This window comes from Staurois parvus, unplaced genomic scaffold, assembly GCF_062004578.1.
Source record: "Staurois parvus isolate SC_StPar_1 unplaced genomic scaffold, SC_StPar_1.0 ptg003076l, whole genome shotgun sequence".
Lineage (NCBI taxonomy): Eukaryota > Metazoa > Chordata > Amphibia > Anura > Ranidae > Staurois > Staurois parvus.
This window is the reverse complement of record NW_028320872.1, coordinates 9,663-72,365: the sequence shown is the minus strand read 5'-3', so window position 1 is coordinate 72,365 and position 62,703 is coordinate 9,663. Positions and strand designations below refer to the sequence as shown.

The window sequence follows — 62,703 nt, the reverse complement described above, 5'->3', positions numbered from 1 at the left end:
TGATGGGGGTAATAGAATACTATCCATGGTGATGGGGGTAATAGAATACTATCCATGGTGATGGGGGTAATAGAATACTATCATGGTAATGGCATTAGGATACTATCCATGGTAATGGGGGCATTAGAATACTGTCCATGGTGATGGAGGGTACTATAATTACTTATCCATGGTGATGGGGGCATTAGAAATTAATATCCATGGTGATGGGGGTAATAGAATACTATCCATGGTGATGGGGGCATTAGAATAATATCCATAGTGATGGGGGTATTCCTGGTAATGGGAGCATCGAGAATTATTCATGGTGTTGGGGGTAGTAGAGTACAATCCATGGTGTTGGAGTAGGAGAGTAGTACACATGGCAATGGGGATAGTAGAGTACTATCCTTGGTGTTGGAGTAGGAGAGTAGTATCCATGGCAATGGGGATAGTAGAGTACTATCCTTGGTGTTGGGTAGGAGAGTAGTACCCATGGCAATGGGGATAGTAGAGTACTATTCTTGGTGTAGGGGTAGGAGAGTAGTACACATGGCAATGGGGATAGTAGAGTACTATTCTTGGTGTTGGGGTAGGAGAGTAGTACACATGGCAATGGGGATAGTAGAGTACTATTCTTGGTGTTGGGGGTAGTAGAGTATTATCCTTGGTGTGGGGGAAGGAGAGTAGTATCCATGGCAATGGGGATAGTAGAGTACTATCCTTGGTGTTGGAGTAGGAGAGTAGTACACATGGCAATGGGGATAGTAGAGTACTATCCTTGGTGTTGGAGTAGGAGAGTAGTATCCATGGCAATGGGGATAGTAGATACTATCCTTGGTGTTGGGGTAGGAGAGTAGTACCCATGGCAATGGGGATAGTAGAGTACTATCCATGGTGTTGGGGTAGGAGAGTAGTGCCCATGGCAATGGGGATAGTAGAGTACTATTCTTGGTGTTGGGGTAGGAGAGTAGTACACATGGCAATGGGGATAGTAGAGTACTATTCTTGGTGTTGGGGTAGGAGAGTAGTGCCCATGGCAATGGGGATAGTAGAGTACTATTCTTGGTGTTGGGGTAGGAGAGTAGTACACATGGCAATGGGGATAGTAGAGTACTATTCTTGGTGTTGGAGTAGGAGAGTAGTACCCTTGGCAATGGGGATAGTAGAGTACTATTCTTGGTGTTGGGGTAGGAGAGTAGTACACATGGCAATGGGGATAGTAGAGTACTATCCTTGGTGTTGGGGTAGGAGAGTAGTACACATGGCAATGGGGATAGTAGAGTACTATTCTTGGTGTTGGGGTAGGAGAGTAGTGCCCATGGCAATGGGGATAGTAGAGTACTATTCTTGGTGTTGGGGTAGGAGAGTAGTACACATGGCAATGGGGATAGTAGAGTACTATTCTTGGTGTTGGGGTAGGAGAGTAGTGCCCATGGCAATGGGGATAGTAGAGTACTATTCTTGGTGTTGGGGTAGGAGAGTAGTACACATGGCAATGGGGATAGTAGAGTACTATCCTTGGTGTTGGGGTAGGAGAGTAGTACACATGGCAATGGGGATAGTAGAGTACTATTCTTGGTGTTGGGGTAGGAGAGTAGTGCCCATGGCAATGGGGATAGTAGAGTACTATTCTTGGTGTTGGGGTAGGAGAGTAGTACACATGGCAATGGGGATAGTAGAGTACTATCCTTGCTGTTGGCAGTAGGAGAGTATTTTTTTTATGGTGATAGGGATAGTAGAGTATTATCCTTGGTGTGGGGGGAAGGAGAGTAGTATCCATGGTAATGGGGAGAGTAGAGTACTGTCCTTGCTGTTGAGGATATTAGAGTATCATTCATGGTGATGGGGTAATGAAGTACTATCCATGGTGTTGGGGGTAGCAGAGTAGTATCCATGGTGATGGGGGTGGTAGAGTATTATCCATGGTGTTGGGGGTAGTAGAGTAGTATCATTAGTGACAGGGGTGGTAGAGTATTATCCATGGTGTTGGGGTATCCATGGTGACAGGGGTGGCAGAGTGTTATCCATGGTGATGGGGGTAGTGGAGTGGTATCCATGGTGATGGGGGTAGGAGAGTATTATCCATGGTGATCGGGGTATGAGAGTACCATGAATACACATACCTGGTTCTCAGACAGGAGGACAGTCTGGTTGAAGATGGTCCAGTTGACGGTCTGGTAACATGGTGGGGTGGTAAGAGAACCATTGTAGCGGTAGTACCTGTCCAGCTGGTGGGGTAATAATCCTCGGATATCAAATCCAGGAATCTCCGTACTTTGTCCTGTGGAGGAGAGTATAGCTTCAAGGAACGTGGCGGCACTTACAGTATTGTCTTTACTGCTCATTCACACTATCACAGCTGACACGGTCCGAGTATTAATACTCCAAGAGGGGACGGAATAAAGGTGAAGAAACCAAAGCAACACAAAGATTTCCATTAGACTGAGAACTGAGTGCTGAGAGGAGGCATCTACCCCACCTTACCCACAGAGCCTTCCCCGTCCACCCCCCCTACCCACAGAGCCTTCCCCGTCCACCCCCCCTACCCACAGAGCCTTCCCCGTCCACCCCCCCTACCCACAGAGCCTTCCTTCCACCCCACCTTACCCACAGATCCTTCCTTCCACCCCACCTTACCCACAGATCCTTCCCCGTCCACCCCCCCTACCCACAGAGCCTTCCTTCCACCCCACCTTACCCACAGAGCCTTCCTTCCACCCCACCTTACCCACAGATCCTTCCTTCCACCCCACCTTACCCACAGAGCCTTCCTTCCACCCCACCTTACCCACAGAGCCTTCCTTCCACCTCACCTTACCCACAGAGCCTTCCCCGTCCACCCCCCCCTACCCACAGAGCCTTCCTTCCACCCCACCTTACCCACAGATCCTTCCTTCCACCCCACCTTACCCACAGATCCTTCCCCGTCCACCCCCCCTACCCTCAGAGCCTTCCCTTCACCCTGCTCCCTCCCTTCTCCCTCCACCCTCCCCTTCACCCTTCAGCCTCCACTTCACCCTTCCCTCCACTTCACCCTTTCCTTCACCCTCCACTTCACCCTTCTCCTTCACTTCACCCTTCACCCTTCCCTTCACCCTTCCCTCCACTTCACTCTTCCCTTCACCCTCCACTTCACTCTTCCCTTCACCCTCCCCTTCACTTCACCCTTCCCTTCACCCTCCACCCGTCCCTTCCCCATCTCCTTCACTCTTCCCTTCACCCTCCACCCTTCCCTTCCCCCTCTCCTCCACCCTTCCCTTCACCCTTCCCCCATCCCTTCACTCTTCACCCTTCCCTTCACCCTCCTAACCTTCCCCCTCTCCTTCACTCTTCCCTTCACCCTTCCCTCCCCTTCACCCTTCCCTTCACCCTCCACCCTTCCCCCTTCCCTTCCCCCTCTCCTTCACTCTTCCCTTCACCCTCCACCCTTCCCTTCACCCTTCCCTTCCCCCTCTCCTCCACCCTTCCCTCATCCCTTCACTCTTCACCCTTCCCTTCACCCTCCTTCCCTTCCCCCTCTCCTTCACCCTTCCCTTCACCCTCCACCCTTCCCCCTTCCCTTCCCCCTCTCCTTCACTCTTCCCTTCACCCTTCCCTCCCCTTCACCCTTCCCTTCACCCTTCCCTTCCCCCTCTCCTTCACTCTTCCCTTCACCCTCCACCCTTCCCTTCCCCCTCTCCTCCACCCTTCCCTCCCCTTCACCCTTCCCCCATCCCTTCACCCTCCACCCTTCCCTTCACCCTTCCCTTCCCCCTCTCCTCCACCCTTCCCTTCCCCCATCCCTTCACTCTTCACCCTTCCCTCACCTGCAGTGTTCTCCCCCATGCTCACCTTATCAATGAGAGACAGAAAGACAGATTATAGATGGATAATAGATGGTAGATATAGTGGAGGTGGATGATCGATCTGTAGGAGGACATGGACTCACCGGCCTCCTTCACATTCTCTAGGTGGGTCAGGAGATGCTCGTAGTCTTCGTTCTCGTCGGGTCCTTCCTGTCAGGAAACATCAGAAATCCTCCAAGTCATGAATTGTATGACAGGTACACTTTGCTCCCACAGACTTTCAGACACAATATTTTGCCAAGCAGGATGAAGAGCGGAAATGAGTCGATCGTATTCGGGTTCATTAAGTCCGGATCCAGAATCTGAACCCCATTGGAATCAATGGGAGCCAAACCTTCATTTTCAGTATTGGTGTAAATACAGCGCCAGCAACCCAATATGGTCGATTTCCACCCCAAAATACGTTTGTTGGAGGTCATTATTGACAAAAGATTGCTTTGTGTAGAAGTTATGATTGATCTTTGGAAGCAGAAGAGGCAATAAAGGCAAAAACGGTTGCTATACAGCAAGGATTTCATCGCTGGCCACATCAGCATTATGGTTGCCATTAAGGGGCCAGTTCTATCTGTAAGAGTAGATGACTAGAGCACCCCACCCCCCCTTATATCAGATGTCAAGAGCCCCCCACTCTCAAGAGTTCCCCACCCTTCCATACATCACAGTGAACCCCCTTACCTTGTGCTGCTGCTGGGAAGAAACACTGGGGGTGAAGCTGGGAAGCAGAAAGTACAGAGTCTGGAGGAGGACCAGAGGAGGGCTGGAGTCAGCTGCCAGAGTCTGCTGAATGCTGAGACCAAAGGAGGCAGAGACAAGGGGGTGCTTTGGCTGCACAGAGAGGTGCAGGATCTGTAGGAGGAGTTCTATCCTCCTCTCTGCTGCCAACTGCTGGGACAAGGTGTGGGGGGGGGGAATTGGGGGGTGCTTCGACTGCATAGAGAGTTGCAGGATGTGTAGGAGGAGTTCTGTCCACCTCTCTGCCTCCAAATGCTGGGACAAGGTGGGGGGTCGGAGAACAGGTGGTGCTGCTGGTGCACAGAGAAGTGAAAGATGTGTAGGAGGAGTTCCGTCCTCCTCTCTGCTGCGAACTGCTGGGACAAGGTGGGGGGCAAAGATGAGGGGGTGATGTGGCTGCAAAGAGAGGTGCAGGATGTGTAGGAGGAGTTCCGTCCTCCTCTCTGCTACCAACTGCTGGGACAAGGGGGGGGGCGGAGATGAGGAGGTGCTGTGTCTGCACAGTGAGGTGTAGGAGGAGTTCTGTCCACTCTCTGATACCAACTGCTGGGACAAAGGGGGGGGGGCAGAAATGAGGGGGTACGGTGATTGCACCGAGAGGTGCAGGGTGTGTAGGAGGAGTTCTGTCCTCCTTTCTGCTGCCAACTGCTGGGACAAGGTGGGGGGCACATCATGACCATTCTGGGCACTGCGGGGTATTACAGATGGGATCTCTCCACAAGGGGCACATCATGGCCAATCTGGGCCCTGCAGGGTATTACAGATGGGATCTCCACACAAGGGGCACATCATGGCCAATCTGAGAGGAGAAGGTGGCGAGGTTCACACCTCTCCATGGGGAGGTGCGACCCTCCCTGCAGAGATGTACCGGGCTACGGCGTCTTGCTGTCGCCACTTCAGCCCTGTCATCCGCAGCGCAGAAGTTCCAGCGCTTGCGGATGTCCCTGGAGAAAGTCTGCGCTCACGAGGGGGCGTGCCTCGTTGCCGGGCAACGAGGTAAACCAGCTTTGGCCCGCCCCGGTTGCCTAGACGACCAGGGAGTATCTGACATTAGCTTAAGAAGCTGATGCCGGGTGCTCCGGGGGTATTCACCGCTGCGCAGCCACCGAAGGAAGGAGCCCCAGCTGTGGCGGGACCTTCGTGGCCAGACTCTGCAGAGACCAAAGACTGCCTAAGGCCCTCCAGAGCAGGGGAAGACTGTCTGCTAGCTGCCAGGGATCCAGAGACCCCCAGCCACTGCCTGCCAGCTGCCAGAGATCCAGAGACACCCAGCCTAGGGGAGAGATTGCGGGACTGCCTGCTAGCTGCCAGGGATCCAGAGACCCCCCAGCCTATGGGAGAGATTGCGGGACTGCCTGCTAGCTGCCAGAGATCCAGAGACCCCCAGCCTAGGGGAGAGATAGCAAGATTGCTTGCCAGTTGCCCGAGGACCCAGCCCAAAAGGGGAGACCGCACGCATGATCCGGACTCCAACAGGTACCTGTGTTCCACTTTCTATCCCTGGGAGACCAGGCACCCTGTCGGATCCGTGAGTACCTGCTCTCTCCCTGTTTTACTTGAAATGTTACTGTGCTGACCCCCCCCCCCCCGTTGGATTACAATTGCTACAGAGACTCTTCCTTGGCTCTCGGCATTGGACTATAAGTGTGTTGGCCCCTCTTTGCTGCCCTTTACTGGCGTATTCACCCTCCCTGTGAATTCCCCTATTAAGTGACTGTCATCTGTTTGTCTCAGTAAAGCTTCGTGCGTTTGCCATCTACTCTGTGTGTTCTGTCCTGCCTACCCTCCGTCACAGCAGGGTATTACAGATGGGATCTCCACACAAGGGGCACATCATGACCAATCTGGGCACTGCAGGGTATTACAGATGGGATCTCCACACAAGGGGCACATCATGCCCAGTCTGGGCACTGCAGGGTATTACAGATGGGATCTCCCCACAAGGGGCACATCATGACCAATCTGGGCACTGCAGGGTATTACAGATGGGATCTCCACACAAGGGGCACATCATGACCAATCTGGGCACTGCAGGGTATTACAGATGGGATCTCCACACAAGGGGCACATCATGACCAATCTGGGCACTGCAGGGTATTACAGATGGGATCTCCACACAAGGGGCACATCATGACCAATCTGGGCACTGCAGGGTATTACAGATGGGATCTCCACACAAGGGGCACATCATGACCAATCTGGGCACTGCAGGGTATTACAGATGGGATCTCTCCACAAGGGGCACATCATGACCAATCTGGGCACTGCAGGGTATTACAGATGGGATCTCTCCACAAGGGGCACACCATGACCAATCTGGGCACTGCAGGGTATTACAGATGGGATCTCAACACAAGGGGCACATCATGACCAATCTGGGCACTGCGGGGTATTACAGATGGGATCTCTCCACAAGGGGCACATCATGGCCAATCTGGGCACTGCAGGGTATTACAGATGGGATCTCCACACAAGGGGCACATCATGACCAATCTGGGCACTGCGGGGTATTACAGATGGGATCTCCACACAAGGGGCACATCATGACCAATCTGGGCACTGCAGGGTATTACAGATGGAATCTCCACACAAGGGGCACATCATGACCAATCTGGGCACTGCAGGGTATTACAGATGGGATCTCCACACAAGGGGCACATCATGCCCAGTCTGGGCACTGCAGGGTATTACAGATGGGATCTCCCCACAAGGGGCACATCATGACCAATCTGGGCACTGCAGGGTATTACAGATGGGATCTCCACACAAGGGGCACATCATGACCAATCTGGGCACTGCAGGGTATTACAGATGGGATCTCCACACAAGGGGCACATCATGACCAATCTGGGCACTGCAGGGTATTACAGATGGGATCTCCACACAAGGGGCACATCATGACCAATCTGGGCACTGCAGGGTATTACAGATGGGATCTCCACACAAGGGGCACATCATGACCAATCTGGGCACTGCAGGGTATTACAGATGGGATCTCTCCACAAGGGGCACATCATGACCAATCTGGGCACTGCAGGGTATTACAGGTGGGATCTCTCCACAAGGGGCACACCATGACCAATCTGGGCACTGCAGGGTATTACAGATGGGATCTCAACACAAGGGGCACATCATGACCAATCTGGGCACTGCGGGGTATTACAGATGGGATCTCTCCACAAGGGGCACATCATGGCCAATCTGGGCACTGCAGGGTATTACAGATGGGATCTCCACACAAGGGGCACATCATGACCAATCTGGGCACTGCGGGGTATTACAGATGGGATCTCCACACAAGGGGCACATCATGACCAATCTGGGCACTGCAGGGTATTACAGATGGGATCTCCACACAAGGGGCACATCATGACCAATCTGGGCACTGCAGGGTATTACAGATGGGATCTCCACACAAGGGGCACATCATGGCCAATCTGGGCACTGCGGGGTATTACAGATGGGATCTCCACACAAGGGGCACATCATGACCAATCTGGGCACTGCAGGGTATTACAGATGGGATCTCCACACAAGGGGCACATCATGACCAATCTGGGCACTGCATGGTATTACAGGTGGGATCTCTCCACAAGGAGCACATCATGACCAATCTGGGCACTGCGGGGTATTACAGATGGGATCTCTCCACAAGGGGCACATCATGACCAATCTGGGCACTGCAGGGTATTACAGATGGGATCTCCACACACGGGGCACATCATGACCAATCTGGGCACTGCAGGGTATTACAGATGGGATCTCTCCACAAGGGGCACATCATGACCAATCTGGGCACTGCAGGGTATTACAGGTGGGATCTCTCCACAAGGGGCACATCATGGAAAATCTGGGCACTGCAGGGTATTACAGGTGGGATCTCCACACAAGGGGCACATCATGGCCAATCTGGGCACTGCAGGGTATTACAGGTGGGATCTCTCCACAAGGGGCACATCATGACCAATCTGGGCACTGCGGGGTATTACAGATGGGATCTCTCCACAAGGGGCACATCATGGCCAATCTGGGCACTGCAGGGTATTACAGATGGGATCTCCACACACGGGGCACATCATGACCAATCTGGACACTGCAGGGTATTACAGATGGGATCTCTCCACAAGTGGCACATCATGGCCAATCTGGGCACTGCAGGGTATTACAGAAGGGATCTCCACACAAGGGGCACATCATGGCCAATCTGGGCACTGCAGGGTATTACAGATGGGATCTCTCCACAAGTGGCACATCATGGCCAATCTGGGCACTGCAGGGTATTACAGAAGGGATCTCCACACAAGGGGCACATCATGGCCAATCTGGGCACTGCAGGGTATTACAGATGGGATCTCCACACAAGGGGCACATCATGCCCAATCTGGGCACTGCAGGGTATTACAGATGGGATCTCCACACACGGGGCACATCATGACCTATCTGGACACTGCAGGGTATTACAGATGGGATCTCCCCACAAGGGGCACATCATGACCAATCTGGGCACTGCAGGGTATTACAGGTGGGATCTCCCCACAAGGGGCACATCATGACCAATCTGGGCACTGCAGGGTATTACAGATGGGATCTCCACACAAGAGGCACATCATGCCCAGTCTGGGCACTGCAGGGTATTACAGATGGGATCTCCACACAAGGGGCACATCATGACCAATCTGGGCACTGCAGGGTATTACAGGTGGGATCTCTCCACAAGGGCACATCATGACCAATCTGGGCACTGCAGGGTATTACAGATGGGATCTCCACACAAGGGGCACATCATGACCAATCTGGGCACTGCAGGGTATTACAGATGGGATCTCTCCACAAGGGGCACATCATGGCCAATCTGGGCACTGCAGGGTATTACAGGTGGGATCTCCCCACAAGGGGCACATCATGACCAATCTGGGCACTGCAGGGTATTACACATGGGATCTCCACACAAAGGGGCACATCATGACCAATCTGGACACTGCAGGGTATTAGGGTATTACAGGTGGGATCTCTCCACAAGGGGCACATCATGACCAATCTGGGCACTGCAGGGTATTACAGATGGGATCTCTCCACAAGGGCACATCATGACCAATCTGGGCACTGCAGGGTATTACAGGTGGGATCTCTCCACAAGGGGCACATCATGGCCAATCTGGGCACTGCAGGGTATTACAGGTGGGATCTCTCCACAAGGGGCACATCATGGCCAATCTGGGCACTGCAGGGTATTACAGATGGGATCTCCACACAAGGGGCACATCATGCCCAGTCTGGGCACTGCATGGTATTACAGGTGGGATCTCTCCACAAGGGGCAGGTCATGGCCAATCTGGGCACTGCAGGGTATTACAGATGGGATCTCTCCACAAGGGGCTTATTATGGCCAATCTGGGCACTGCAGGGTATTACAGATGGGATCTCTCCACAAGGGGCACATCATGACCAATCTGGGCACTGCAGGGTATTACAGATGGGATCTCCACACAAAGGGGCACATCATGGCCAATCTGGACACTGCAGGGTATTAGGGTATTACAGGTGGGATCTCTCCACAAGGGGCACATCATGGCCAATCTGGGCACTGCGGGGTATTACAGATGGGATCTCCACACAAGGGGCACATCATGCCCAGTCTGGGCACTGCATGGTATTACAGGTGGGATCTCTCCACAAGGGGCAGGTCATGGTCAATCTGGGCACTGCAGGGTATTACAGGTGGGAGCTCTCCACAAGGGGCACATCATGACCAATATGGGGACTGCAGGGTATTACAGGTGGGATCTCTCCACAAGGGGCACATCATGGCCAATCTGGGCACTGCAGGGTATTACAGATGGGATCTCCACACAAGGGGCACATCATGCCCAGTCTGGGCACTGCATGGTATTACAGGTGGGATCTCTCCACAAGGGGCAGGTCATGGCCAATCTGGGCACTGCAGGGTATTACAGATGGGATCTCTCCACAAGGGGCTTATTATGGCCAATCTGGGCACTGCAGGGTATTACAGATGGGATCTCCACACAAGGGGCACATCATGACCAATCTGGGCACTGCAGGGTATTACAGATGGGATCTCCACACAAGGGGCACATCATGACCAATCTGGGCACTGCAGGGTATTACAGATGGGATCTCTCCACAAGGGGCACATCATGACCAATCTGGGCACTGCAGGGTATTACAGATGGGATCTCTCCACAAGGGGCACATCATGGCCAATCTGGGCACTGCAGGGTATTACAGATGGGATCTCTCCACAAGGGGCACATCATGGACAATCTGGGCACTGCAGGGTATTACAGATGGGATCTCCACAAGGGCACATCATGGCCAATCCACCCACAATTACTTGTGACCCCTGAAGCAGCAACTGTGTCTGGTTGGAGATTAGCTGTTCTGGCCAGAGGAAATTGGACAATGAAAGACTGTTAATTTACAGGCCAAGGAATGAAAAGAGTGGAGACCACAGGGACAAGTTGTGTCTTCCACCGATCACCAACTGACCCATAGACAGAGCTCCAGTTCCAGCACCTTCTGTCAGATCTCCTGTCACATGTTCTCTGACTTTTCCTCACAGAAGCTCTTATGGACAAGGAAGACTCTGATACCGGGATGGGAAGGGTTACTGGTGACAGACAGGAAGGTAAAGACTATTCTTGGTTATTCCCTACAGAAATGTTTCTATTGAGGGCAACAAACTTTACAATTCTCTGCAGAGACACGACAACCACAGTTTCATGGCCACCTACCTCAATGAAGGCTGCCAGGACCGCCAGGCCTCCAGGCTGGGTTACCGCCTCTTCCAGGCCCTGAAAATTGGAGGAGTAATGGACCACATGGATCTGAAGGAAGAGACTGCTGTCATTTATCTGAATGCAGTGTCCATCCTGCCCCAACCCAATCCCTACACATCATCCTATACCCTACCCCCAACCCTAATCCCTACACAAATATCTCAACTTTATCCCCAACACTAATCCCTACACATCAAATATCTCAACTTTATCCCCAACACTAATCCCTACACATCATCAAATATGCCAACCCTACCCCCAACCCAGTCCCTACAGATCATCCAATATCCCAACCCTACTCCCACTGATCATCCAATATCCCAACCCTACCCCCAACACTTATCCCTACAGATCATCCAATATCCCAACCCTAATCCCTACACATCACATATGCCAACCCTACCCCCAACCTCAGTCCCTACAGATCATCCAATATCCCAACCCTACCCCCAACACTTATCCCTACAGATTATTACATTACATTGAGTTTATATAGCGCCAAAGGGTTTGCTCAGCGCTGTACAATAGAACAGATCATCCAATATCCCAACCCTAATCCCTACACATCACATATGCCAACCCTACTCCCAACCTCAGTCCCTACAGATCATCCAATATCCCAACCTTATCCCCAACCCTTATCCCTACACATCAAATATGCCAACCCTGCCCCCAACCCCTATCTCTACAGACCGTCCAATATCCCAACCTTATCCCCAACCCTTATCCCTACACATCATCCAATATCCCAACCCTAATCCCTACTGATCATCCAATACACCAACCCTACCCCCAACATTTATCCCTACAGATCATCAAATATCCCAACCCTACTCCCAACCCCAGTCCTACAGATCATCCAATATCCCAACACTAATCCCTACTGAGCATCTAATATCCCAACCCTACCCCCCCTGATCATCCAATATCCCAACCCTACCCCCAACCTCAGTCCCTACAGATCATCCAATATCCCAACCCTTATCCCTACACATCATCAAATATCTCAACCTTATCCCCAACCCTAATCCCTACACATCAAATATGCCAACCCTGCCCCCAGCCCTTATCCCTACAGACCATCCAATATCCCAAATTTATCCCCAACCCTAATCCCTACACATCATCCTATACCCTACCTCCAACCCTAATCCCTACACATCATCCAATATCCCAACGCTACCCCCACTGATCATCCAGTATACCAACCCTAAACCCAACCCTTATCCCTACTGATCATCCAATATCCCAACCCTACCCCCAACCCTAATCCCTACAGATCATCCAATATCCCAACCCTTATCCCTACACATCATCACATATGCCAACCCTACCCCCACTGATCATCCAGTATCCCAACCTTAAACACAACCCTTATCTCTACTGATCATCCAATATCCCAACCCTAATCCCTGCACATCATCAAATATCCCAACCATACCCCCAATCCTAATCCCTACACATCATCCTATACCCTACCCCCAACCGTAATCCCTATTGATCATCCAATATCCCAACCTTATCCCCAACCTTTATCCCTACACATCAAATATGCCACCCCTACCACCAACCCTAATCCCTACAGATCATCCAATATCCCAACCCTTATCCCTACAGATCATCTAATATCCCACTCCTACCCCCAACCCTAATCCCTACAGATCATCCAATATCCCAACCCTAATCCCTACAGATCAATCCAATATCCCAACCCTAATCCCTACAGATCATCCAATAACCCAACCCTTATCCCTACTGATCATCCAATATCCCAACCCTACCCCCAACCCTAATCCCTACAGATCATCCAATATCCCACCCCTACCCCCAACCCTTATCCCTACAGATCATCCAATATCCCAACCCTAATCCCTACACATCATCCAATATCCCAACACTAATCCCTACACATCATCCAATATCCCAACCCCTATCCCTACAGATCATCCAATATCCCTACCCTTATCCCTACAGATCATCCAATATCCCAACCCTAATCCCTACACATCATCCAATATCCCAACACTAATCCCTACACATCATCCAATATCCCAACCCCTATCCCTACAGATCATCCAATATCCCTACCCCTATCCCTACAGATCATCCAATATCCCAACCCTTATCCCTATAGATCATCCAATACACCAACCCTTATCCCTACACATCATCCAATATCCCAACACTAATCCCTACACATCATCCAATATCCCAACCCCTATCCCTACAGATCATCCAATACACCAACCCTTATCCCTACACATCATCCAATATCCCAACCCTTATCCCTACAGATCATCCAATATCCCAACCTTACCCCTAACCCTAATCCCTACACATCATCCAATATCCCAACACTAATGCCTACACATCATCCAATATCCCAACACTAATGCCTACACATCATCCAATATCCCAACACTAATCCCTACACATCATCCAATATCCCAACCCTTATCCCTACAGATCATCCAATATCCCAACCCTTATCTCTACACATCATCCAATATCCCAACCTTACCCCCAACCCTTCTCCCTACACATCATCCAATATCCCAACCTTACCCCCAACCCTTCTCCCTACACATCATCAAATATGCCAACCCTACCCCCAACCCTTATCCCTACTGATCATCAAATATCCCAACCCTACCTCCAACCCTACCCCTACTGATCATCCAATATCCCAACCCTACCCCCAACCCTATCCCTACTGATCATCCAATATCCCAACCCTACCCCCAACCCTACCCCTACTGATCATCCAATATCCCAACCCTACCCCCAACCCTATCCCTACTGATCATCCAATATCCCAACCCTACCCCCAACCCTATCCCTACTGATCATCCAATATCCCAACCCTACCCCCAACCCTAATCCCTACACATCATCCAATATCCCAACCCTAATCCCTACACATCATCCAATATCCCAACCCTAATCCCCAATACCTAGCCATCATCATATCTCCTGACCTTCATGCCTATTCATCATCCTATATCCTAACCCTCACCCTATCCTAACATTATCTTTCAACCTACCTCCTACCATTTAAACTGGGGGTTTCCAAACCTTTTATGCAAAGGGTCAGTTTATTGTCCTTTAGGCAAAGGGGGGGGGGGGCTGGACTGTGGCCAGTGGGAGTAGAAAATGCCCCGGCATCAGTACCCCATTGTTGATATCAATGAGAAGAATGACCCCATTGATGTTGACTTTGGAAAAAATGGTGCTCCATTATTGGTGTCAGATGGTGGAATAGTGCACCAAAGGCCAGATAAAGGCAAGCAAAAAGGACCACATTAGGCCCTCGGGCTGCAGTTTGGAGACCATTGCCTTAAACTAACCCCTAAGTCTGACTATACCCATCACATAAACCCTTCAACATCACCATAGCTGTCATTCCAACCTAGAACAAGACACCAAAACTAAACCCACAGATTTAAATCCTATTCTTCCAGCAGTTCGCATTTCCTAGTCCAAGTCCAGTGAATGAAACATTCAAGGCATGTCTCTGGTTAGAACTCTCAGTCTCAGTGTGCTCTATGTCAGTTCACAACTCAGCTTTCTAGCCTTCGAATGGCCAATGTCATAGCTGATCAATAGCTGATCAATGTGCAGCACCATGGGTGAGATAGCGCACTTCTGCTTTAACAACTAAGTCTCAATCATGACCCCAATTCCCAACCCTAACCCAACAGATAAACCTTATTCTAATTCCTCAAAAACCCTGAAATTATACCCCCTAATCCTCAACCGTACTCCTAATTCACAGTTTCTCTCTTCAACCCAACCACTAAGGATTATTCAAAACATATAACATTTCCCTAACCATCATCCTACCCCCTTGTCATCACCTTATCTCTGATCCCTTCACCTAACCATCATCCTACCCCCTTGTCATCACCTTATCTCTGATCCCTTCACCTAACCATCATCCTACCCCCTTGTCATCACCTTATCTCTGATCCCTTCACCTAACCATCATTCATACCCCCTTGTCATCACCTTATCTCTGATCCCTTCACCTAACCATCATCCTACCCCCTTGTCATCACCTTATCTCTGATCCCTTCACCTAACCATCATCCTACCCCCTTGTCATCACCTTATCGCTGATCCCTTCACCTAACCATCATCCTACCCCCTTGTCATCACCTTATCGCTGATCCCTTCACCTAACCATCATCCTACCCCCTTGTCATCACCTTATCGCTGATCCCTTCACCTAACCATCATTCATACCCTTCATCATCACCTTAACTATCAGTCCAACCTCTAGCTATGACCCCAACATCTACCTCCTAACCACGACCCTCACATCTACCTCCTAACCACGACCCCAACATCTACCTCCTAACCACGACCCCCACATCTACCTCCTAACCACGACCCTCACATCTACCTCCTAACCACGACCCCCACATCTACCTCCTAACCACGACCCTCACATCTACCTCCTAACCACGACCCTCACATCTACCTCCTAACCACGACCCTCACATCTACCTCCTAACCACGACCCTCACATCTACCTCCTAACCACGACCCTCACATCTACCTCCTAACCACGACCCCCACATCTACCTCCTAACCACGACCCCCACATCTACCTCCTAACCACGACCCCCACATCTACCTCCTAACCACGACCCCCACATCTACCTCCTAACCATGATCCTCACATCTACCTCCTAACCATGACCCCAACATCTACCTCCTAACCACGAACCCCACATCTACCTCCTAACCATGACCCCAACATCTACCTCCTAACCACGACCCTCACATCTACCTCCTAACCATGATCCCAAACATCTACCTCCTAACCACAACCCTCACATCTACCTCCTAACCACGACCCCCACATCTACCTCCTAACCACGACCCCCACATCTACCTCCTAACCACGACCCTCACATCTACCTCCTAACCATGATCCCAACATCTACCTCCTAACCATGACCCTCACATCTACCTCCTAACCACGATCCTCACATCTACCTCCTAACCACGACCCTCACATCTACCTCCTAACCACGACCCTCACATCTACCTCCTAACCACGATCCTCACATCTACCTCCTAACCACGACCCTCACATCTACCTCCTAACCACGATCCTCACATCTACCTCCTAACCACGACTCTCACATCTACCTCCTAACCATGATCCCAACATCTACCTCCTAACCATGACCCTCACATCTACCTCCTAACCATGATCCTCACATCTACCTCCTAACCATGATCCTCACATCTACCTCCTAACCATGATCCTCACATCTACCTCCTAACCATGATCCCAACATCTACTTCCTAACCATGACCCTCACATCTACCTCCTAACCATGATCCTCACATCTACCTCCTAACCATGATCCCAACATCTACCTCCTAACCATGACCCTCACATCTACCTCCTAACCATGATCCTCACATCTACCTCCTAACCATGATCCCAACATCTACCTCCTAACCATGACCCTCACATCTACCTTCTAACCATGACCCCAACATCTACCTTCTAACCATGACCCTCACATCTACCTCCTAATCATGACCCATGGTACCATCTTTCTAACTCTAACCCGAAGCCTTGCAATTCCAACCCCTAATCATCATCCTTTCTCTGGGACCTCAAAGTATCCCTTCAACCAAACCAGTCTAATTATGCTGTTCTGTTTCTAATACAAGGACTGAGAACATGTACTATCATGGAGGGCCATACACACGATAACCAGGCACCACAACTCACCATTACACGGTATGATCTCTGCTCACTGGGAGGTTGGTACTAATGGTCACCAAAATGATTACCAGACAAGGCCAGTCATACTGCTGTGGTGACCATCCCTCTATAATGGAGTGGAACACACTGTCTATACAGAAATATCAATCAGTATATTCCTACTAACTGACCTCTCCGGGGAATTTCTGCCCATTGACAGTGTGCTCGGAGCCCGGGCTGCTGTGTGAGCCCCAATGGAAGTGCAGCTGAGCCGCCCGGTACGTGTTGGCGAGACCTCCATTTATCTGCAGAGAGTCTGGAAGCTGCAAGACCACTGTGGAGAAAATGGACCTCAATAACGGGACACAATACAGAGAGAAGAGACCTCAATACAGAGAGAAGAGACCTCAAAAACAGGACACAATACAGAGAGAAGAGACCTCAATGCGGAGAGAAGAGACCTTATTAATGGTACACAATACTGAGAGAAGAGACCTCAATACAGAGAGAGGAGACCTCAATAATGGTACACAATATGGAGAGAAGAGACCTTAATAATGGGACACAATACAGAGAGAAGAGACCTCAATAATGGTACACAATATGGAGAGAAGAGACCTTAATAATGGGACACAATACAGAGAGAAGAGACCTCAATAATGGTACACAATATGGAGAGAAGAGACCTTAATAATGGGACACAATACAGAGAGAAGAGACCTCAAAAACAGGACACAATACAGAGAAAAGAGACCTCAATGCGGAGAGAAGAGACCTTAATAATGGTAAACAATACGGAGAGAAGAGACCTCAATACAGAGAGAGGAGACCTCAAAAACGGGACACAATACAGAGAGAAGAGACCTCAATAATGGTACACAATATGGAGAGAAGAGACCTTAATAATGGGACACAATACAGAGAGAAGAGACCTTAATAATGGGACACAATACAGAGAGAAGAGACCTCAATAATGGTACACAATATGGAGAGAAGAGACCTTAATAATGGGACACAATACAGAGAGAAGAGACCTTAATAATGGGACACAATACAGAGAGAAGAGACCTCAATGCGGAGAGAAGAGACCTCAATAATGGGACACAATACAGAGAGAAGAGACCTTAATAATGAGACACAATACAGAGAGAAGAGACCTCAATAATGGGACACAATACAGAGAGAAGAGACCTTAATAATGAGACACAATACAGAGAGAAGAGACCTCAATAATGGGACACAATACAGAGAGAAGAGACCTTAATAATGAGACACAATACAGAGAGAAGAGACCTCAATAATGGGACACAATATGGAGATAAGAGGCTGGAATGCCATGGCAGGTTCAGTATCTGTTCCATGAAGTGGTGTCACCTCTCTATAAGACCAGGCACAGGTCATACAGGCGAGGATCTGGTTGGATCCAATCTCCCCACAATCTGTGTATATCATACATATCTGGTCACATGACACGTCCCCTCGGATTGGTCACCTGTGTGTCCATTGTTCTTCAGTTTCAGGCTTTCCTCAGGTGACACGTCGTACCCGGAGACCTGGATGGGCCCCAGTGTTGGGTCAAACTTGGAGTCCCAGGTGTCCACATTAATGGGGGATTGTTCCCTCCCCCCACAGGCAGGATAGGCCTTGTCCCATTCCGTGATATCTGTCACCAAGAGAGAGAACACCATCATCGTCTGTCCATCATACTGTTGGTTATGTGTTAGAGAAGACACTGGTAGTGATAGCAGAATTCAGACTTTACTTGTGTGGCTTAAATTACAAACATACAGAGCACATTTCATCAGACATATTACAGACACATTACTTCCTGAAGAGATGATAGAGAAGAACCAACAAGTTTTCAGAGATACACAACTAGTAACCTTAGTGTACAGTGCCATCTACTGGTCAAGTGATATTACCACAGAATACTATATATAGTAGATTATAGTACATGCTGTTGCATGCCCAACACCCCTTCTCAATGGCATGTGCATAATTATATGACATTTAGTCTCTTTTGTAGAAAACAATGACGTTCCCTTGGCAGAGGTTTGGTGAGTGTGTCTGCAGTCATCTCCTCTGATGGGCAGTACTGGATGTCGATGACCCCTTGTTCTTGCATGTCTCTGAGCAGATGATATCTTACATCAATGTGATTGGTTCTTGGGTTAATCTCAGAGTGTGTAAGCTTTATGCATCCCTGATTGTCTTCCATGATGGGTGTGGCTTGTGACATATTCAGTCCCATGTCTAGTAGAAGTTGACGAATCCAAATGGCTTCTTGACATGCATGTGCTGCTGCTATGTATTCCGCTTCAGTTGAAGAGAGCGCAACAGTCACTTGTTTCCGACTAGACCAGCTTATGGTTCCTTGTCCATACTGGAAGATGGAACCACTTGTAGATTTGCGGTCAGTGGTGTCTCCAGCCCAATCGGCCTCCACATATCCAACCAGTTTTGGGTTTGACGATGCTGGAAGTCGCAGCTTCATCTGATTTGTTCCCTTTAGGTACTGCATTACCCTCTTTACTGCATCCCAGTCGCGTTGACACGGCGTTGCGACTTTCCTGCAAACTATTCCCACTGCTAGGGCGATGTCTGGTCTTGTCACGGTGGCGATGTATAGCAATTTTCCGATTGCCCTGCGGTAATAATCATTGTTGGGTAACAAGTTTTCTGTTCCATTGTTTTTTAGATAATCTGGTTCCATTGGTGTTTTCGCTTCCTTTGCATCTTGCATGTGAAACTATTCTAACATTTCTGTAATTTTCTGACTTTGGTTAAGAAGATCGCTTCCATCCTCTTCCCGCTCTATTTGAATTCCTAGGTAGTGAGTAATGTTCCCCAACTCTTTCATTTCAAAATTTTGTTTCAGTTTGTGAACTATTTGGTCATAGTCCCCTTCTTGTTTAAAACACGTCAAGATGTCACCGACATATATTAGGATGTATGTCCATTTGTTCTCTTGATTCCTTGAATACAGACATGGATGCATAAAGCTTACACACTCTGAGAAGATTAACCCAAGAACCAATCACATTGATGTAAGATATCATCTGCTCAGAGACATGCAAGAACACGGGGTCATCGACATCCAGTACTGCCCATCAGAGGAGATGACTGCAGACGCACTCACCAAACCTTTGCCAAGGGAACGTCATTGTTTTCTACAAAAGAGACTAAATGTCATATAATTATGCACATGCCATTGAGAAGGGGTGTTGGGAATGCAACAGCATGTACTATAATGTACTATATAGTATTGTGTGTTAATATCACTTGACCAGTAGATGGCGCTGTACACTAAGGTTACTAGTTGGGTACAGCGCCATCTACTGGTCAAGTGATATTAACACACAATACTATATATATTATTATTATTATTATTATACAGTATTTATAAAGCACCGATAGTTGGCTCAGCGCTGTACATTACAAAGGGGGACAGAACATGTGACAGAACAATACCAATACAATGCAAAACATGAGGGGTTCGAGGGCCCTGCTCTTTCAAGCTTACAATCTAGGAGGGAGGGGATGGTGGCACAGGAGGAGATAGCTGTGGGGGATGGAGTGGTAGAAAGAGTGGAGGAGGTCGGCAAGTTAGCAGGGGGTGGGGTAGGCTTCCCTGAAGAGATGGGTTTTCAGGGTGCGCCTAAAGGAGAGGAGAGTAGGTGATAATCTGATGGGTTGGGGCAGGGAGTTCCAGAGGATGGGTGACACCCTGGAGAAGTCCTGGAGGCGGGCATGGGAGGAGGAGACCAGGGAACTAGAGAGAAGGAGGTCTTGTGAGGAGCGGAGTGTGCGTGTTGGGCGGTACTTGGATATTAGGTCAGTGATGTAGTTCGGGGCAGTATGGTGGACGGCTTTGTACGTCAGTGTTAGGATTTTGAATTTGATCCGTTGCGCAATCGGAAGCCAGTGGAGGGATTGGCAGAGAGGGGTGGCAGAAACGGAGCGGTTGGAAAGGTGAATGAGTCTGGCAGCCGTATTCAGGATGGACTGAAGCGGGGATAGCCAGCGGCGAGGCAGGCCAGTGAGGAGGGAGTTGCAGTAGTCGAGTCGTGATATGATGAGGGAGTGGATGAGCTGTTTAGTGGTTTCTGGAGTTAGGAACATGCGGATTTTGGCGATGTTGCGGAGGTGGAGTCTGCACGAGTTTGTTAAAGAGTGGACTTGGGGCTGGAAGGATAGGTTGGAGTCCAAAATGACACCAAGTACTCTGGCCTGCGGGGCGGGTTTGATGGTGGCGTTGTTGGACATGATGGAGAAGTCAATGGGGGGTGGTGTCCGGGCTGGAGGGAAGACAAGAAACTCGGTTTTGGAGAGGTTCAATTTAAGGAAGTGGAGCGACATCCAGTCTGATATGTCGCTCAACAGGTGTGTGATTTGGGCGGAGACCGAGGGGGTGAGGTGGGGGGTTGAGAGATAGATTTGTGTGTCGTCGGCATAGAGGTGGTAGTTGAAGCCGTGAGAGTGTATGAGTTGGCCAAGGGAGGAGGTGTAGATGGAGAAGAGAAGGAGCCCGAGGACAGAGCCTTGAGGGACCCCAACAGAGAGGGGGAGTGAGAGGGAGGTGGTAGCATTATAGGTAACGCTGAAAGAGCGTTGTGACAGGTAGGATGAGAGCCAGGAGAGAGCAGAATCTCTGAGGCCGAGGGAGTGTAGTTTTTTGAGGAGGAGGGGGTGGTCGACTGTGTCGAAGGCCGCAGAGAGGTCAAGGAGTAGGAGCACTGAATAGTGGCCATTAGCTTTGGCGGTTAGAAGGTCGTTGGAGAGTTTGAGTCAGGCAGTTTCGGTGGAGTGTAGGGGGGGTTCGGTGGAGTGTAGGGTGGTTTCGGTGGGGTGTAAGGCAGTTTCGGTGGAGTGTAGGGGACGGAAGCCGGACTGTAGGGGACAGAGAGGTTGTTGTCGTTGAGGTGAGAGCATAGGCGGGTGTAGACGAGGCGCTCGAGGAGTTTAGATGTAAATGGGAGCAGGGAGATGGGTCTGAGGTTGTTCGGGTCATTGGGGTCCAGGGAGGGCTTTTTAAGTATGGGGGTGATGTGTGCATGTTTCAGAGGGGAAGGGAAAGTGCCGGAGGAGAGGGAGAGATTGAAGATGTGGGTGAGGGAGCGTAGGATGGAGGGGAAGGGAGGTTGTAGGAGTTGAGAGGGGATAGGGTCAAGGGGGCAGGTGGTGAGGCGGGCATCAGAGAGGATCTTGGAGACTTCTTCGATGGTAGTAAGGTCAAAGGTGCGGAGTGTTGGGGGAGCTTCAGTATGAGGAATGTAGGGTGGGGTGGGAGAGGAGGTAAGAGCAGTGGTGGGGCCGTGGGAGAGGGGTGATGAGGGGGTAGCCGAGTGAGGGGGAAGGGGGTTGGAGGGAGTTTGAGCAGCGACGAAGTCCCTGTGGGTTATGTCGAGGGGGAGGGGGGATGAGGGGATAGCTGTGTGAGAGGGGACGGGTTGAGAAGGCGTGTGAGTTGCGGCAATGTCCTTGCGAATTGTGTCAATCTTGTTTTTGAAGTGATTGGCAATCTCAAGGGCGGTGAGTGAGGTGCTGGGTGCAGGTAGGGGTGGCGAGAGTAGAGAGTTGAAGGTGGAGAAGAGTCAGCGAGGATTGGAGGAGAGGGCCTTGATGAGGGTCAGGAAGTAGGCTTGTTTGGCTGCATGGAGGGAGGAGGTGTAGGTGTGGAAGGCAGATTTGTAGCGGGTGAGGGCTTGTTGGGATTTGGTTTTGCGCCATAGTCGCTCCAGGGCACGACTGTGTCGTTTGAGGGTTTTGGTGTGATCAGTCTGCCAGGGCTGGAGCAGTCGGGGTCTGATGTTGCGTGTGGTTAAAGGCGCTAGTGAGTCAAGGGCTGTTGACAGCGCATTGTTGTAGGCGGTCATAGCCAAGTCGGGGCAGGACAGGGGGAGGATGCGGTCGTGGAGTTGATCAGCTGCAGAGTGGAGGGGGGCAGGGTTCAGGTTGCGGAGGTTACGGCTGGTAGTAGTGTGACATTTGGAGGGGTAGGCGTTGGAGGACGAGGAGATAGAGAAGGTAATCAGGTTGTGGTCAGAGAGAGGGAAGGGGGTGTTAGTGAGGTTGTGGGGAGCGCAGCGGTTGGAGAAGACAAGATCAAGGATATTACCGTTGGAGTGGGTGGTGGATTGTATGCACTGTGCAAGTGCAAAGGAGGAGGTTAAGTGGAGGAGATGGGATGTGTCCGGGTTGTCGAGGTTGACAGGGATGTTGAAATCCCCAAGGATGATGGTGGGTAGCTCAGAGGAGAGGAGGAAGGGTAGCCAGGAGGAGAAGTCATCCAGGAAGCGGGGTATGGATCCAGGAGGAGGAGTCATCCAGGAAGCGGGATATGGATCCAGAAGGCCGGTATATCACAGCAATCTTCAGGGGGGTTGGGGAGAATAGTCGGACGCAGTGGGCCTCGAAGGAGGAGAAGGATAGGGAGGGGGGGTTTGGGAGGACTCGGAAGGTGCTCTGCGGTGACAGGAGCAGACCAACCCCACCACCTTTACGACCGTTGGGCCTGGGTGAGTGGGTCCAGGTGAGACCTCCGTAGGAGAGTGCAGCAGGGGAGGTGGAGTCAGTGGGCTGGGTCCAGGTTTCCGTGATCACCAGGAGGTTGAGGGAGCCGGAAACAAAGAGGTTGTGGATGGCGGTAAGCTTGTTGCACACCGATCGGGCGTTCAGGAGTGCACATGAAAACGGGGGGGGAGATTTTAGGGAGCAGGGGGACAGATACTAAGTTGCGGGGGTTGCGGCAGGACGTGGAGGCGGGAGGGTTTTGTGCGGGTGAGGGAGGTGGTGGAGGGCCAGGATTCGGGGAGATGTCCCCCGCGGTTATGAGGAGGAGAAGGGTGAGAAAGGTGGCATGGGAGCGGGATGTGCAGGAGCGTGAGAAACTACTAGTGGAGGTGTTGGGGTCAGTGGGAGAGGAGTAATAGGAGGAGGTGGTGGGTGCCGTAGAGGGGTGAGGGAAGCAGTGAGGACACAATATACAAATGTTTGGGAGGAGCAGAGGGATATAGTGAATGGATTTTGGGAACAGAGGAGAGGAAAATGAGAAGGAGGAGTGGAAGAGGCATTTTGAGGAGGTGATGAAAGCAATAGTAGGGAGATGATAGCAATGAGGGGGAGATGTACAAGTTTTGGGGTGGAGCAGAGGGGTAAAGAAATGAGATTTGGGAACAGAGGATAGTAATATGAAGAGGAGAAGAGGGGAGTATTATATAAAAGGTACACTGAGTGGGACTCAGGTATGTAAAAGATATTTCCCGCGGTGATTCCTTGCAGTCTGTCCATATATAGTACATTATAGTACATGCTGTTGTATCCCCAACACATACATGGCTCACCCGTCTGTCCGTCATACATGGCTCACCCGTCTGTCCGTCATACATGGCTCACCCGTCTCTCCATCATACATGGCTCACCCGTCTCTCCGTCATACATGGCTCACCCGTCTCTCCGTCATACATGGCTCACCCGTCTCTCCGTCATACATGGCTCACCCGTCTCTCCGTCATACATGGCTCACCCGTCTCTCCGTCATACATGACTCACCCGTCTCTCCGTCATACATGACTCACCCGTCTCTCCGTCATACATGACTCACCCGTCTCTGTCATACATGACTCACCCGTCTCTGTCATACATGACTCACCGGAGGCAATAATGTGATCACATGACCTGACCCCCCCCCCCCCGTACTAACCCCTGATCACATGACCTGTCCGTAAGCACCTTTGACGTCCTACAGGAACTAATGATTAAGGACCAGTTCCTACAGACATGTCCTTCTGAGGTCTGGCAGTTTGTACTCAACCGAGATCCCAAGACAGTGGATCAAGCAGCAGAAATAGCTGACTCCTATGCGGCTAACAGGATAACTGTCAACCAGAGTACTACTTCACCCAGCTGGAAAGGAGGAGAAGCAAGTGGACCCTCTTCTCAGAACATCCAGAAGACCAAGGCATCCAGACCTTCAGGAGCCGCCCCAACAACTGTGGATACCCGGAGATGTTTTTGTGCCACCAGATAGGTCATCTTAGTGTATCCTGCCCTGAGAAAAAGAAGGCTGCCCCACAACCTACCAGGACAACCGGCCCGGAGTCTACTGTTTTGTGTGTTTCCAGGTATGCCGGAGGGCTCGCCGATAACCTGCAGCCTGTCACTGTGGGTGGCAGAGTTACTACCGGCCTGAGGGACAGCGGAGCGGAGGTGACTTTAGTGCGCCCAGAACTGGTGAGCCCTGAGGATCTTCTCCCTGGTAAGACCATGACTGTAAGGGGGGTTGGGGGCATCAACCCAACTGTCCCCACGGCCTGTGTTTATCTAGACTGGGGAGCTGGGAGAGGAATGAGAGAAGTGGGTGTAACAGATGCCATTCCCACTAGAGTATTATTGGGTACTGACCTGGGATGGTTGGTAGCCCATTATGAGCCATATCAAGCCCCCCTAGAACCTACATTGCCACCTGAGGCCCTGGACTCCTGTAAAAGACTGATTGAAGACTCCATGAACACTGGGAATTCTGGGGAGGGTCAGGGGGTGAAGGACTGTGTACCAGGGCCTGGCTCTAGTGGCTGTCTGGGGTCAAGGCCTGGAGAAGAGGTTAAAGTCACAGAGGACTCTGCAACTGACAATGTGTTATGTGATGCCAAATGTAATGACATGTGCAAGGCAGACCTTCCCTCTGCTGCAGTGGTGACTCGGGGTGCCCTCCAGGTGGCCCCGGACCAGTCATTGCCCACTGCTACAGAGGAACTGTCTGTGGAAGGGCCCAAACTAGCTGAGTTGGACCCTTGTGAACCTGGCCCAAAGGGCCTAAGGTCTCCTCAGACTGGTATCCACCTGTCCCCTGTGGCAGATAGCTCTAGGTCCCCTGAAGCTGTACAAATTGATGGCAGCCCAGAGGATCTCAGGGGTCTGGCTGAAGGACCACCAGCAGTGAATGGCAGGATGGGGTTGCATGGGCAAAAGGAAGTTGGTTGTGTACCCCTATGTAAAGAAACAGAACTTTCTGAAGTTCGCGGGAAAAAGGCACATTGTGTTTCAGTAAGTCCTGGTATAGACCAGTGTTGTGTGCCTCTATCTCCTTGTGGGATGAATTTTTCTGTTGTCTGCTCCCCTGACCCCACAGATACCAGTCATGCCATTTTGGATCCTGGGCTGTGGAGCACAGAGGAGGGACCACAGGGTGAGGGTTTAAGTCTGACTCTACCCCCTCAGTAGCTGGGGCTGACGGCACAGAGTTTCCAGAGGCTGTTACAATTGATTCCAGCCCAGAGGAACTCAGGTGTGCCGACAGACGCTCTGCTGAGGACGGGGTAGAAGGGTGTGACGCGGGTCAGAGGACAACCCCTAGTGTGTGACGTGGGTCAGAGGACAACCCCTAGCGTGTGACGTGGGTCAGAGGACAACCCCTGGTGTGTGACGTGGGTCAGAGGACAACCCCTGGTGTGTGACGTGGGTCAGAGGACAACCCCTAGCGTGTGACGTGGGTCAGAGGACAACCCCTAGCGTGTGACGTGGGTCGGAGGACAACCCCTAGCGTGTGACGTGGGTCGGAGGACAACCCCTAGCGTGTGACATGGGTCGGAGGACAACCCCTGGTGTGTGACGTGGGTCAGAGGACAACCCCTAGTGAGATCCTTTCTCCTGTAACCTTCCCCTCTGTCACCAGTCGCGGGTGCTGTCAGTGCAGACTCATTTCTGTGTGTTGCAGAGGGAAGTCTGCAGGATGTTGGGGCAAATTCAGCCCAATCAGTGTCTTCCACCCCAGCAGCTGCAGCTGACATCACTGAGCCCTTCCAGGCTGATAGGTTTGAGGTTGGCCCGGAGGAGCTCAGGGGTGGTGCTGACAGATGTTCTGCTGAGGAGGACAGAGTAGAAGGGCGTGGCCCGGGTCAGAGGATGACCCCGGGTGGAATAAAGTCTTCTGTGGATTTATCCTTTGTCCCCACAGCTATGAGGATCATGATTGAGGACTCATTGCTGTGCACAGCAAAGGGAGGATCACAGGATGATGGGGGAACACTGACCCCCTTTGAATCTGCTTTCTCAGAGGCTGGAGCTGACAACACTGTATTCTCGCAGGCTGATAGGTTCAATGTCAGCCCGGAGGAGCTCAGGGGTTGTGCTGACCGGTCTCTGTCTGAAGGAGAAAGAGCAGAAGTGTGGGAGACAGGTCCAAGGGTGGAGGTTCTGGTATCCAAGCCATGGAACCAGGTCCAGATCACCCAGGAACAACCTTATACCAGGCTCAGGCATCTGGGTGTTGCAGCTGATAGAGAACCACCAGATGACCCTGGCCAGTGGCTGGAAATGATGACAGCCCACAATGATAGGTTTGCATGTACCCTTCCAGTAGTTAGTCAGTGGCCAGTGAATTAAATGGATCCGCGGGGGGATCTGCTGGCCAGTGGTGACCCAAACCCTTTAGGATCAGTCAGAGAGCTATACAGAAGCCCTCTCCCATCGGCAGGGGGGCAAGCTGAGCTGTCAACGGGGTCAAGCTTTAGTTGGGAGAACTTCCCCACCCCAACCTAGGGAACCTTCCTGGCAGACGCGTTAGCCGAACCGTTTAGGCTCAGCTATGCGTCGTCTGGAAGAGGGGAAATGTGACATAAATGTACAGATTTGAGTATCTGAAATGTGATCAGTAGCAATATGTAATCGTAAATTTAGTTCATTCCTTGTCATTAAAGAAATATTCAGTCATAGGTACTCAGACAGAAGGTCACCTATTAGTATCTGAAGGGACCTAGCTTCCTCAGGCTGGAGGTGACACCTGGGTGCTAATAAGATTTTGTCACCTACAGTTGCAAGAAAAAGTATGTGAACCCTTTGGGATTACGTGGAGTTTTGCATGAATTGGGCATAAAATGTGCTCTGAACGTTATCTAAGGCACAACAATAGAAGAACACAGTCTGCTGAACATAATACTACACAAACATTAGATGTTGCCATAGTTTAATTGCACATAACATGTAAACATTCACAGTGCAGGGAGGAAAAAGTATGTGAGGCCCTAGCTTAATGACTTCTCCCAGAGCTAATTGGAGCCAGCAGTGAGGCAACCTTGACTCCAATCAGTGTGATGATATTGGATGTGTTGCTGACAGATGTCCTGCCCTTCAAAAACACACACCTGTTTTGGGTTTGCTGGTTTCAAGAAGCACTGTCTGATGTGAACCATGCCTTGCAGAAAAGAGCTTTCAGAAGACCTACGATCAAGAATTGTTGACTTGCATGAAGCTGGAAAGGGTTACAAAAGTATCTCCAAAAGCCTTGATGTTCATGTGTCCACGGTAAGACAGACTGTCTACAAATGGAGAAAGTTTAGCACTGTTGCTACTCTCCCTAGGAGCGGTCATCCCGTAACAATGACTGCAAGAGCACAGCGCAGAATGCTGCATGAGGTAAAGAAGAATCCCAGAGTGTCAGCTAAAGACCTACAGAAATCTCTGGCACATGCTAACATTTTTGTTGACACATCTACAATAAGGAGAACATTAAACAAGAATGGAGTACATGGGAGGACACCACGGAGGAAGCCATTGCTGTCCAAAAAGAATATTGCAGCATGTTTGAAGTTTGCAAAAGAGCACCTGGATGTTCCACAGCACTACTGGCAAAATATACTGTGGGCAGATGAAACCAAGATTGAGTTGTTAGGGAAGAACACACAACACTATGTGTGGAGAAAAAAAGGCACAGCACACCAACATCAAAACCTCATCCCCACTGTAAAACATGGCGGAGGGAGCATCATGGTTTGGGGCTGCTTTGCTGCCTCTGGTCCTGGATGGACTGTTGTCATTGATGGGAAAATGAATTCCAGAGTTTATCAAGACATTTTGCAGGAAAACGTACGACCATCTGTCCGCCAACTGAAGCTCCACAGAGGATGGGTGATGCAACAGGACAATGACCCAAAGCATACAAGTAATTCAACAAAACAATGGCTGCAACAGCACAGAATACGCCTTCTGGAGTGGCCCAGTCAGAGTCCTGACCTCAACCCGATTGAAATGCTGTGGCATGACCTTAAGAGAGCGATTCACACCAGACATCCCAAGAATATTGCTACAGTGAAACAGTTTTGTGAAGAGGAGTGGTCCAAAATGACTCCAGATCGTTGTGCAGGTCTGATCTGCAACTACAGGAAACGTTTGGTTGAGGTTATTGCTGCCAAAGGAGGGTCAACCAGTTATTAAGTCCAAAGGTTCACATACTTTTTCCTCCCTGCACTGTGAATGTTTACATGTTATGTGCAATTAAACCATGGCAACATCTAATGTTTGTGTAGTATTATGTTCAGCAGACTGTGTTCTTCTATTGTTGTGACTTAGATGACGTTCAGAGCACATTTTATGCCCAATTCATGCAAAACTCCACGTAATCCCAAGGGGTTCACATACTTTTTCTTGCAACTGTATATGTAATCAGACTTTGCCATCTTCCTGAAGTTTAAAAGAGGAACGCAGACGTTTCGGCTTCATGACAGCAGGGGGGCTGTGATCTGTCTAGAGAACTCGGAAAGTATATACATACATCAAAAAAGTATGTTTCATCTCTCATAAAAGCTAAAATATTAGTTGCAGAGAGATGAAAATACTTCCTTCTGATTGGGCACTCTGTGGGCTACATCTGCATGTAAAAACTGTATTTGTGACCTATGTAGAATGCTAGGAAAATGCAGGAAATGGTTATGTGGTGCTGGAGTGTGATAGCGGAACAGTGATTGGTACTGTCGTGATCGGACTGATGCGCTAGTGTCGGAAATTCAATCCCCGACTTGGTGATTCAAACCGTTCTTGGTCCAATTGACTTTGGCCATTTCAGCACCCAGAACAGCCTGTGGGCGGGTACAGGAACACCCCCCAGGGTCAATTGGCCAAGGACTAATGTCCCGCCTATGTCCATATTCCCATAAATTGAGGAGCCCGAGATATGGACATTGTAATTCGTATGGAGCCGGTTCGATCGACTAACAGATTACGGACTTTTCTGGCTTGCTCCAGTCGCAGGATAGATCTCGGTAAAAGTTTTATTTCTGTTTTATTCCCTTTTATTTTATAGTGAATTTGTGTGTCTTCTTGTATTTGTTGTATTTCTGTAACTTTTTATACTTTGTACATATTTTATGCTCCACCCACTTTCGGGATATTAAATCTTAAAATTAATTAGTGACTTCTGTGTATTTAAGCTTGGGCTCATATCTTCGGAGAGATTGGATTGGAGAGATTAGATTGTATTGTATTTTAGTGCCTTTATACGCTCGGTCAAGCTCATTGCCAATCTGTATTCCATTGCACTGTGTGTGGGCAGGTTGCGTGCGGATTGTAAAGGTAACAGATCTGCCAGACGGAGATCTGTGTGTGTGGGGTGTCCCAGCATACCGTTCTGCGGATAAACTGTTGGGTGGTGGCAGGCTACCTTTCGTGGTGTGTCTGGTGTGGGGGAGGGGTGTGGACAGTAGAAGGGTGATAACACCGGGGTTCAAGCTGTAGGTAGCTGGAGGGACTTTAGAAGGGTGTGATTGCCAAGCTGCTCCTCAACCCTAATTAGTGCACCAGATTGTATGTAAGATTTGTATCTGCCAGTGTGTGGTCGACCAGCTGGATTGGAGTCTCCCTCCGGTGGTGGGCAGAGGTAGTGTGGGCTGAGGACGGGTATCACGGCTGATCTTATATACGGTTTTCTATATTCAAAGTTAAGTCCCCTTTATTCCCTCTTACCCCAAGTCACCGCCACACGTGCGCCTCGGTTAGCTAGTCGCTGTGGGCGTGGTGTGTGGGTGAACTCTTGACAACTATCCTATGATCACATGACCTGCCCCCCTGTACTATCCTCTGATCACATGACCTGCCTCCCTCCCCCACCTGTACTATCCTCTGATCACATGACCTGCCCCCCCACCTGTACTATCCTCTGATCACATGACCTGCCTCCCCCCCGTACTATCCTCTGATCACATGATCTGCCCCCTCACCTGTACTATCCTCTGATCACATGACCTGCCCCCCCACCTGTACTATCTTCTGATCACATGACCTGACCCCTCTGGAAGTACACTCCGTATTGATCATACATGACTCCCACAGCTCCATCACCATCCTTCATGTACAGAGTGGCCGGCGCCATTGCTGGGTGACCCCTGATGAAGTGTGCTGAGACTTCATCTTATCTATTATTCTGCAAATTACCGGAAAGGAGGTGAAGACTGGGACTGACCAATAGGAAGAGACCTGTATACCCCTCTATATATAATGTGGCCCCACATCAGCCTCTGTCAGACATCGCAGCACCGATAGTCCACCTTCATCCTAATGAACTTTACATACACTGCATGGAACCATCAGTATTGATTATTTCCAATATATCTTCTATATCAGCAGTGTAATGTATATGCAGGTGATGGTATGCAGACAAGGGGGCGTATATACAGGAGATGAAGGTGTGTACAGGAGGGTCTCGGTGGGTGGAGATGAAGTTGTGTACAGGAGGGTCCCGGTGGGTGAAGATGAAGGTGAGTCCCGGTGGGTGGAGATAAAGGTGTGTACAGGTGAGTCCTGGTGGGTGGAGATGAAGGTGTGTACAGGTGAGTCCTGGTGGGTGGAGATGAAGGTGAGTCCCGGTGGGTGGAGATGAAGGTGTGTACAGGTGAGTCCCGGTGAATGGAGATGAAGGTGTGTACAGGTGAGTCCTGGTGGTTGGAGATGAAGGTGAGTCCCAGTGGGTGGAGATGAAGGTGTGTACAGGTGAGTCCCGGTGGGTGTAGATGAAGGTGTGTACAGGTGAGTCCCGGTGGGTAGGGAAGAAGGTGAGTCCTGGTGGGTGGAGATGAAGGTGTGTACAGGTGAGTCCCAGTGAATGGAGATGAAGGTGTGTACAGGTGAGTCCCGGTGAATAGAGATGAAGGTGTGTACAGGTGAGTCCCGGTGGGTGTAGATGAAGGTGTGTACAGGTGAGTCCCGGTGGGTGTAGATGAAGGTGTGTACAGGTGAGTCCCGGTGGGTGGAGATGAAGGTGAGTCCCGGTGGGTGGAGATGAAGGTGTGTACAGGTGAGTCCTGGTGGGTGGAGATGAAGGTGTGTACAGGTGAGTCCTGGTGGGTGGAGATGAAAGTGTGTACAGGTGAGTCCTGGTGGGTGGAGATGAAGGTGTGTACAGGTGAGTCCTGGTGGGTGGAGATGAAGGTGTGTACAGGTGAGTCCCGGTGAATAGAGATGAAGGTGTGTACAGGTGAGTCCCGGTGGGTGGAGATGAAGGTGTGTACAGGTGAGTCCCGGTGGGTGGAGATGAAGGTGTGTACAGGTGAGTCCCGGTGGGTGTAGATGAAGGTGTGAGTCCCGGTGGGTGTAGATGAAGGTGTGTACAGGTGAGTCCTGGTGGGTGGAGATGAAGATGTGAGCCCCGGTGGGTGTAGATGAAGGCGTGTACAGGTGATTCCCGGTGGGTGGAGATGAAGGTGTGTACAGGTGAGTCCCGGTGGGTGGAGATGAAGGTGTGTACAGGTGAGTCCCGGTGAATAGAGATGAAGGTGTGTACAGGTGAGTCCCGGTGAATGGAGATGAAGGTGTGTCCCGGTATTGTATGCCTCGGACTGGATTGTAAGATTCGGTTAGTCATTAACAGTCTCAGATTTTATTCTGGTGAATTATTAACCCTCGCTAATCCCTGGACGGTGCACTCGGTGACGGCTCCCTCTCAGCACAGTAATAATAGTAGGAATAATATTTTGCTGATTCTTATCAATGGCCAGCGGCCAGCAGAGGAAATATTTGTTCCCTGGGTTGGTATATTTACCACCCCTCGCCCTGTATCATCCATTTCCTCCATGACTACTGCACAATGGTCCCCCTGAGCGGACATGACCCTGGTACTCCCTGTATGGCCCATCACCCCCATCATCCTCACACCTCTCACATCCTCAGTCAGGGCTATTCCAAGTCTAATATCGGTTGTAGTCACATTCATGGAATCTCTACTGAAAAAATCATTCATCGCTTTAAACCCAACTTGCTGGAGCCAGAGCAGCTTGACTGAGGGACCATCGTTTCAGACTGTATCTTATATATTGGACCTGGGTGGTGTGTGGACATCTCAGCCTATCTTCATTTCAGCAAAGCATTTCATACAGTTCCTCATGCTATGTGATGGCTCAAGTCTTGGATTTCCAGTTGTGTGAGAGAAGATTGACGACTACCACATGCCCAGGAGCCACCATGGACGGCCAAGGAGACACCATGGACGGCCAAGGAGACACCATGGACGGCCAAGGGGACACCATGGACGGCCAAGGAGACACCATGGACGGCCAAGGAGACACCATGGACGGCCCAGGAGCCACCATGGACGGCCAATGAGACATCATGGACAGCCCAGGAGCCAACATGGATGATCCAGGGGTGCAGAGAGCAAAACAGCCAAGCAGGCTCTAGAAAGTTCTGGATGTCCCTGGAATTTCTGGAAAGAAGAACGGATCCGCCAGGCAGTGATGGCTGTAATCCCAGAAAACATGTGTTCGGGTTGGATTTGAAAGTGGACCAGGAAAACTCCCACACCCAGTACCGGGACAGGTTCATCTAGGGTCCAGGGCGAAGATACCAAACAGCACCCCTCTCCCCTCAAAATGTATGAGCATTATGTGTCAGCAAAAATCCTCGCACCCTCCAAAAAAAAATGTAAGCACTAATCTTCCACTTACCCAAAGCATAAATTCCCTTTGCAAGCTAAAATCCCCCCAAAATAATCCCCCTCTTCAGGTAAAAATCCCCCCTCAGCTCAAATCCCCTCCCTCCCCAACTCCCCCTTCCTAGTACAATTCCTCTACCTCTCAAAATTTCCCCTTCTAGCACAAATCCTACCTACTCCACTAATAACACTGAACCCTAGAGTACTCCACTAATACTGAACCTTATGGTACCCCACTAATAACACTGAGCCTTGGGATACCCCACTAATACTGAACCTTGGGGTACCCCACTAATAACACTGAGCCTTGGGGTACTCCACTAATACTGAACCTTGGGGTACCCCACTAATAACACTGAGCCTTGGGGTACTCCAGTAATACTGAGCTTTGGGGTACCCCACTAATAACACTGAACCCTGGAGTACTCCACTAATACTGAGCCTTGGGGTACACCACTAATAACACTGAGCCTTGGGGTACACCACTAATAACACTGAGCCTTGGGGTACTCCACTAATACTGAACCTTGGGGTACACCACTAATACTGAACCTTGGGGTACTCCACTAATACTGAACCTTGGGGTACCCCACTAATAACACTGAGCCTTGGGGTACTCCACTAATACTGAACCTTGGGGTACCCCACTAATAACACTGAACCCTGGAGTACTCCACTAATACTGAGCCTTGGGGTACACCACTAATACTGAACCTTGGGGTACACCACTGACAACACTGAACCGTGGGGTACACCACTGACAACACTGAACCGTGGGGTACACCACTAATCACACTGACCCTTGGGGTACCCCACTAATCACACTGACCCTTGGGGTACTCCACTAATCACACTAACCCTTGGGGTACCCCACTAATTACACTGATCCTTGGGGCACATCACTAATAACACTGAACCTTGGGGTACCCCACTAATCACACTGACCCTTGGGGTACCCCACTAATCACACTGACCCTTGGGGTACTCCACTAATCACACTAACCCTTGGGGTACCCCACTAATTACACTGATCCTTGGGGCACATCACTAATAACACTGAACCTTGGGGTACCCCACTAATAACACTGATCCTTGGGGTACTCCACTAATAACACTGAACCTTGGGGTCCCTTACTAATAACACTGAACCTTGGGGTACACCACTAATCACACTGAATCTTGGGGTACTCCACTAATAACACCGAACCTTGGGGTACACCACTAATAACACTGAACCTTGGGGTACCCCACTAATAACACTGAACCTTGGGGTACCCCACTAATAACACTGAATCTTGGGGTCCCTCACTAATAACACTGAACCTTGGGGTACACCACTAATAACACTGAACCTTGGGGTACCCCACTAATCACATTCTATGTTGGAGTTGTTGATGCCGGATCTAGCAGAGACGTGGAGGAAAATGTTGGGACTGTTTGTTCTGCTTCTGTCACAGAAACAGGACTAGAGGAGGGTGGTTCCCTTGGCCAGCTTGGCGGGATCTGGTGACGAATCAGGGACCTTCTAACACGGGATTCTTTATTGACGTGTGCGGTGGTTTGTAAAAAGGCTATATACATGTTTTCTAAGTGTCAATCCTCCAAAAAGAGCCACTCACCGTAGCAGCAACATGAAGATTTATTTAGACGGCCACGGATGGGACATACAAAGTCCATCGGGTGCAGGACCTGTTATGGTGAGCGGCTCTCTATGAAGGATTTACATATTTGGTGGCTCGCGGTGGAGGACAGCCCAAGGAGAGGACAGCCCAAAGAGAGGACAGCCCAAGGAGAGGACAGCACAAGGAGAGGACAGCCCAAGGAGAGGACAGCCCAAGGAGAGGACAGCCCAAGGAGAGGATTCTGAAGCAAAGGCCAAGTTGGAGGATAATATTTTTGTTCTCTGTTCTGTAGCTCCTTCCCAGGCTGAAGCCCAATTTATGGTCGTTCCTATATGGGAGCTCCAGCCAGCTTTTGGGCCTTGGGCATTCTTCTGCTCCACCCCTCTGCTATCTGCCAGTTATTCTGAGGAGAGACTAGACTACTATCTGTGTGACTGAATTAAAGGGAATTATGGTGAGCTGGAGACGAGCGCCATCATTCACATAGAATAGCTGGTAGGCCAGTCTGAGTCTCCCCGCCCCCCCGGTGTATGGAGGCGGGGCAGAGTAGAAGAGGCACCATCAGCTGACACCTCCCTCCCCATCATTCCTAGTGACGGCGCTTGTCTTGGGCAGATCTGTGACAATGGGGTGCAGACAATTCCATACTGTTCATTTTCATTAAGTTGGATGCATCAAAAGAAGTGAGACTCCATGGCAAGTGGGCCAGAGGTGTGTAGAGAAATATTTCATTTGTGTGTGAAGCGTCAACATGTAGACATAAAACCAAAACACTCACCAGTGTAGCTCCAGTGACCGTGAGGAGGACCTGCAACCAGAGAAGACACAACATCAGCAAATGGAAATGCAGCATTCTCATTGGATCTCAGGGTTACCCCTCCCCCTTTCAGTTCTGCCTCTCAGGAGGAATATGGACTGTGCTGTATACAGTGGGAAGGGTCTGAGGTTGGGGGTCCCCTCCTGCTGGGTTCTAGGGTCTGAGGTTGGGGGTCCCCTCTTGCTGGGTTCTGGGGTCTCCGTTGACCCCCTTCTGTACTATATGGACCGTTCTCGGATCTCACCCTCACATTCGGTTCTCTAATCTTCGGATTCTCAGGAATGTGAGCGGATTAGCCGGCTTCCCTCTGGCACATATTCCTCCCTGGCAGACATTTTTAATTGGATTTTTCTCAGCTCATTAACTCTGTCATTGAGGTAGAAAGTTAAACATTGATCTGCCGAGTCACCGGCTTCTTATTTCTATCATATCCAGACCAGTTGGCCCTCTGTGTACCAGACTAACACTACTGGGGGTAATTCGCACACACGGTGACACGCATGGCTACCAGATACCTCCTGGGGCCCCCCAATTCCCTCATTACCTCATGGGGGCCATGTGCCACTCTTTTGGAAGAGGAAGTGGGAAGGGAACAAGGGTCACCTGGTGAAATCAGCCCTGACCCTTACGGCTAATATGGAAGGGGAGACTTGGTGTGGCCGATGACGGCATTAGACACGCCCACTTTCAGCAAAGGTTGAGGGTCAGGAGGAGGTGGAGAATAACCCTGAAGATAGGAGGAACGCTATGCCAAGTCTGATGGTGAAGGTGGATGGAACCTCTAAATCAGAGACGATCGTTGTGGTATCAAAAAATGGAAGGATTCACCACTGACCAGAGCCAGAGAGGATAGAGAGATAGATGGGAAACCCTTCAATCCCAATACTAGGGTGTCCCCACCATACATGGTGTATTGGAGCAGTTTGTCACCCCTATAGCTTACCGGGGGATTGTATTAGATCATGTAATAGGTGGACACCTGGAAGCTGAGGACACTAATAAGAGAAGAACCTTTTGGACAGAAAAAAAAAAATTGTGGGTCCATATTCTGAACTAATGACCAATTTTTGCAGCCTAGGGGTAGCTTTGCCAATCATTGAAGTACCAATTGAAGAAATTGGCATGGACCCAGTAGGCCCAGTTGTAGAATCTACCTGGGTGTCAGCATGTTCTGGTAACACCAGACATAGCCATTGATGTCATGAAGCCATTCCTTTGTGTAAAACATCAGCCAGAAATATTTCCAAAGACCCCCAAGATAAGAACCCCAACCCTCCCAAAAGGAGATATAAACTGACCAGCACAACTCATGGTTAAAGGCACACCAACGTACTTCAGGTGGACAGTCTGGAGGAAAGATTTAATAAGAGGGTGTTACAGAAGGTGGTGGAGGAGGATAGAAGAACTGGAATTTGAAGTATGAGAAGGACCTCAGTCATTCACGGGACCCTCAACGTTAGAGGTACTTTATGGTGGACACCCCAGAGGTTTTCTAGATGTCATGATGGAAACATCAGAGGGGAGACCACGCCTGGTGAAAATGTTATTGGAGATATTTATGTGATGCAAGAAAAAATACCGGGTGTCATGTCCCTCAACATAAAGAGCAAAAGCCGAGAAATCCCAGAGGACATCATCTCAAATATCTCTCTCCCCAGATTATACACATCTCTATCTCAGATTTCTCTAGATCATTATCTGATATCCCTCATTATCTCATACCAGAAATTCTCAACCAGGTTCCATGGAATCCTGAGGTTCCTCTGGAGGTTGCTAGGGGTTCCTTGAGCAATGAGAAGCTTCTGCCTCTCAGATAAATTCCCACTGACACCATCGATCTTTTTACCCATCTGTAAGGGGGGACTTTTTCCCAGTGACCACAAGATTAAGGAGCATTCCTCCCACTGACCATCACACTAATGCATCTTGAGTAGAGGTTCCCTGAGACGGGAACATTATTTCCAGGGTTCCTCTGTTCAAAAGGTTGAGAAAGGCCGATCTAGATCAACATTTCATTTCCCTCTAGGTTTTAACACAAAGCTCTCTCTAGATCGTTAACTACCTAGAGAAATAGGAGATGACAACCTAGAGAGATCCAATATAATGACCTACAGAGGTAGAAGATAACGGCCTAGAGAGATCCGAGAGAACGGCCTAGAGAGATCCGAGAGAATGGCCTAGAGAGATCCAAGAGAACGGCCTAGAGAGATCCAAGAGAACGGCCTAGAGAGATCCGAGAGAACGGCCTAGAGAGATCCGAGAGAACGGCCTAGAGAGATCCGAGAGAACGGCCTAGAGAGATCCGAGAGAACGGCCTAGAGAGATCCAAGAGAACGGCCTAGAGAGATCTGAGAGAACGGCCTAGAGAGATCCGAGAGAACAACCTTGTGACGGGAGTGACTTTTGGGGGTCGGGGGACCTCTGTGTCAGCTCATGTTCCCCTCATTATGTTTAATTCACCCTGTGCCTGTTAAGGGGTACAGGGTGTGAATGTCCTAGTACTGTGTATTGGTGTGTTGTCCTTTGTTCTCGGCCACATGGCTGTCCATTGTCCTTTGCCATGTGCTGTAGCCCTTCCCACTGATGGAGCGGGATGATGATGTGTTTCCTGTTCCTGGTTGTGTTTCCCCGCCCTCTGTATATAACTTGTTTGTGTAAAAATAAGGGAGTTGACTTCCTGTTTTAAGAAGAGTCGGGTGCTGTCTATTTCCTGAGGGATTTCAAGGGTGGGGTCCGTGGATGGTGTTCGGACAGGGAAGCTGCGGGATAACGGAATATACCCAAGTGCAGTCTGGGGTGCGGTTTGGGGTCCGGTTCAGTTACAGACCTAGAGAGATCTGAGATAACGACCTAGAGAGATCCAAGAGAAGGGCCTATAGAGATCCGAGATAACGGCCTATAGAGATCCGAGATAACGGCCTATAGAGATCCCAGATAACGGCCTAGAGAGATCCGAGATAACGGCCTAAAGAGATAGAAGATAATGATCTAGATAGATATGAGATAACGACCTAGAGAGATCCAAGAGAAGGGCCTATAGAGATCCCAGATAACGGCCTATAGAGATCCGAGATAACGGCCTATAGAGATCCGAGATAACGGCCTATAGAGATCCGAGATAACGGCCTATAGAGATCCGAGATAACGGCCTATAGAGATCCCAGATAACGGCCTATAGAGATCCCAGATAACGGACTAGAGAGATAGAAGATAATGATCTAGATAGATATGAGATAACAACCTAGAGAGATAGGAGATATACCATAGACCGTTATCTCTCCATAGATCGTTATCTCTCCATAGATCGTTATCTCCCGTCTCTCTGTAGACCGTTATCTCCCATCTCTCTGTAGACCGTTATCTCCCGTCTCTCTGTAGACCGTTATCTCCCATCTCTCTGTAGACCGTTATCTCCCGTCTCTCAACCAGAAAGGCTTAAGGGGCTGTTATGGCTAAAAGGCAGAGAAAAGTTCTCAGGAGGACATTAGAGGGCCCCAGTAAAGCATAGAAATTCTGCCAGGTAGGCATTTAAAGGGCCACAGGAAAGCATAAGAAAACCCTGCCAGCAGTTCATAGTGCCGCTAAGATCTGACAGTCTTCATCAAGCCCTAACATACGTCTCTCATCATCACCTCATCGCCACATCCGATGCTCAGGCCCTGAGGAACAGGGAGGCCTTTTCCCCTGAAATGTGTATTCTTTAGTTGCTTCCCCCCACCAATAAACATTTAAAAAAGACCTCTGAGTGATATGAACTTTCATACTAGGTGCTCCTCAAGACCCACCCCAGAGTTTCCTATCTGCAGAGTGCTCTTTATGTCAAGATCAAATAGGTAGCAGCCTAGGACCAGAGCAAAGTCCACCTACACTTTATCTTCATTACGTATCAAGACATGCTGCATTGTATATTCATCAAGCCTCTCCTATTGGTCCAGCTCCATCACACACATATCAGACAGCAATCAGGGAGGCATACTATGAGAAGTGAGACATAGGAGTCTGCAAGGAAGATCAACAGCCACCGGGAAGGCATAAGAGGGCTGCCATGGCTGAAGGTATAGGAAAGCTGTCAGGAGGACATTTAGAGGGCCTTGTGGAAGGCATAAGAGGGCTGCCATGGCCGAAGGTATAGGAAAGCTGTCAGGAGGACATTAGAGGGCCTTGTGGAAGGCATAAGAGGGCTGCCATGGCCGGAGGTATAGGAAATCTGTAAGGAGGACATTAGAGGGCCTTGTGGAAGGAATAAGAGGGCTGCCATGGCCGGAGGTATAGGAAAGCTGTAAGGAGGACATTAGAGGGCCTTGTGGAAGGCATAAGAGGGCTGCCATGGCCGGAGGTATAGGAAATCTGTAAGGAGGACATTAGAGGGCCTTGTGGAAGGAATAAGAGGGCTGCCATGGCCGGAGGTATAGGAAAGCTGTAAGGAGGACATTAGAGGGCCTTGTGGAAGGCATAAGAGGGCTGCCATGGCCGAAGGTATAGGAAAGCTGTCAGGAGGACATTAGAGGGCCTTGTGGAAGGCATAAGAGGGCTGCCATGGCCGGAGGTATTGGAAAGCTGTCAGGAGGACATTAGAGGGCCTTGTGGAAGGCATAAGAGGGCTTCCATGGCCGAAAGTATAGGAAAGCTGTAAGGACGACATTAGAGGGCCTTGTGGAAGGCATAAGAGGGCTGCCATGGCCGAAGGTATAGGAAAGCTGTAAGGAGGACATTAGAGGGCCTTGTGGAAGGCATAAGAGGGCTGCCATGGCCGAAGGTATTGGAAAGCTGTCAGGAGGACATTAGAGGGCCTTGTGGAAGGCATAAGAGGGCTGCCATGGCCGAAGGTATAGGAAAGCTGTAAGGAGGACATTAGAGGGCCTTGTGGAAGGCATAAGAGGGCTGCCATGGCCGAAGGTATTGGAAAGCTGTAAGGAGGACATTAGAGGGCCTTGTGGAAGGCATAAGAGGGCTGCCATGGCCGAAAGTATTGGAAAGCTGTCAGGAGGACATTAGGGGGCCTTGTGGAAGGCATAAGAGGACTGCCATGGCTGAAGGTATAGGAAAGCTGTCAGGAGGACGTTTAGAGGGCCTTGTGGAAGGCATAAGAGGGCTGCCATGGCTGAAGGTATAGGAAAGCTGTCAGGAGGACATTAGAGGGCCTTGTGGAAGGCATAAGAGGGCTGCCATGGCCGAAGGTGTAGGAAAGCTGTCAGGAGGACATTAGAGGGCCTTGTGGAAGGCATAAGAGGGCTGCCATGGCCGGAGGTGTAGGAAAGCTGTAAGGAGGACATTAGAGGGCCTTGTGGAAGGCATAAGAGGGCTGCCATGGCCGAAGGTATAGGAAAGCTGTAAGGAGGACATTAGAGGGCCTTGTGGAAGGCATAAGAGGGCTGCCATGGCCGAAGGTATAGGAAAGCTGTCAGGAGGACATTAGAGGGCCTTGTGGAAGGCATAAGAGGGCTGCCATGGCTGAAGGAATAGGAAAGCTGTAAGGAGGACATTAGGGGGCCTTGTGGAAGGCATAAGAGGACTGCCATGGCTGAAGGTATAGGAAAGCTGTCAGGAGGACGTTTAGAGGGCCTTGTGGAAGGCATAAGAGGGCTGCCATGGCCGAAGGTGTAGGAAAGCTGTCAGGAGGACATTAGAGGGCCTTGTGGAAGGCATAAGAGGGCTGCCATGGCCGAAGGTGTAGGAAAGCTGTAAGGAGGACATTAGAGGGCCTTGTGGAAGGCATAAGAGGGCTGCCATGGCCGAAGGTGTAGGAAAGCTGTAAGGAGGACATTAGAGGGCCTTGTGGAAGGCATAAGAGGGCTGCCATGGCTGAAGGTATAGGAAAGCTGTCAGGAGGACATTAGAGGGCCTTGTGGAAGGCATAAGAGGGCTGCCATGGCCGGAGGTATAGGAAAGCTGTCAGGAGGACATTAGAGGGCCTTGTGGAAGGCATAAGAGGGCTGCCATGGCCGGAGGTATAGGAAAGCTGTAAGGAGGACGTTAGAGGGCCTTGTGGAAGGCATAAGAGGGCTGCCGTGGCCGGAGGTATAGGAAATCTGTAAGGAGGACATTAGAGGGCCTTGTGGAAGGCATAAGAGGGCTGCCGTGGCCGGAGGTATAGGAAAGCTGTAAGGAGGACATTAGAGGGCCTTGTGGAAGGCATAAGAGGGCTGCCATGGCTGAAGGTATAGGAAAGCTGTCAGGAGGACATTAGAGGGCCTTGTGGAAGGCATAAGAGGGCTGCCATGGCTGAAGGTATAGGAAAGCTGTAAGGAGGACATTAGAGGGCCTTGTGGAAGGCATAAGAGGGCTGCCGTGGCCGGAGGTATAGGAAAGCTGTCAGGAGGACATTAGAGGGCCTTGTGGAAGGCATAAGAGGGCTGCCGTGGCCGAAGGTATAGGAAAGCTGTAAGGAGGACATTAGAGGGCCTTGTGGAAGGCATAAGAGGGCTGCCGTGGCCGAAGGTATAGGAAAGCTGTAAGGAGGACATTAGAGGGCCTTGTGGAAGGCATAAGAGGGCTGCCATGGCTGAAGGTATAGGAAAGCTGTCAGGAGGACATTAGAGGGCCTTGTGGAAGGCATAAGAGGGCTGCCGTGGCCGGAGGTATAGGAAAGCTGTCAGGAGGACATTAGAGGGCCTTGTGGAAGGCATAAGAGGGCTGCCGTGGCCGGAGGTATAGGAAAGCTGTCAGGAGGACATTAGAGGGCCTTGTGGAAGGCATAAGAGGGCCCCAGGAAAGCACAAAAAGGCTGCCAGGATGTCATTAATAGGAGCCCAGGAAGGCATAAGAGTCCAGCTAGGAAGGCAAATGAAGGTCTCCAAGAAGATATAGGCAGGTTCCCAAGAATCGCAGGAGCTTCTCCAAAGAAGGGCCACCAGGAAGACATTGAGGGTCCACCAAGCTGTAGTAGCTTCACCAGGATAGCAGTATAGAGCCTCTAAGAACTCATTGGAGGGTCGTGTTCATCAAAGATGATGTCACGGCCAGAATGACACGGCTGCATTGATGGGAATAGAATTCCTCCAGAACATGACCACAGATATTGATGTAGGTGGAGGAACCCCACAATATCTCTCTGCAGTGTCCGATGTCATATTCCTCCCTCATGGCAACAGGCCGGTCTTCTAAATGACTTTTCTGGATAGGGAATGGTGAATGAAGGGATGGATGAGGAATGGTGAATGAAGGGATGGATGGGGAATGGAGAATGAAGGGATGGATGGGGAATGGAGAATGAAGGGATGGATGAGGAATGGTGAATGAAGGGATGGATGGGGAATGGAGAATGAAAAGGGTGGATGAGGAGTAGCAGATGAAGGGATGGCTGGGGAATGGTGAATGAAGGAATGGATGGGGAATGGGGATGAAAATGGTGGATGAGGAGTAGCAGATGAAGGGACGACTGTGGAATGGTGAATGAAGGGATGGATGAGGAATGGGGGAGGAAGAGATGGATGAGGAATGGTGAATGAGGGGATGGCTGAGGAATGGTGAATGAAGGGATGGATGGGGAATGATGAATGAAGGGATGGATGAGGAATGGGGGATGAAGGGATGGATGGGGAACGGGGATGAGAAGGGTGGATGAGGAGTAGTAGATGAAGGGATGGCTGAGGACACAAAGACAATGTATGGGACTCCGGAGAACCATCTACTCCTCCCAGAATCCCCCATCTGCCCCTCCATCACCCTGACCTTCCTGTATGACCTTCTCCTCTCACCTCTCTCCTCTCCCTTCTCCTTTCACATCTCTCCCCTCCTCTCTCCTCCTCTCCCTTCTCCTTTCACATCTCTCCCCTCCTCTCCCCTCCCCTCTTCTCCTCTCTCTGCTTCTCTTCTCTCCTCTCTTCTCTCCTCTCTTCTCTTCTCTCCTCTCTCCTCTCCTCACCTCCTCTCCTCACCTCCTCTCTTCTCTCCTCTCCTCCCTCTCCTCTCCCCTCCCCTCTTCTCCTCTCTCTGCTTCTCTTCTCTCCTCTCCTCTCTTCTCTCCTCTCCCCTCCTCTCTTCTCTCTCCTCTCCTCTCCCCTCTCTTCTCTCTCCTCTCTCCTCCCCTCTCTTCTCTCTCCTCTCTCCTCCCCTCTCTTCTCTCTCCTCTCCCTTTCCCTCTTCTCCTCTCTCTGCTCCTCCTCTCCTCTCTCCTCTCCTCTCCTCCTCCTCTCTCTGCTCCTCCTCTCTCTGCTCCTCCTCTCTCTGCTCCTCCTCTCTCTGCTCCTCCTCTCCCCTCACCACTCCTCCTCTCTCCTCCTCACTTCCTCTCCTCTTCTCTCCTCTCTCCTCCCCTCCCCTCCTCTCCCACTCCTCTCCTCCTCAACTCCTCACTTCCTCTCCTCTTCTCTCCTCTCTCCTCCCCTCCTCTCCCACTACTCTCCTCCTCTCTAATGAGGAGTGAAGTCCCAGAGGGGCAGATAATGAGGAGTGAAGATACAGAGGGGCAGATAATGAGGAGTGAAGATACAGAGGGGCAGATAACGAGGAGTGAAGTCCCAGAGGGGCAGATAATGAGGAGTGAAGATACAAAGGGGCAGATAGCGAGGAGTGAAGATACAAAGGGGCAGATAATGAGGAGTGAAGATACAGGGGGGCAGATAATGAGGAGTGAAGATACAGAGGGGCAGATAATGAGGAGTGAAGATACAGAGGGGCAGATAATGAGGAGTGAAGATACAGAGGGGCAGATAACGAGGAGTGAAGATACAGAGGGGCAGATAACGAGGAGTGAAGATACAGAGGGGCAGATAACGAGGAGTGAAGATACAGAGGGGCAGATAACGAGGAGTGAAGATACAGAGGGGCAGATAATGAGGAGTGAAGATACAGAGGGGCAGATAACGAGGAGTGAAGATACAGAGGGGCAGATAATGAGGAGTGAAGATACAAAGGGGCAGATAATGAGGAGTGAAGATACAAAGGGGCAGAGAATGAGGAGTGAAGATACAGAGGGGCAGATAATGAGGAGTGAAGATACAGAGGGACAGATAACGAGGAGTGAGGTCCCAGAGGTACATAAAATGAGGAGTGAAGATACAGAGGGGCAGATAACGAGGAGTGAAGATACAGAGGGACAGATAGCGAGGAGTGAAGATACAGAGGGGCAGATAATGAGGAGTGAAGATACAGAGGGGCGGATAATGAGGAGTGAAGATACAGAGGGGCAGATAACGAGGAGTGAAGATACAGAGGGGCAGATAACGAGGAGTGAAGATACAGAGGGGCAGATAACGAGGAGTGAAGATACAGAGGGGCAGATAACGAGGAGTGAAGATACAGAGGGGCAGATAATGAGGAGTGAAGATACAGAGGGACAGATAGCGAGGAGTGAAGATACAAAGGGGCAGATAATGAGGAGTGAAGATACAGAGGGGCAGATAACGAGGAGTGAAGATACAGAGGGGCAGATAACGAGGAGTGAAGATACAGAGGGGCAGATAATGAGGAGTGAAGATACAGAGGGACAGATAACGAGGAGTGAGGTCCCAGAGGTACATAAAATGAGGAGTGAAGATACAGAGGGGCAGATAACGAGGAGTGAAGATACAGAGGGGCAGATAATGAGGAGTGAAGATACAGAGGGACAGATAACAAGGAGTGAGGTCCCAGAGGTACATAAAATGAGGAGTGAAGATACAAAGGGGCAGATAATGAGGAGTGAAGATACAGAGGGGCAGATAGCGAGGAGTGAAGATACAGAGGGGCAGATAATGAGGAGTGAAGATACAGAGGGGCAGATAGCGAGGAGTGAAGATACAGAGGGGCAGATAGCGAGGAGTGAAGATACAGAGGGGCAGATAGCGAGGAGTGAAGATACAGAGGGGCAGATAGCGAGGAGTGAAGATACAGAGGGGCAGATAGCGAGGAGTGAAGATACAGAGGGGCAGATAGCGAGGAGTGAAGATACAGAGGGGCAGATAAGGAGGAGTGAAGATACAGAGGGGCAGATAACGAGGAGTGAAGATACAGAGGGGCAGATAACGAGGAGTGAAGTCCCAGAGGTACATAAAATGAGGAGTGAAGATACAGAGGGACAGATAATGAGGGGTGAAGGGGTCACTGAGGGGCAGACAGCGAGGGGTGAAGGGGTCACTGAGGGGCAGACAGCGAGGGGTGAAGGGGTCACTGAGGGGCAGACAGCGATGGGTGAAGGGGTCACTGAGGGGCAGACAGCGATGGGTGAAGGGGTCACTGAGGGGCAGACAGCGAGGGGCGAAGGGGTCACTGAGGGGCAGACAGCGAGGGGCGAAGGGGTCACTGAGGGGCAGATAGCGAGGGGTGAAGGGGTCACTGAGGGGCAGACAGCGAGGGGCGAAAGGGTCACTGAGGGGCAGACAGCGAGGGGCGAAGGGGTCACTGAGGGGCAGACAGCGAGGGGCGAAGGGGTCACTGAGGGGCAGACAGCGAGGGGCGAAGGGGTCACTGAGGGGCAGACAGCAAGGGGTGAAGGGGTCACTGAGGGGCAGACAGCGAGGGGTGAAGGGGTCACTGAGGGGCAGACAGCGAGGGGCGAAGGGGTCACTGAGGGGCAGACAGCGAGGGGCGAAGGGGTCACTGAGGGGCAGATAGCGAGGGGTGAAGGGGTCACTGAGGGGCAGACAGCGAGGGGCGAAAGGGTCACTGAGGGGCAGACAGCGAGGGGCGAAGGGGTCACTGAGGGGCAGACAGCGAGGGGCGAAGGGGTCACTGAGGGGCAGACAGCGAGGGGCGAAGGGGTCACTGAGGGGCAGACAGCAAGGGGTGAAGGGGTCACTGAGGGGCAGACAGCGAGGGGTGAAGGGGTCACTGAGGGGCAGACAGCGAGGGGCGAAGGGGTCACTGAGGGGCAGACAGCGAGGGGTGAAGGGGTCACTGAGGGGCAGACAGCGAGGGGCGAAGGGGTCACTGAGGGGCAGATAGCGAGGGGCGAAGGGGTCACTGAGGGGCAGACAGCGAGGGGCGAAGGGGTCACTGAGGGGCAGACAGCGAGGGGCGAAGGGGTCACTGAGGGGCAGATAGCGAGGGGCGAAGGGGTCACTGAGGGGCAGACAGCGAGGGGCGAAGGGGTCACTGAGGGGCAGACAGCGAGGGGCGAAGGGGTCACTGAGGGGCAGACAGCGAGGGGCGAAGGGGTCACTGAGGGGCAGACAGCGAGGGGCGAAGGGGTCACTGAGGGGCAGACAGCTAGGGGTGAAGGGGTCACTGAGGGGCAGACAGCGAGGGGTGAAGGGGTCACTGAGGGGCAGACAGCGAGGGGTGAAGGGGTCACTGAGGGTCTCTGCCCCGTCCGATATCAGGGGAATATTCGGGGTTCTTCCAGTGGTGGAGGAAGTTGGTGGAGTTTCCAGGTGTGTAGAAGAATAGAAAGGATTTGGGGGACTTACCTTGTGGGTGATCTTCATGGAGGTGTCCTTCAGGGTCATCACATGTGACCAGGGGCCCCAGGAGAGTGCCTATTAGCAGAAGGAGTTTGCGGGGCCCCATATCCCGGCAGCTGGCTGTAGGAATAGTTGGAATGGTTGAATTCCTGATCCCTCTAATCTCCCGGCCTCCTCGTCATTTCCAGAGGACGGAGAGTGGAGGAGAGTGGAGGAGAGCGGAGGAGAGTGGAGGAGAGCGGAGGAGAGTGGAGGAGAGCGGAGGAGAGCGGAGGAGAGTGGAGGAGAGCGGAGGAGAGCGGAGGAGGCTCACCTTGGGGACAGATCCTGTGATCACCTGTCTGGGGAGCCGGCCACTGCCTTATATACACCTCCCAGGGGGCAGGCCACACCCACAGCTCCGCCCCTAACTCAACACTTCTCATCTGGGTACAAGGGCAAGACTGGCCAACATCTCACCCAGTGCAGAGGGGTCTTATTGAGGGAGTGAGGGGGTCTCATCTACTGAACAGGGGTCTTATTGAGGGAGTGAGGGGGTCTCATCTACTGAACAGGGGTCCTATTGAGGGAGTGAGGGGGTCTCCTCCACTGAACAGGGGTCCTATTGAGGGAGTGAGGGGGTCTCATCTACTGAACAGGGGTCTTATTGAGGGAGTGAGGGGGTCTCATCTACTGAACAGGGTTCCTATTGAGGGAGTGAGGGGGTCTCATCTACTGAACAGGGGTCCTATTGAGGGAGTGAGGGGGTCTCATCTACTGAACAGGGGTCCTATTGAGGGAGTGAGGGGGTCTCATCCACTGAACGGGGGTTTTAATGACAGAATAAAGGGGTCTCATCCACTTAACGGGGGTCTTATTGAGAGGAAGATGGAGTCTCATCCACTGAACGGGGGTCTTATTGAGAGGAAGACGGAGTCTCATCCACTGAACGGGGCTCTTAATGACAGAATAAAGGGGTCTCATCCACTGAACGGGGGTCTTATTGAGAGGAAGAAGGAGTCTCATCCACTGAACAGGGGTCTTAATGACAGAATAAAGGGGTCTCATCCATTGAACAGGGGTCTTATTGAGAGGAAGAAGGTGAAGGTCTCATCCAGGAGGTGAAGGTCTCATCCAGGAGGTGGAGGTCTCATCCAGGAGGTGGAGGTCTCATCCAGAAGGTGAAGATCTAATCCAGGAGGTGGAGGTCTCATCCAGGAGGTGGAGGTCTCATCCAGGAGGTGGAGTTTTCATCCAGGAGGTGGAGGTCTCATCCAGGAGGTGGAGGTCTCATCCAGGAGGTGGAGGTCTCATCCAGGAGGTGGAGTTTTCATCCAGGAGGTGGAGGTCTCATCCAGGAGGTGGAGGTCTCATCCAGGAGGTGGAGTTTTCATCCAGAAGGTGAAGATCTCATGCAGGAGGTGGAGGTCTCATCCAGGAGGTGGAGGTCTCATCCAGAAGGTGAAGATCTCATCCAGGAGGTGGAGGTCTCATCCAGGAGGTGAGTTTTCATCTAGAAGATGAAGGTCTCATCCAGGAGGCAAAGCTCTCATCCAGGGAATTGAGGACTCATACAGGAGGAGGAGGTGGAGGTCTAATTCAGGAGGTGGAGGTCTCATTCAGGAGCTGGAGATCTCATACAAGAGGTGGGGATCTCATCCAGGAGGTGGAGGTCTCATTCAGGAGGTGGAGATCTCATTCAAGAGGTAGAGATTTCATCCAGGAGGTGAAGGTCTCATTCAGGAGGTGGAGACTCCATTCCTCCACTGCAATTCCAGAATTACTCCTCCTCCTCAATTCAAGAGGAAAACCTCCTCATCAATTCGAGAGGAACTCCGCACCTAGTCAATTCCAGAGGGAATCCACACCTCCACTTCAATTCTATAGGAACTCCTCCTACTCAATTTCAGAGGAACTCCTCCTCCTCCACAGCCATTCCAGAGGAACTCTGCACCTCCACCTCAATTCCAGTGAAACTCCTCCTCTTCCACCTCAATTCCAGAGGAACTCTGCACCTCCACCTCAATTCCAGAGGAAATCCGCACCTCCACCTCAATTACCAGAGGAACTCTACACCTCCACCTCAATTCCAGAGGAACTCTGCCCCTCCTCCTCAATTCCAGAGGGATTCCACACCTCCACCTCAATTCCAGAGGAACTCCGCACCGCCACCTCAATTCCAGAGGAACTCTGCACCTCCACCTCAATTCCAGAGGAACTCTGCACCTCCACCTCAGTTCCAGAGGAACTCCGCACCTCCACCTCAATTCCAGAGGAACTCTGCACCTCCACCTCCGTTCCAGAGGAACTCTTCCTCCTCAATTCCAGAGGAACTGCTCCTCCGCCTCAATTCCAGAGGGACTCTGCACCTCCACCTCAATTCCAGAGGAACTCCGCACCTCCACCTCAATTGCAGAGGAACTCCGCACCTCCACCTCAATTGCAGAGGGACTCCTCCTCCACCACCTTAATTCAGGAAGGACTCCTAACCTACACCTCAACTCCAGAGGAACTACTCAATTCCAGAGGAACTCCTCCTCCTCCACAGCCATTCCAGAGGAACTCCGCACCTCCACCTCAATTCCAGAGGAACTCCTCTTCCACCTCAATTCCAGAGGGACTCCGCACCTCTACCTCAATTCCAGAGGAACTCCGCACCTCCAGCTCAATTCCAGCGGAACTCCTCCTCCACAGCCATTCCAGAGGAACTCCGCAGCTCCACCTAAATTGCAGAGGGACTCCTCCTCCACCACCTTAATTCCAGAAGGACTCCGCACCTACACCTCAATTCCAGAGGAACTCCTCAATTCCAGAGGAATTCCTCCTCCTCCACAGCCATTCCAGAGGAACTCCGCACCTACACCTCAATTCCAGAGGAACCCCTCCTTTTCCACCTTAATTCCAGAGGGACTCTGCACCTCCTCCACCTCAATTCCAGAGGAACTTGCACCTCCTCCTCCTCAATTTAGGAGGAACTCCTCCTCCTCCACAGCAATTTCAGAGGAACTCTGCACCTCTGCCTCAATTCCAGAGGGACTCCTCCTCCTCCACCTCAATTCCAGAGGGACTCCGCACCTCCTCTTCCTCAATTCCAGAGGAAAACCCCCTCCTCAATTTCAGAGGAACTCCTCCTCAATTGCAGAGGAACCCCTCCTTTTCAATTCCAGAGGAACTCTGCACCACCTCCTCCTCAATTCCAGAGGAACTCCGCATCTCCACCGCAATTCCAGAAGAACCCCACACATCCACTGCAATTCCAGTGGAGCTTCTCAATTTAAGAGGAACTCCTCCTCAATTCCAGAAAGACTCTGCACCCTCACTTCAATTCCAGAGGGACTCCATTCCTCCTCAATTCAAGAGGAAAACCTCCTCAGAAATTGCAGAGGACCTCTGCACCTACTCCTCAATTCCAGAGGAACTCCTCCTCCTCAATTTCAGAGGAACTCCTCCTCCTACACAGCCATTCCAAAGGAACTCCACACCTCTATCTCAATTCCAGAGGGACTCCACACCTCCACCTCAATTTTAGAGGAACTCCTCCTCCTTTACAGACATTGCAGAGGAACTCCACAGCTCCTCCTCAATTCCAGAGGAATTCCGCACCTCCACCTCAATTTCAGAGGAATTCCTCCTCCATCACCTTAATTCCAGAGAGACTCCCCATCTACACCTCAATTCCAGAGGAACTTCTCAATTCCAGAGGAACTCCGCACCTCCTCCTCCTCAATTCCAGAGGAACTTCACACCTCAACCTCAATTCCAGAGGAACTCCTCCACAGCCATTGCAGAGGAACTCCACAGTTCCACCTCAATTCCAGAGGAACTCCTCCTCCACCTCAATTCCAGAGGGACTCCTCCTCCACCACCTTAATTCCAGAGAGACTTCGCACCTACACCTCAATTCCAGAGGAACTCCTCAATTCCAGAGGAACTCTGCACCTCCTCCTCCTCAAAACCAGAGGGACTCCTCCTCCTCAATTCCAGAGGAACTCCTCCTCCGCCTCAATTCCAGAGGGACTCCACACCTCCACCTCAATTCCAGAGGGACTCCTCCTCCACCACCTTAATTCCAGAGGGACTCCGCACCTACACCTTAATTCCACAGGAACTCCTCAATTCCAGAGGGACTCCTCCTCAATTCCAGAGGGACTCCGCTCCTCCACCTCAATTCCAGAGGGACTCTTCCTCCTCAATTCCAGAAGGACTCCACACCTCCTCCTCAATTCCAGAGGAACTCCGCACCTCCTCCTCAATTCCAGAGGGACTCCGCTCCTCAATTCCAAAGGGACTCCGATCCTCCATCTCAATTCCAGAGGGACTCTTCCTCCTCAATTCCAGAGGGACTCCGCCCCTCCTCCTCAATTCCAGAGGTACTCCGCACCTCCACCTCAATTACAGAGGGACTCCTCCTCTTCCTCAATTCAAGAGTGACTCCGCACCTCCACCTCAATTCCAGAGGGACGCTGCTCTTCCGCCTCAATTCCAGAGGGACTCCGCACCTCCACCTCAATTCCAGAGGGACTCCGCACCTCCACCTCAATTCCAGAGGAACTCCTCCTCCTCCACCTCAATTCCAGAGGGACTTCACACCGCCACCTCAATTCCAGAGGAACTCCGCACCTCCTCAATTCCAGAGGAACTCCGCACCTACACCTCAATTCCAGAGGGACTCTGCACTTCCACCTCAATTCCAGAGGGACTCTGCACCTCCACCTCAATTGTAGAGCAACTCCTCCTCCTCCACCTCAATTCCAGAGGGACTCCTCCTCAATTCCAGAGGGACTCCACACCTCCACCTCAATTTCAGAGGAACTGTGCACCTCCTCCTCCTCAATTCAAGAGGGACTCCTCCTCAATTCCAGAGGGACTCCACACCTTCACCTCAATTTCAGAGGAACTCCTCCTCCTCCACAGCCATTGCAGAGGAACTCCACAGCTCCACCTCAATTCCAGAGGAATTCCGCACCTCCACCTCAATTGCAGAGGGACTCCTCCTCCATCACCTTAATTCCAGAGGGACTCCGCATCTACACCTCAATTCCAGAGGACCTTCTCAATTCCAGAGGAACTCCGCACCTCCTCCTCCTCAATTCCAGAGGAACTCCACACCTCCACCTCAATTCCAGAGGAACTCCTCCTCCTCCACAGCCATTGCAGAGGAACTCCGCAGTTCCACCTCAATTCCAAAGGAACTCCTCCTCCGCCTCAATTCCAGAGGAACTCTGCACCTCCACCTCAATTCCAGAGGAACTCTGCACCTCCACCTCAGTTCCAGAGGAACTCCGCACCTCCACCTCAATTCCAGAGGAACTCTGCACCTCCACCTCAGTTCCAGAGGAACTCTTCCTCCTCAATTCCAGAGGAACTGCTCCTCCGCCTCAATTCCAGAGGGACTCTGCACCTCCACCTCAATTCCAGAGGAACTCCGCACCTCCACCTCAATTGCAGAGGAACTCCGCACCTCCACCTCAATTGCAGAGGGACTCCTCCTCCACCACCTTAATTCAGGAAGGACTCCTAACCTACACCTCAACTCCAGAGGAACTACTCAATTCCAGAGGAACTCCTCCTCCTCCACAGCCATTCCAGAGGAACTCCGCACCTCCACCTCAATTCCAGAGGAACTCCTCTTCCACCTCAATTCCAGAGGGACTCCGCACCTCTACCTCAATTCCAGAGGAACTCCGCACCTCCAGCTCAATTCCAGCGGAACTCCTCCTCCACAGCCATTCCAGAGGAACTCCGCAGCTCCACCTAAATTGCAGAGGGACTCCTCCTCCACCACCTTAATTCCAGAAGGACTCCGCACCTACACCTCAATTCCAGAGGAACTCCTCAATTCCAGAGGAATTCCTCCTCCTCCACAGCCATTCCAGAGGAACTCCGCACCTACACCTCAATTCCAGAGGAACCCCTCCTTTTCCACCTTAATTCCAGAGGGACTCTGCACCTCCTCCACCTCAATTCCAGAGGAACTTGCACCTCCTCCTCCTCAATTTAGGAGGAACTCCTCCTCCTCCACAGCAATTTCAGAGGAACTCTGCACCTCTGCCTCAATTCCAGAGGGACTCCTCCTCCTCCACCTCAATTCCAGAGGGACTCCGCACCTCCTCTTCCTCAATTCCAGAGGAAAACCCCCTCCTCAATTTCAGAGGAACTCCTCCTCAATTGCAGAGGAACCCCTCCTTTTCAATTCTAGAGGAACTCTGCACCACCTCCTCCTCAATTCCAGAGGAACTCCGCATCTCCACCGCAATTCCAGAAGAACCCCACACATCCACTGCAATTCCAGTTGAGCTTCTCAATTTAAGAGGAACTCCTCCTCAATTCCAGAAAGACTCTGCACCCTCACTTCAATTCCAGAGGGACTCCATTCCTCCTCAATTCAAGAGGAAAACCTCCTCAGAAATTGCAGAGGACCTCTGCACCTACTCCTCAATTCCAGAGGAACTCCTCCTCCTCAATTTCAGAGGAACTCCTCCTCCTACACAGCCATTCCAAAGGAACTCCACACCTCTATCTCAATTCCAGAGGGACTCCACACCTCCACCTCAATTTTAGAGGAACTCCTCCTCCTTTACAGACATTGCAGAGGAACTCCACAGCTCCTCCTCAATTCCAGAGGAATTCCGCACCTCCACCTCAATTTCAGAGGAATTCCTCCTCCATCACCTTAATTCCAGAGGGACTCCGCACCTCCACCTCAATTCCAGAGGAACTTCTCAATTCCAGAGGAACTCCGCACCTCCTCCTCCTCAATTCCAGAGGAACTTCACACCTCAACCTCAATTCCAGAGGAACTCCTCCACAGCCATTGCAGAGGAACTCCACAGTTCCACCTCAATTCCAGAGGAACTCCTCCTCCACCTCAATTCCAGAGGGACTCCTCCTCCACCACCTTAATTCCAGAGAGACTCCACACCTACACCTCAATTCCAGAGGAACTCCTCAATTCCAGAGGAACTCTGCACCTCCTCCTCCTCAAAACCAGAGGGACTCCTCCTCCTCAATTCCAGAGGAACTCCTCCTCCGCCTCAATTCCAGAGGGACTCCACACCTCCACCTCAATTGCAGAGGGACTCCTCCTCCACCACCTTAATTCCAGAGGGACTCCGCACCTACACCTTAATTCCACAGGAACTCCTCAATTCCAGAGGGACTCCTCCTCAATTCCAGAGGGACTCCGCTCCTCCACCTCAATTCCAGAGGGACTCTTCCTCCTCAATTCCAGAAGGACTTCACACCTCCTCCTCAATTCCAGAGGAACTCCGCACCTCCTCCTCAATTCCAGAGGTACTCCGCACCTCTACCTCAATTCCAGAGGGACTCCTCCTCTTCCTCAATTCAAGAGTGACTCCGCACCTCCACCTCAATTCCAGAGGGACTCCGCTCCTCAATTCCAAAGGGACTCCGATCCTCCATCTCAATTCCAGAGGGACTCTTCCTCCTCAATTCCAGAGGGACTCCGCCCCTCCTCCTCAATTCCAGAGGTACTCCGCACCTCCACCTCAATTACAGAGGGACTCCTCCTCTTCCTCAATTCAAGAGTGACTCCGCACCTCCACCTCAATTCCAGAGGGACGCTGCTCTTCCGCCTCAATTCCAGAGGGACTCCGCACCTCCACCTCAATTCCAGAGGGACTCCGCACCTCCACCTCAATTCCAGAGGAACTCCTCCTCCTCCACTTCAATTCCAGAGGGACTTCACACCGCCACCTCAATTCCAGAGGAACTCCGCACCTCCTCAATTCCAGAGGAACTCCGCACCTACACCTCAATTCCAGAGGGACTCTGCACTTCCACCTCAATTCCAGAGGGACTCTGCACCTCCACCTCAATTGTAGAGCAACTCCTCCTCCTCCACCTCAATTCCAGAGGGACTCCTCCTCAATTCCAGAGGGACTCCACACCTCCACCTCAATTTCAGAGGAACTGTGCACCTCCTCCTCCTCAATTCAAGAGGGACTCCTCCTCAATTCCAGAGGGACTCCACACCTTCACCTCAATTTCAGAGGAACTCCTCCTCCTCCACAGCCATTGCAGAGGAACTCCACAGCTCCACCTCAATTCCAGAGGAATTCCGCACCTCCACCTCAATTGCAGAGGGACTCCTCCTCCATCACCTTAATTCCAGAGGGACTCCGCATCTACACCTCAATTCCAGAGGACCTTCTCAATTCCAGAGGAACTCCTCCACAGCCATTGCAGAGGAACTCCACAGTTCCACCTCAATTCCAGAGGAACTCCTCCTCCACCTCAATTCCAGAGGGACTCCTCCTCCACCACCTTAATTCCAGAGAGACTCCGCACCTACACCTCAATTCCAGAGGAACTCCTCAATTCCAGAGGAACTCTGCACCTCCTCCTCCTCAAAACCAGAGGGACTCCTCCTCCTCAATTCCAGAGGAACTCCTCCTCCGCCTCAATTCCAGAGGGACTCCACACCTCCACCTCAATTGCAGAGGGACTCCTCCTCCACCACCTTAATTCCAGAGGGACTCCGCACCTACACCTTAATTCCACAGGAACTCCTCAATTCCAGAGGGACTCCTCCTCAATTCCAGAGGGACTCCGCTCCTCCACCTCAATTCCAGAGGGACTCTTCCTCCTCAATTCCAGAAGGACTTCACACCTCCTCCTCAATTCCAGAGGAACTCCGCACCTCCTCCTCAATTCCAGAGGTACTCCGCACCTCTACCTCAATTCCAGAGGGACTCCTCCTCTTCCTCAATTCAAGAGTGACTCCGCACCTCCACCTCAATTCCAGAGGGACTCCGCTCCTCAATTCCAAAGGGACTCCGATCCTCCATCTCAATTCCAGAGGGACTCTTCCTCCTCAATTCCAGAGGGACTCCGCCCCTCCTCCTCAATTCCAGAGGTACTCCGCACCTCCACCTCAATTACAGAGGGACTCCTCCTCTTCCTCAATTCAAGAGTGACTCCGCACCTCCACCTCAATTCCAGAGGGACGCTGCTCTTCCGCCTCAATTCCAGAGGGACTCCGCACCTCCACCTCAATTCCAGAGGGACTCCGCACCTCCACCTCAATTCCAGAGGAACTCCTCCTCCTCCACTTCAATTCCAGAGGGACTTCACACCGCCACCTCAATTCCAGAGGAACTCCGCACCTCCTCAATTCCAGAGGAACTCCGCACCTACACCTCAATTCCAGAGGGACTCTGCACTTCCACCTCAATTCCAGAGGGACTCTGCACCTCCACCTCAATTGTAGAGCAACTCCTCCTCCTCCACCTCAATTCCAGAGGGACTCCTCCTCAATTCCAGAGGGACTCCACACCTCCACCTCAATTTCAGAGGAACTGTGCACCTCCTCCTCCTCAATTCAAGAGGGACTCCTCCTCAATTCCAGAGGGACTCCACACCTTCACCTCAATTTCAGAGGAACTCCTCCTCCTCCACAGCCATTGCAGAGGAACTCCACAGCTCCACCTCAATTCCAGAGGAATTCCGCACCTCCACCTCAATTGCAGAGGGACTCCTCCTCCATCACCTTAATTCCAGAGGGACTCCGCATCTACACCTCAATTCCAGAGGACCTTCTCAATTCCAGAGGAACTCCGCACCTCCTCCTCCTCAATTCCAGAGGAACTCCACACCTCCACCTCAATTCCAGAGGAACTCCTCCACAGCCATTGCAGAGGAACTCCGCAGTTCCACCTCAATTCCAAAGGAACTCCTCCTCCGCCTCAATTCCAGAGGAACTCTGCACCTCCACCTCAATTCCAGAGGGACTCCGCACCTCCACCTCAATTGCAGAGGAACTCCGCACCTCCACCTCAATTGCAGAGGGACTCCTCCTCCACCACCTTAATTCCAGAGGGACTCCGCACCTACACCTCAATTCCAGAGGAACTCCTCAATTCTAGAGGAACTCCGCACCTCCTCCTCCTCAATTCCAGAGGGACTCCTCCTCCTCAATTCCAGAGGGACTCTGCACCTCCACCTCAATTCCAGACGAATTCCACACCTCCACCTCAATTCCAGAGGAACTCCTCCTCAATTCCAGAGGGACTCCGCTCCTCCACCTCAATTCCCGAGGGACTCTTCCTACTCAATTCCAGAGGGAATCCGCACCTCCTCCTCAATTCCAGAGGAACTCCTCCTCCTCAATTCCAGAGAAACTCCTCTTCAATTCCAGAGGGACTCCGCTCCTCCACCTTGATTCCCGAGGGACTCTTCCTACTCAATTCCAGAGGGACTCCGCACCTCCACCTCAATTCCAGAGGAACTCCTCCTCCTCCACCTCAATTCCAGAGGAACTCCGCACTGCCACCTCAATTCCAGAGGAACTCCGCACCTCCTCAATTCCAGAGGAACTCCGCACCTAAACCTCAATTCCAGAAGGACTCCGCACTTCCACATCAATTCCAGAAGGACTCCGCACTTCCACATCAATTCCAGAAGGACTCCGCACTTCCACCTCAATTCCAGAGGGAGTCTGCACCTCCACCTCAATTTCAGAGCAACTCCTCCTCCTCCACCTCAATTCCAGAGGAACTCCGCACCTCTTCCTCAATTCCAGAGGAACTCCACACATACATCTCAATTCCAGAGGGACTCCGCTCCTCCACCTCAATTTCAGAGGGACTCCACACTTCCACCTCAATTCCAGAGGAACTCCTCCCCCTCCACCTCAATTCCAGAGGAACTCCTCCTCCACCTCATTTGCAGAGGGACTCCTCCTCTACCATCTTAATTCCAGAGGAACTCCTCAATTCTAGAGGAACTCTGCACCTCCTCCTCCTCAATTCCAGAGGGACTCCACACCTCCACCTCAATTCCAGAGGAACTCCTCCCCAATTGCAGAGGGACTCCGCTCCTCCACCTCAATTCCAGAGAGACTCTTCCCCCTCAATTCCAGAGTGACTCCGCACCTCCACCTCACTTCCAGAGGAACTCCTCCTCCTCCACTTCAATTCCAGAGGGACTCGGCACCTCCATCTCAATTCCAGAGGAACTCCGCACCTCCACCTCAATTCCAGAGGAACTCCTCCTCCTCCACCTCAATTCCAGAGGGACTCCGCACCGCCACCTCAATTCCAGAGGAACTCCGCACCTCCCCAATTCCAGAGGAACTCCGCACCTAAACCTCAATTCCAGAAGGACTCCGCACTTCCACATCAATTCCAGAGGGATTCCGCACCTCCACCTCAATTCCAGAGAAACTCCGCACCTACTCCTCAATTCCAGAGGAACTCCGCACCTCCTCAATTCCAGAGGGATTCCGCACCTCCACTTCAATTCCAGAGGGATTCCGCACCTCCACTTCAATTCCAGAGGGACTCTGCACCTCCACCTCAATTCCAGAGCAACTCCTCCTCCTCCACTTCAATTCCAGAGGGACTGCGCACCTCCACCTCAATTCCAGAGGAACTCCACACCTACACCTCAATTGCAGAGGGACTCCTGCTCCACCACCTTAATTCCAGAGGGACTCCGCACCTATACCTCAATTCCAGAGGAACTCCTCAATTCCAGAGGAACTCCACGCCTCCTCCTCCTCAAATCAAGAGGGACACCACACCTCCACCTTAATTTCAGAGGAACTCCTCCTCCTCCACAGCCATTGCAGAGGAACTCCACAGCTCCACCTCAATTCCAGAGGAATTCCGCACCTCCACCTCAATTGCAGAGGGACTCCTCCTCCATCACCTTAGTTCCAGAGGGACTCCGCATCTACACCTCAATTCCAGAGGAACTTCTCAATTCCAGAGGAACTCCACACCTCCACCTCAATTCCAGAGGAACTCCTCCTCAATTCCAGAGGGACTCCGCACCTCCACCTCAATTCCAGAGGAATTCCACACCTCCACCTCAATTCCCGAGGGACTCTTCCTCCTCAATTCCAGAGGGACTCCGCACCTCCTCAATTCCAGAGGTACTCCGCACCTTCACCTCAATTCCAGAGGGACTCCTCACCTCCACCTCAATTCCAGAGGAAATCCTCCTCCTCCACCTCAATTCCAGAGGAAATCCTCCTCCTCCACCTCAATTCCAGAGGGACTCCGCACCGCCACCCCAATTCCAGAGGAACTCCGCACCTCCTCAATTCCAGAGGAACTCCGCACCTAAACCTCAATTCCAGAGGGACTCCGCACCTAAACCTCAATTCCAGAGGGACTCCGCACTTCCACATCAATTCCAGAGGGATTCCGCACCTCCACCTCAATTCCAGAGGGAGTCTGCACCTCCACCTCAGTTCCAGAGCAACTCCTCCTCCTCCACCTCAATTCCAGAAGGACTCCGCACCTCCTCCTCAATTCCAGAGGAACTCCACACATACATCTCAATTCCAGAGTGACTCCGCTCCTCCACCTCAATTCCAGAGGGACTCCGCACTTCCACCTCAATTCCAGAGGGACTCCACACCTCCACCTCAATTCCAGAGGAACTCCTACTCCTCCTCTTCAATTGCAGAGGGACTCCGCACCTCCTCCTCCTTAATTCCAGATGGACTCAGCACCTCCACCTCAATTCCAGAGGAACTCCACACTTCCACCTCAATTCCAGAGGGACTCCACACCTCCACCTCAATTCCAGAGGAACTCCTACTCTTCCTCCTCAATTCCAGAGGGACTTCGCACCTCATCCTTATTTCCAGAGGAACTCTTCCTCCTCAATTCCAATTAGACTCCGCACCGCCTCCTTTAATTCCAGAGGAACTCCGCACCTCTGCCTCAATTCCAGAGGAACTCCGCACCTCCACCTCAATTCCAGAGGGACTCCTCCTCATTTCCAGAGGGACTCCACACCTTCACCTCAATTCCAAAGGAACTCCGCTCCTCCTCTTTAATTCCAGAGGAACTCTGCATTTCCTCCTCCATTTCAGAAGAACTCCGCACCTACACCTCAGTTCCAGAGGGATTCCGCACCTCCTCCTCCTTAATTCCAAAGGGACTCTGCACCTACACCTCAATTCCAGAGGAACCCTTCCTCATCAATTCCAGAGGGACTCTGTACCTCCTTAATTCCAGAGGGACTCCACACCTCCACCTCAGTTCCAGAGGAACTCTTCCTCCTCAATTCCAGAGAGACTGCACACCTCTACCTCAATTCCAGAGGAAGTCTTCCTCCTTAATTCCAGAGAAGGTGTGGCCTGGATAGTGTGCTCCCTTGGAGAGAGGGTTGGGCCTGGAGAGTGCAGTCCTCTGTAGAGAGGGTGTTGTCACCTGGGTCCACACTCAACAAAACTCATGGTCTATGTTGTCACCAGGGTCCACACTCAGCAGACTAATGGTCTATGTTGTCACCCAGGTCCACACTCAGTAGATTCAGTAGATTCGTGGTCTATGTTTTCCACTCATCAGACTGGTGGTCTTTATTGTCACCAAGTTTCACACTCAGAAGACACGTGGTCTATATTGCCACCCAGCTCCACACTCAGAAAACTCATGGTCTATGTTTTTACCAGGGTCCACATTCAGCAGACTGGTGGTCTATATTGCCACCTGGGTCCACACTCAGAAGACTCATGGTGTACATTGCCACCTTGGTCACCACTTAGAAGACTCGTGGTCTATATTGCCACCAGAATCCATACTCAGAAGACTTGTGGTCTATACTGCCACTCGGGTCCGCTCTCAGAAGACTCATGGCCTATGTTGTCACCTGGGTCCACGCTCAGAAAACTTGTGGTCTATGTTAACACCTGGGTTAACATTCAGCAGACTCATGGTCTATGTTGCCACCCGGGTCCACACTCAGCAGACTCGTGGTCTATGTTGTCACCTGTGTCCACACTCAGAAGACTCGTGGTCTATACTGCCACCTGGGTCCACACTCAGAAAACTCATGGTCTATGTTGTCACCTGTGTCCACACTGTGTCCACACTCAGAAAACTCATGGTCTATGTTGTCACCTGGGTCCACACTCAGTAGACTCATGGTCTATGTTGTCACCCGGGTTGTCACTCACAGGACACATTCCTTGAGGAAGCAGTTTGTGGCCGGCGCTCTTATATGGTGATTTTGCCTCAATCTGGGATAATAAATAATTCCGGAACCTCAATAATAAAACGTTCCCCATAAAGCTCCTCCTCCGGGAGGGAATTAGATGAGTTTATAGCAGAAATCTGACAAGAGATAAGAACGTTGGAGAACATCTACAAGAGGTTAATGATTAATCTTCTCCTATGGCCGGCTCTCTGAAGGTCAAAGTGACGGCAGAATTCCTCTCCTCTCATTTCACTCGGCACACAAAAATGACCACAAAACAAACATTTCCTTTCCCCTAGTTCCCCTCCCTCGCTCGCTGTTTATGTAGCCTGAACTTTCTGTTCCTTGTATCTGAGCTGGGGAAGGGGAACCCGCGACCATCATGGCTTCCGATTGGCCCAACGCCAACCTGAGGACACAAATATTTACTATAGGCCAGGCTACACCGTGTACTGAGAACCATCATGATGGCCAGTCCTGGAGACCAACACAACCTTAGTGATGACTGCAACAGGTTGTCTCAACGGCCATTTTATATGACGGTGGGCACTATGTGCAGGAGAGGAGTGTGCAGGGTGTGACGGACAGCCTGACACCCCAACTGGGTATCTCCACCAGACTACAGCTTCCTCCAGCCAGGGACCGGAACCGAGCACATTTCCCCCAAGCATCAGACAGAAGCAATGTTGGGGTCAAACAAGGACTGACTTTATTAACAAACAGCACAGCATTTCTACATAAAACCCCTCCCCCGAGACAGCTATGACCCACATTACAGTCCTAGAAGAAAATTGCAGCCAGCAATGGTTGATGCCAGGAAACCTGTACCAGAAAATAATGTTTCTTAACCCCATAAATGCTGGAATTCACCCCCTAAACCTAGTTCCACTATGCACAGTATGCCAAGGGGTCCCAAAAACAGTCCCTCCAGCCCGGATTGCATGGAAATGGTAGCGGTCAGCCAGGAACCCAGAGGAGTGATATAACCCCAAGAGGGGGGGGTCTCCTTAGTCCTAAGTCTTTGGGAAGGAGGCTGGCCCCCAGGACCCTCCAGGAACCCAAGTCACAGTGGTTTCAGTGACATCCCCCCCCCAAAAGGTAGACTAAACAGGTCCCGGACCCCCAACTTGTCTGGTCCTACATTAGTCGACCAGTATACCACCACACATTCTGTTGTCGGGATGTCTCGCATCTGCTACTTAGGGGCAACAAAGTCCACGCTTTC

At 51.3% G+C, this 62,703-nt stretch overlaps 1 protein-coding gene across 1 annotated transcript; it reads right to left on the bottom strand.

Annotated features, from left to right (window-relative positions):
* Positions 1–2,105: 2,105 nt before the first annotated feature.
* Positions 2,106–47,866, bottom strand: LOC149428633 (carbonic anhydrase 9-like; the record flags this gene model as incomplete). The annotated part of the gene is made up of 7 exons (XM_089667174.1): positions 47,550–47,866; positions 36,184–36,213; positions 18,583–18,753; positions 17,282–17,424; positions 11,315–11,407; positions 3,911–3,977; positions 2,106–2,263 (listed from the first exon to the last, which is right to left on the bottom strand). Coding segments are annotated over exons 1-7 (762 nt in total), but the record flags the coding sequence as incomplete, so codon positions are not given.
* Positions 47,867–62,703: the final 14,837 nt, after the last annotated feature.